Below are 72089 nucleotides of genomic sequence, written 5' to 3' on the forward strand. Positions count from 1 at the left end.
CTAATGGGACATCATCGTTCCATGGCTCTTGTTCGGTCAGATCTCCCTCCAGAAGACTCAAAACACTTTGTAAAGGCTGGTGACATCTAGTGGAAGCAATAGGAAGTGCCAAAATATTCCTCAGCCCCTGTGTTTTTCAATGGGATAGGTTTAAAGGCAATACAACACATCAGGTATCCACTTCCTGTCAGAAAATGTCTCAGGGTTTTACCTGCCAAATGAGTTCTGTTATACTCACAGACACCATTCAAACAGTTTTAGAAAATTTAGGGTGTTTTCTATCCATATGTAATAAGTATATGCATATTCTAGTTACTGGGTAGGAGTGGTAACCAGATTAAATCGGGTATGTTTTTTTATCCAGCCGTGTCAATACTGCCCCCTAGCCCTAACAGGTTAATCTAACCACATTGTCCGATTTCAAAAAGGCTTTATGGCGAAAGCATAACATTAGATTATGTTAGGACAGCGCTGAGACAAGAAAAACCACACAGCCATTTTCCAAGCAAGGAGAGGCGTCACAAAAACCAGAAATACAGCTAAAATTAATCACTAACCTTTGATGATCTTCATCAGATGACACTCCCAGGACTCAATGTTACACAATACATGTATGTTTTGTTTGATAAAGTTCATATTTATATCCAAAAACCCCATTTTACATTGGCCCGTGATGTTCAGAAAATGTTTTGCATCCAAAACTGAATGAGCACATCAATTTACAAAAATACTCACATAAACATTGATAAAATTTACAACAGTTATTGAAAGAATTATAGATACACTTCTCCTTAATGCAACCGCTGTGTCAGATTTCAAAATAGCTTTATGGCAAAAGCACATTGTTCAATATTCTGAGTACAGAGCTCAGCCATCAAAGCAAGCTATACAGTTACCCGCCAAGTTCTGGAGTCAACAAAACTCAGAAATAGTATTATAAATCTTCACTTACCTTTGCTGCTCTTTGTCGGAATGCACTCCCAGGACTCCCACTTCCACAAGAAATTTTAGTTTTGTTCGATAAACTCCATATTTATGTCCAAATACCTCAATTTTGTTCGCGCGTTCAGATCACTATTCCAAAGGCACAATGCGCGAGAGCAAAACCCTAGACGAAAAGTCAAAAAGTTCCATTACCATTCGTAGAAACATGTCAAACGATGTTTACAATCAATCCTTAAGGTCTTTTTATCATAAATATTCGATAATATTCCAACCGGACAATAGCGTATTCATTACAGAGGAAAAAGAAGGAACGGCGCGCCTGTGTGACTGCGCAGTAAACAACTCATTGGCCTCAGGCAGTCCACTTGTTGAGTCAGCTCTTATTCTCTCCCCAGTAACAGTACAATCATGAAACAAGGTTCTAAAGACTGTTGACATCTAGTGGAAGCCTTAGGAAGTGCAAAATGAACCCTAAGTCACTGTATACTGTATAGGCAATCACTTGAAAAACTACAAACCTCAGATTTCCACACTTCCTGGTTGGATTTTTCTCAGGTTTTTGCCTGCCATATGAGTTCTGTTATACTCACAGACATCATTCAAACAGTTTTAGAAACTTCAGTGTTTTCTATCCAAATCTACTAATAATATGCATATCCGACCTTCTGAGCCTGAGTAGCAGGCAGTTTACTACGGGCACGCCTTTCATCTGGACGTCAAAATACTGCCCCCTACCCTGGAGAAGTTAAAAATATGATTTGTTGTTAGAAATATCTATCAGACACGATTATGACAATTACAATTATTACTTTATAATTACTTGTTAAATCACGTATTAATAAAATAATAAATGTCACATTAACAAAATAAATAAATACAATACCTGTTGTATATTGTTCACAATCTCTGCTGTGAGTTCATTGTAGACTCAGACGAGCAGCAGCATCCAGGTGCAGCAGGGACTTGAACCGGTGGTCTAAAGCGGTGCTCTTGTGTAAGAAGTCTTGGACACCAGGGTCAGCATATCTAGGCTCCAGGTTAACTCTGATAGCAGTCTTGACATCCCTTACTGCGGGTTCATCTTCATCAGATGCCACCATTGATTTCAGGATCATTGTTTTCATAGGCAAGACCATAGAAACTGATGGAATGCTCTCAGTGCATATCAGTGCTGTGACTGTTTTGAGAGGTTTGCACACTTTGATAACTTCCTCTGCTAGTCTTATGTCATTTTCAGACAAAGTCACAATATCTTTGACATTCTTCCTCACAGCTTGATCAGTCAGTGTAGAATACACTGCAACTTTCTGCTCAAGGTATCTCTCAACCATGTCATGGCTTGAATTCCATCTAGTAGGGATATCTTCGATTAGTTTGTGATTTGGCAGGTCCAGCATCTCCTGTTTTGTCTTGAAAACATGTGCAGCAGTTGTGCTTTTATGAAAGAAGGATACCACCTTCCTGATCTTTGCCAGGAGGCGAGAGATTGGATTCACTGACATTGCTTTTTGAGATGCTAGATCTGTGGCCCCAATCCAGCTAGTGCAACTGCATTTACAATATTTCTAGCGTTGTCAGTGGTCACAGGAATCGTTACATTATCCCTCTCCAACTTCCACACTGCAACTACTTCCCTTAGCTCTTCCCCCAAGTTTACACTGGTGTGACTACTCTCAAGGGGACATGTTTGAAGGACATGGCTTTTTATCTCCCACTCTGCTGTAATGAAATGAGCCGTTACAGTAAGGTAGCTCTCTGTAGCTCTAGATGTCCAACTGTCTGTTGTTAGAGCAACAGACCGGGTTTCTGACAATTCACTCTCAAGTTGTTCTTTGATTTTTTTGTATAAGGCAGTGTCATGACTGGCCTGTTCGGGTCAGGTTACCGTGGACCATAATCCTACAGACATAGCTGACCCCAGCTAAGTAACTCATGCAAAGATTTAGAGAGCAATTATGTGTTTTATCTCCAGTACACTGCCATTATTGTCAGTTATGTAGCTGCTCTACTGATAATCTCAGTGTGTCTTTGCTGGGATGACACAATCAATCTACTGCCGGAGAATATCAACACCAAACACATTGGTTCACCGTTCCACGGGAGCGGACAGTACACAGCATACCATAATGTTCTGAATAATGGCCAAGTCTACCTCGCTCCTTATTCCACTGAACCGCTTTGGCGCAACAAACACAAGTCCAATATTTATCAGAAACTGTTAAACTACCTGTTCACTACCATCCTGCTCTCCGGGGATGTGCAACTCAATCCTGGGCCTAACATCACCGAGCCGGCGATACTCACTGGAGTGGAAAGCAGTGGATGGCCTCATCCACTGATCGTCGCCGCTGCGGAAGTGGGTGAGTGCTATGGTCCCATGGTTTCTCTCGACTCACCCGGCTCCAAGATGGAATTTGACTCTTCAAACATATCCAAGTTGCTATATGCGATCCCTGACTCTGCTTCTGGTACGTAAGCTGTTTTAATTAGTTCCCCACATCCAGTGCAAGCGGGAGGGATTGTTCATTGCACTACCGAATGGCCCCTAATCAAAACAAAACAAAATGGCCTAAACCCAGCTGTCAGAAAACACAGAAAATGTAAAAATGTTCAATGTGTCAATCACTCTCGAGTCATCTGGGACCCACGAGCTAAGCCCTAGGGACTACTAGGGGGGAACTTGAACATTCATAGTGTCATTCCAAAATGTGATCAAATTCAACATTTTCTCGCCTTTCAGAGACATGGCTCCATAAAAACTCTCCATATGCTGCTTTGATTGTGCCTGGCTACATTGTTTTCAGGAGAGACATGATTGAAGGAAGAGGAGGGGGTCTGATGATTTACATTAAAGAACATATCCGATGTAAACAAATTGAGTGGTCATGTGATAATGAACTAGAATGTATTGGCCTGAATGTTACACTGTCTCCCCAAATGTATTTTACCCTTATTGGAATGTATAGACTACCTTCCACCAAAAGTGTGTTTTTTGATCAGTTTAATAACATGCTTAGGAAATTTGATTTTGGGAAAGAGGTGTGGTGGATGAATCAGAATTAGTTGGGTAACATAGATAATTAAGATGTTTTATTTGCATAATATGCTTATGTGAGATACTTGTCATTAGAATGTATCCCTTTGGACTCTGGTGTTGGCAGTGGCACTTTTCCCTTTGCTAGGGCTCAGTCACTTGGGGCCCAGAGAGGGGAGAGGTCAGGCTTGTCTTTCACATATCCCTGGTGCAATGCAGAATATCAGAAAGGGAAGAGGACAGAATGGAACATTGTCTTCATATGTGAATGTGTCTTTACCTATTCTTAAATCATGTGAAGGGATCGCGTGATTAATGGGGAAACAATTATTTGTCTCCACAATGTCTGTGCGCAAGTCACTCCCCTCAGTGAGCTTGTCCAGGAGTGGGATCAAGAGGGGGTTTACTTGAGATGGGAGTAACTAGAGTTGACAATTGATATATGCCATTGGATGAGTTGGTGTTTTTGTACTATGAAGTACCAGGAACGAGATTAGAACCTCGTCATAGGGACCAAACTGAACGATAATTTATAGCGAATGTTATCTGGCTAAGAGATACTCCTTTCTCAAATATAAAGTCCCTTTGTGAACTGTTCCTAAGATCTGTGGTTTGTCATGTACGTTGAGAGGGGTGTATCTTGGCTATAATAGATCTTTGTACTTTTATGTTGTCACTTTCAATTGTTCATTGGAGATAGCGCATCATTGAAAGTCAAGTGCTTTTGCAAAGCTCTTATTATCAAAGATGTAGTTTAAGTATAACTCTGACTGGTGTGTGAAGTTTGTAACTCTCCTCATTTGGTAATGCAGAAATTAGCCACCACAGAGGTCATCTTAATGGGAGATTTTAAGATTAATTAAGAAGACAAGTCTTGTAGGAAAAACCCTCAAACGGATCACTAATGCCTTTGACCTTACACAGCTAGTTAAATGGCCAACCAGGGTGACTTGTTGCTCTAAAACACAGACTGATTTGGTGTTCAGTAATAAACCAGAGAGCGTGACTAAATCATTCAATATGGAAGATCATAATCTGACACATAGCCAGAAAGCTTTCTAAGAGCAGGTTTAACCTCTCTACTGTTAGAAAGCCGGATCAACTAAGAATACCTAAGAGTGAATTCAATTATTTTGAAAACGCAATTAAGGGAATTAACTGGAATGATCTCTTGTCCTCTCTCTTGTCCTATACAGATGTGAAAGTAGTCAGGTTTTTCTTTTCACAATCCAGACTACAATAAATGGCTTCCAAAAGAAAATCAAATCCAAACCTGGCCAAAAGAGCACTCTTCCTTGGCTCAATGGAGAAATCTGGAAATAGATTAAATAATGAGATTACGCTCTAAAAACAGCCCTGAACTCCAAATTAGAGCATGACAGACGTAGGTTTACCATGTTGAGAAATAAGGTGATGAAAGAAATCAGACAGGCTAAGACAAACTTTTTTATTAACATAATTGGTGAAGCAAAGGGAAATTCTAAATTGATCTGGGAGAATCTAAAAAAGTTAACAGGGAAAGACCATAGTAACACTGCAAAAAGAATAGAAATCATGGTGAATAAGAATCTAACACAGGATGCAGTCGAAATAGCAATAGCCTTCAATTCCTACTTTATTGACTCTGTCGGGGTACTGACACAGAACCCCTCCACTGGTTTATTGGGCTCAGTGCTAGTGAATGACGTTCAGCCTGTCTTCATCATAAGGGAGATTTCTGAGTCAGAGGTGAACAAGGTGATTAGCTCACTAAAGAACTCTAAAGCCAAAGATGTGTTTGGGCTGGACTATACCTTTCTTAAAAACTACAGAGTCACTCATTGGCCCCATTACTAAGGTCACCAACACATCTATTGGTCAGGGGGTGTTTCCAAGGGTATGGAAGTCGGCCATAATAACGGCCATCTTTAAATCGGGTGACCCTGCTGACGTGAGTAACTACAGGCCCATTAGTATACTACCTGTGGTGTCGAAGGTTGTTGAAAAGTGTGTAGCAGAGCAACTGATTGCCCACCTCAACAACAGGCCATTCACATTACACTCCATGCAGTTTGGTTTCAGAGCAAAACACTCCACAGAAACGGCCAACTGCTTTTTTCTGGAAAATGTGAAGTTCAAGATGGACAAAGGGGGCGTTGTTGGAGCTGTGTTTCTGGACCTAAGGAAGGCTTTTGATACTGTTAACCATGAGGTTCTTATCAAAAAATTTTGAAGTTCAACTTTTCCCCCAATGCCTTTAGATGGATGAAACTCAGTGTGTCAAAGTGAGCAATGAGCTGTCGCCCACTCTTAGCTATGATGTGGGCGTGCCCCATGGGTCAATACTGGGGCCCCTCCTGTTCAGCCTGTACATTAATGATCTGCCTTCTGTCTGTACTGGGTCTGAAGTTCAAATGGATGCAGATGATACAGTGATATATGTGCATGCAAAGAGCAAACAACAAGCTGCACAATAACTCACTACTGTAATGGTCCAGGTCATAAAGTGGCTCAATGACTCGTGTTTGCATCTCAATGTGAAAAAAACTGTCTGCATGTTCTTCACAAAGAGGGCAACAGATGCTACTGAGCCAGATGTCTATGTGTCATGGGAGAAGCTCCAGGTGGTATCTGATTTTAAGTACCTTGGAATCATATTTGATTCCAACCTCTCTTTTAAAAAGTAGGTGTAAAGGTAATTCAAATAACCAAATTCAACCTAGGTAATTTCCGATTTATATGAAATTGTTTGACTACAGAAGTAGCAAAACTGTACTTCAAATCTATGATACCCCCCCACTTAACATACTGCTTGACTAGTTGGGCCCAAGCTTTCTGTACAACATTAAAACCCATTCAGTCTGTCTACAAACAGGCTCTCAAAGTGCTTGATAGGAAGCCCAATAGTCATCGTCACTGTTACATCCTCAGAAAGTATGAGCTCCTCAGTTGGGAAAATCTTGTGCGATACACCGATGCATGTCTTGTATTCAAGATCCTAAATGGCCTGGCTCCCCCGCTACTAAGTACTTTTGTTAAATAAAACCCAAACATATGGCAGCAGATCCACAAGGTCTGCCATGAGAGGTGACTGTATAGTTCCCTTAAGGAAAAGCAACTTTAGTCAATCTGCTTTCTCTGTGAGTGCTTCCCATGTCTGGAATACCCTGCAATCAGACACACATAACTGCACCACCTATCACACTTCCACAGAAAACATGAAGACATGGCTAAATGTCAATCAGATTTGTGAACATAATCCCTAGCTGTGTATTGTCGCTTTCCATGTTGTCTGTTGTCTGTAGCTTGTGAGGTGTGGAAACACTTTGTTGCTTTTATGGTTTTAGCTTTCTGGCGTTTTGTGCTATGTTGCTCTTTCTGCATGCTATGTCTTGCTGGTCCTATGTTGCTCTGCGTGTGCTCACTGCTCATTGATTGTCTGTATTTAAATTGTTTTTAATAACCTGCCCAGGGACTGGGGCTGAAAATTAGCTGGTTGGCTAAAACCGTCACTTTTACTAAAACGTTGATTAATGTGCACTGTCCCTGTAAAAATAAAAATAAACTCAAATTCAAACTCACACCCACCACCGGGGGAGAGATCAACAGGTATGAGGTAGGGGGTTTTATGACACCTCCCGCCCATTGTAAATCTTAAGGCAGCAGACAAAATCCCTTTGTCCTCTCATTATGGAGAACCTATCTCTAACCAGTAACATGCACTAAATGGACTTTGGGACAATATGTTTCGTCAGCCAAAATGATAGTACTGATGATACGTAGATGGAATATGAAAATGAATGTTGTTTTTGTTATGTTATTAAAAGTTAAATGGCGACTTTATAATTCAAACATTGTAATTTGAAGAGTTTTCACAATATGTACTTGATGTTTGCATACTGTACGTTGTGTGGAAAATGTCCAGATCAAATAGAATGTTTTTGTAAAGATGAAATGTGAAGTTGGTTGTCTAAATTGGATCTGAGTAAAATCCAGACCTTGCCTCGTAACTAGTTACGCCCAGAGAACTTGCCCTAAAGGTGGAAACACCTATTTCTGACCCGATGGTATAAAACATGTGAGTTAAGAATTGACACATCAGTCTAGGTGACCCTGCGCTGCAGCCAAGGTCTGAGTAGTCAGCAACCCCAAAACATAACACAAGGTTGAAGACAAAGGAACCTTTTAACAATCTATGCTATGCATGAATAGCTGTGTCCAAGAGGGTGAATTCAAGCAGGACCACCGAGTTACCAATCTCCAAGGAATCGTGTGTCTACACTGTTTTCATTCACACGCTGGAACCATCTACACGGCTGATTAGCCGTCCTCAGAAGACCCCTTTTCAGAACAAGGGCGAGGAAACAGACCACTAAGAGAAAGGACACTGACATCGTGTGGACAATCAGAGAGTTACACCCGGTAACCACAGGAGTGTCGCCATCAGAGGAGAAGTCGGAACCCGGTCCACGAAGAAACACCCCATCAGAGACCTTCAACACGTAATTACATATTATATTCTGACCCATAAGAGCGGCAGTTCGGGGCAAGGTTAAGGTTAAACTAAGCATAGCTTACAAATGTACCCAAGTGTACCATTTCTCTCGTGCACTCTCTCTTTCTCTCTCTTTTGAAATCCCCATTTTGTGCGAGAGACAGCCCCCCAAAAAATTTGTGGGGGGGGGCACATGGGGAGATTGGCAGAGTCAGGTTGGAGACCTGAGCCAACTCCCCGTGCTTACTGTGGGGAGCGAGTGATCGAGCAAGCACCATGTTATGCTGAGATACGCACTGTGTCGCCAGTGCGCAGCTACAGCTCGGTGCACTCAGTGCAAGCTCCTCACAGTGCCATGCTAGAGTTGGCATTCAGCCAGGAAGGAGTATGCCTGCTCAGCGTTCCTGCTCTCCGGTGCGTCTTCTCGGCCTAGGTTATCCTGCGCCAGCTCTACGCACGGTATCCCCAGTTCGCCAACACAAACCTGTGCAACCTGTCACAACGCCTCGCGCTTGTCGGGCTACGGTGGTTATCCAGCCAGGACGGGTTGTGCCAGCCATAAGCTCCAGATCTCCAGTGTGCCTCCACGGCCCTGTATACCCTGTGCCTCCTCTCCGCACTCGCCCTGAGGTGCGTGTCATCAGCCCGGTGCCACCTGTATCGGTCCCACGCATCAGACCTCCGGTGCGCCTCCACAGCCCAGAACGTCCTGTACCTGCTCCTCACACTCTCCTTCCAGTGCGCTTCCACAGCCCATTACGTCCTGTGCCTCCTCTCCGCACTCGCCCTTAGGTGCGTGTCATCAGCCCGGTGCCACCTGTACCAGTCCCACGCATCAGGCCTCCACAGCCCAGTACGTCCTTTGCCTCCTCCCTGCACTCGACCTGAGGTGCGTGTTACCAGTCTGGCGCCACCTATGCCAGTCCCACGCATCAGACCTCCAATACGCATCAGACCTCCAATGCGCATCCCCAGTCTGGAGCCTCCAGCGACACTCCCCAGTCCAGAGCCTCCAGCGACGCTCCCCAGTCCAGAGCCTCCTCAGACGGCCTGCAGCCCGGAACCTCCTGAGACGGCCTGCAGCCCGGAACCTCCTGAGACGGCCTGCAGCCCGGAACCTCCTGAGACGGCCTGCAGCCCGGAACCTCCTGAGACGGCCTGCAGCCTGGAACCTCCTGAGACGGCCTGCAGCCCGGAACCTCCTGAGACTGCCTGCAGCCCGGAACCTCCTGAGACGGCCTGCAGCCCAGAGTCTTCAGCGGCGGCCTGCAGCCCAGAGTCTTCAGCGGTGGCCTGCAGCCCAGAGTCTTCAGCGGTGGCCTGCAGCCCAGAGTCTTCAGCGGCGGCCTGCAGCCCAGAACCTCCAGTGGCGGCCTGCAGCCCAGAGTCTTCAGCCCAGAACCTCCAGCAATGATCTACAGTCCGGTTCTTTCGACGACGATCCACGGTCCGGTGGTAATAAAGCAGAAGGATCAGCAGGTTGAGCGGGGATTACGCCCCGAACCGGAGCTGCCTCCTCTGCTGGAGGTTAAGGTTATGTGGACTGAATTTGAGCCACGACAAACAGGAGTTGCCCACCCTACCCTTCCTTTTGTTTTTGTTTGTTTTTTGTTTAAGAGCATTCGGAGTCTGCACCTTTGGGGGGGGGGTTACTGTCACGTCCTGACCATAGTAAGAGGTTATTTTCTATGGTAGAGTAGGTCAGGGCGTGACAGGGGGTGTTTTGTGTTTTTCTATGTTTTATATTTCTATGTTTAAGTTCTAGTTTTTCTATTTCTATGTTGTTGTTTTTTGGGTTGATCTCCAACTGGAGGCAGCTGGTCCTCGTTGTCTCTAATTGGAGATCATATTTAAGTAGGGGTTTTTCTTCCTGGGTTTTGTGGGTTATTATATTTTGAGTAGTGTTTGTTTCTCTCTGCGTCACGGTTTGTTGTTTTGTCATTTCAGTTACTTATGTATTGCAAAGTTTCACGGATTAAATAAAATGTGGAACTACAACCACGCTGCACTTTGGTCCGCTCCTTTCGACAGCCGTGACATTTAGTTTGTTAGTAAATAAATAATCAACTCAATTGGTGTGGTACGCACAAACTCGGGTTTGTGCAGATTCCCAGATTATGCGACATTCAGAATGAAACTGTAGAGGAAATGAATTAATTAGCGACTGTTGGACAATCGATCTTCTGATATTCTTTGAGTTCATTTGGGAAATAGAAACTCAGTAATGTCAAAACTTTCCCACAGTGCCCCAGGTTAATGAGTTAATAATTACCTGGTCCATTTAATCACATAATTATAAACAGTTAATCATTTGATGAACAGCAGTCGTCACATTAATCAATACAACGTTACGACAGCAGGTATTAATGTCTGGGCAAAATGTGTACGGGAAGGAATAGCGGCTCGACCACTTTAAGCGTTTCTGAACCGCGCATTCTCTACCACAGAGAAGGGTCTCATATCTGCCGCTATTAATTTTGCTATCGCGGCGTTGATTTCTTTAACCCTACCGTAGTCAGCCGCATATTGTTGCCTGAAGGCTGTGGGGAGTAAGTGGTTGCCGATTGGTTGCCGCTTCGTTTTTTCACCTAGTCCCACCGATTGGCACTTTGGGGTGATGTCGGCGCAAATGAGTAGTCATGTTACTCTCATTGCCACTGGAATAGGCTATCAACAATGAACAGAGCCTACATGTTGTAGAGGTTTTATACACCACTCTTTGGCAATCCCCGTTATAGTTTACAAGGATACCAAAATGTTCCCAGACGGCAGACCTGAATGACACTGGGGAATCTTCGAGTCCTGGCTCGCCAATGCTTGCCATGTTGCTCCTTTGCATTTAGCTAACTGCTAATTCCTTCATAAGCTAATTGCTGCTACGACGGTCTCTCAGCTCTGTTCTCTCTGGAGTGAAATAACTAATGAACGGAGCTGCATACAGCTACGAGACAACTTTATTACTATGTGGATATTTTACCCATGTTAATATATATGCCACTGGTTTATGCAATAATACTTTTTTTTACAATGACATATATATATATATACATTTTCCTAGCTATAATATATGATTAATGTATTGTTCGGTTCGCAGTGCGTACCGAACCTTGCACCGTGGACCCGTACCGTTTCACCTTTAGTATTCAGTCATACCAGACTCCTTGCATTGTGATCAAAATCTTAAATAAAATGTAGATAAAATGTCTTCATAAGTGATACTGCAGCACAACGGAACACATAACCAAACTCCAATGACACTTCAATAAGGAAGCTGCACAGGATTTCCCCTGTCATACAGTGTTACCCTCTACTGGTATAATACTATGCTGATCATAAATAACAATACTGGACTTTGGTGTTGAGATGTTTGACATAACAGTTTGATAATCCATCATTGTTAAAACACAACTTTTCCAACCCTGAATTTGAAAGTGATTATATTTCCCCAGCCCCATCAAACAGTGTCAGGTTTAGGCTGTCGAAATAGAAGATTGTACCTTTAGATCAGTAGAGGCTGCTGAGGGGAGGACGGCTCATAATAATGTCTGGAATGGAGTCAATAGAATGGTATCAAACACATCAAACACGTGATTTTCATGTGGTTGATACCACTTCATTGACTCTATTCCAGCCATTATTATGAGCGTCTTCCCCTCAGCAGCCTCCGCTGCTTTAGATAGAAAATAGGTTAGTTTGAGATGCTTCCTCAGTAGGAGGGACTAAATATCCTATAACTGAACACCACCATCAGGAGCCAATATTGTTTAATTTATTTTTAATTGATGATGGCCGTTGCCTCCTGACAGATTTCTCCCCCCAATTTCTGTGCTATATTAGTTTCATTAATTAATACCTTCTGTTGACTGTGACATATTATACATACAATAATATAATATACATCCAGTACATTACATACAGTATAATGTATATAAAATATACATTATTGACAAATACTTATAGAAATGTCATTAATATCAGGCATCATAGCATGGGAAAGAAACTGTGCATTAGTGACTTTGAAGTTGAACATTTGTGAAAATGGAATACTGAAAATGTTTATTTTTTGTAATAAAGGGAACTCTAAAAGAGATCCACAGCTGAACAACAATTTATTTATGTCCATTGCACTTTTCTCTGCTTACTTCTCCTTCAATTGTCAATTTTCAATTGTCCCTCTTAAAAGGAGCAATCTGCAGAATAGAACTTACAAATGCCTCATGAGCTTAGTTCAACTGTCATACCCCATCAGAACCCAAAATATAAGCTTGCTTTACTCCATTGTTTATAAACAAAGTAAATGTAAACAAACACTCAAAACATGGTTAAAACTATACTTTTGATATCATTGTTTTATAACAATAGAATATGTTTCTGAAGACTTCAACATTAATGTGGATGCTACCATGAATACGGATATTCATGAATGAATCGTGAATAATGACGAGTGAGAAAGTTCCAGAGGCATAAATATCATTCCCCCCTGAAAAAACGCTAACCTCCCCAGTTATTGGTAATGGGCGGAGGTTAGCATATTTTGAGGGCATGATCTTTGTCTGTGCATCTGTATTTTTCTCACTGATGATTATCCGTAATCATGATAGTAGCTACATTAATGTAGAAGTATTTAGAAACCTATTCTATTCTTATTTACAATAAAAATTAATCAAAAATGACAGAATACATTATTTACCATTCATTTCTATTGGGCACAACATAATCCAAAACACAACCAAAACAAACTGCAAATGCATCCAACAAGTTTGTGAAGTCACAAGCTTGATGTAGTCATTGCGTGCTAGCAATATGGTATTAAATACTAAACGTTTGACTAAATTTTTGAATTTGTCCAAATACTGACATCATCAAATGGGGGATTTACATACATAAAGTGCTTTCATTTCTAAACGGTAAAACAGGTATGTATGAAAACAATGTCAAATAAAAGGTGGCATTCGGTAGCTTACTGTCGCCTCATATAAAACATTTGAACTCAAATCCAAAATGCTGGAGTAAAGACCCAAATGAAAAGTTTTAGCTTCACTGTCCACATAAATATGTAGGGGAGTGTAACTAACCTAGATGAACATATTACACCACCACCATCAGAAGTCAGTATTGCTTCATGTATTTTTAATTGACAACAGCCAGTGCCTCCTGACAGATCCCCCTCTACTTTTATGTCACATTACTGTTGACTGTGTCATTTTTCTTTGTATAAATAGCTATCTACTCTTTAATGGTTACACAAATACATTTTACAGTACAGTGCCCTTATAATCTTGTAATTGTTCCTATAATTATACACTGAACTTACATTGTAGCCTATTTAGGGTTATGGTTAGGCCTATAGGTTATGTTTAGGGATTAGGGTTAAGTTTACTGCTGTAAATTGTAACTCACTGTAATAATGAGTAATTACAATACGTATTACACTACATGAATAGTTACACCGTTTTAAGGATCCTTACTGTAATGTAGTGTTACCTACATTTGTTTGTAAAGCTTCTTTAACCATCACCAGGCAATTTCTGATTCTATTTCACCAATAATAATAACTACCTTGAGATGTTTCATCAAGTTGTATGTGAATCTAATAGGTAATATCAGTCAATGGTTTAACCATTTTGAAGGTGGGAGGACTTCGTACTCTACAACTGGGTGTGTTCTACTGGAACTAAATTCTGCTCACACACAGGCTGCTGCTGCACATGCAGGATGTCCTACAGACGGATGCTTCGAATGGATTCTCCCCGTATATGTTATCTTTATTTACTGGCTGTTATAGGTAAGAGGGAGTCATTTGAATGACTTTTTCTGCCCCATGAAATTATAAATGTGTGTTGTCATTGTTGACTGTGTGCCCTATTTCATGGAATGGAAATTAAATTATGGTAAATTCAGCTCAATCAGCCTGTTTAGAATGTAACCTGGTGAGAAGAAACACTGCCAATTTTGGCCCATTCAACTCGACCTATGCATTTCATGTTCTTTGGAAATATGTGTATGTAACTCACATATTGTTACTCAAACCTGTTCTTGCCTCCCTAGGGTCTTGTTATGGAGCAGGTGTGTTACCAGACGGGCTCCTACTTGGGAAGGTTGGAGGGAATGTGACATTTAACAGAGCATCAGACCAGCCATTTCTAACATTACAAATGAGAGTTAATAGTACACCTATGTTCAACTATGTCAGCAGTTCTGACACTTTCAAGCCTGAAGATGGATACAGAGACAGAATCAATCTGGACAGATTGTCAGGATCCGTGGAGCTCATGAATCTTGTTCTGACTGACAGTGGACAATACACAGTGACCATTATAACAACTGCAGCAGTATCAGTGGAGGAAAACACCAAACTGGAAGTGTATGGTAAGATGTTTTGTATTCTACTTTTATCAGTCAATACTTTCCCTTCCATGTTCTAGCTTGAGGTTTCACATCATCAGTCCAAATACATCACTGTAAGGCTGGACTGCAGAAACATTACAAAGCCTTACCTATACCATACTACTATACCATAACACTGACAGACGATATTTAGTAAATGGGTTTGAAGTAAAAAGCACATTTCCTGTTGCCAAATCTCAGACATATATATGGCGGATACGTTGATTAGGCTACTCTTTGCTCCTACTTTTGCATTAGTAGGTGTTTCTCAAATTCAATGATTTCACTCAGTGTGAACCATTACTTCTGTCCATCTCTTCCCATTCCCAATGTTGTATATTACTATGCGTTGTATAATACTTGTGTATGATGGTGTTGAAAAAGGCCAAATCTGTTACATTTACATTCATTAATGTACTTCTCAGAAATGTATATGGTCAGCTTGTGATGGCGTACTTGGTTCCCAAGTTATGATAACTGCTTTGTTGCAAATTTGTTTGAGGTATGGAGCAGTTAGGTCCTGCTGGTTCCAAATCTATTTGTTATTAATACCACTGTTGAGCTCTTCTGAATGACACTTACAGGTATTTTTAGGTGTTCTAATCTGCTGTGTTGATGGAAATGTGTCTTACTGAAGCCAAGCCAAGTGTAATGTATGGTTTAGATTACTGTAAATAGTCTACTAAGGAAAGATACAATTGTTTTTGTGTTTTAACCCACAGAGCCAGTCGCCAACGTGACAATAACGCTGAACAACACTGACATATTAGTAGAGTTCAACAACTCTGTCAGTCTGTCTTGCTCCTCCTCTGGCACCTCCCTCTCTTACCGCTGGCTGAATGCCAGCTCTGAGGTCACAGCCGGGGATGGAGTTCAGTTTGGTGATGGCAACAGCACTTTCACCATAGTCAGAGTGACCCGGTATGACCAGGGACCGTTCAGCTGTATTGTGTCCAACCCTGTCAGCAGTGACATCAACAGACAGAATCTAACCCTCACTATCAGCTGTGAGTCTCTAACCTGCCTGTCTAACTCTTCTTAGTTCACTGCATGTGGACAAAGCCATTTATGTAACCTTTGTTTACCTTTCACAATTCATATGGTCATCTTCATAGCGCTTCCTGCAGTGCCTGTCTGATACTGTAAACGTAATATTTTTTGAAATAACAAGACTCATATTAATAATCCACTATATTCTGGTATTATGTCGTTAATTTATCATGCTTTGGCACATTGTTATCTTTCTGTGGCTTTCATTTCTACCTAATCAGGCCCGCCTACTGTATGTTTTGGGTGTCTGATTAATGGTAATGTAAAACCTAAACAAGATAAATGCATTTTGTGTTGACATTTGTTAGGTGGGTCATTTCAACATGGTATCAATACTCTAGAGCACTACTGTACATCCCTTTTGGTTGAATTGCCTTCATTAATGCTGGTGTTAAACATGGATCATTCATTGCAGATGGTCCAGAAAACACAGCAATGAAGGTGATCCCATCAGATGTACATTATGAAACAGGATCAAACCTCAATTTGTCCTGCTCAGCTAAGTCCAGTCCTCCTGCCAAGTTTCAGTGGGCTCTGAATGGAACACTGCTGTCCAATAAGGGACCAGAACTCAGTCTGGAGAACATTCAGGCCAGTCAGAGTGGTAGCTACAGCTGCTGGGCCCATAACACCAGAACCCTGAGGTACCAGACCTCTGAGCCCACTGACATCACTGTGCTGGGTAAGTGGTAGAGAGGTGATGGAGAGAGTCATGGGATGAGAGAGACAGACTGGTTCTTAGGGAGTCAAGGTGCTTGAGTACACATTTTTCCTTTTCCTTCCATTTTATACAAACATTTGGATGGGTAGCCTTCTTGTGTGTAGAAGAGAAGATTGTCCCTTTCAACAGAGACAGTGTCTACGACATATGACAATAGAGCTCTCTGAGTAGCGTGTGAGACAAAGCACATAGCGTTGGACTATTAGCTGGTACTGTACTGTATACTGTACAGGGGTTATTCCATGTTATTTGTTGTCAAGTTGAGGTTTGTGCTCAAGGCCTATCCAAGGTGTTTGAGTACACCTTTTCCTTTTCCTTCCATTTTGTAAAAGTGTTTGGATGGGAAACCTTCTCCTGTATGTAGCAGAGAAGTCCCTTCTAACAGAGACTGGGTGATCAACACTTTGGATGAGAGCTCTGAGTGGCACATGAGACAAAGCAGATGACATTGGACTATTAACTGATACTGTACTGAATGCTGTTATGGGTTATTCCATGCAGTGTTGGTTGCTGTGGTTGTGAACATTTTCTATAGGAGCATTGCATGTTGTAGCTGGTCAATGCTCTGTCATGCTGTTAGGAAAAAAAAAAAAAACATGATCATCCCTTTGTTACCATTCAATGGCCTGAATAGTGTCCAAATACTGAGAAGGATGAACATATACAGTGCCTATAGAAATCTACACCTCCTTGAACTTTTTTCACATAAAAATACATCCTACAGATCTACACAACCTAGTCCACTCTTTATAGAAACGTTTTAAAAGAAAAACGAAAAAAAGGAAATATCATAATTGGATAAGTCTCCACCCCACCACTTCGTCAAAGCACCTTTGACAACCATTACAGCTGTGAATAATTTTCATTAAGATTCTACCAACTTTGCACAACTCTTAGGACAACATATATCTATCGTTTTTTTTCAGAATTGCTCAAGCTCATTACATTTGGTTGGGAATCATAGATGGACAGCAATATTCAAACCTTGTCTCTGATTTTGAAGCAGATTTAAGTCAGGACGGAGACTAGAGCACTCAGAAACACTCAACACCTCTTGGAAAGCCATTCTGGTGTGTATTTGGCATAAAGAATATTGTCTCGCTGGTAGAATCTTAATGAAAATGATTCACAGCTGCAATGGCTGCCAATGCTGCATCCACCAAGTGTTAACTCGGGGGTTGGAGACTAATCCAATTATGATATTTCTGTAAAAAATCATAATTCATTTTTAGATGGAAAAAGTACAAGGGGGTGTAGTTCTTCTATAGGCCCTGTATGGGCAGAATGAAAGAGATCTTGGTATAGCTTTGACAGCTCTTCCGCATTGCACTTTTAGCCTTAAACTTCTTCAGGATCAGTGGGTTCCCCACAGGACGGTTGAGCTAACGTAGGCTAATGCGATTAGCATGAGGTTGTAAGTAACAAGAACATTTCCCGGGACATAGACATATCTGATATTGGCAGAAAGCTTAAATTCTTGTTAATCGAACTGCACTGTCCAATTTACAGTGGGTATTACAGTGAAATAATACCATGCTATTGTTTGAGGAGAGTGCACAGTTATGAACTTGAAAAGTTATTAATAAACAAACTAGGCACATTTGGGCAGTTTTGATACATTTTGAACAGAAATACAATGGTTCATTGGATCGGTCTAAAACTTTTCCCATACACTGCTGCCATCTAGTGGCCAAAATTACATTATGGCCTTTCTCTTGCATTTCAAAGATGATGGTACAAAAAAAATACAAAAACAGTTGTTTTTTCTTTGTATTTTCTTTTACTAGATCTAATGTGTTATACTCTCCAACATTCATTTCACATTTCCACAAACTTCAAAGTGTTTCCTTTCAAATGGTATTAAGAATATGCATATCCTTGCTTCAATGCCTGAGCTACAGGCAGTTAGATTTGGGTATGTCATTTTAGGCGAAAATTGTAAAAAAGGATCAGATCCTATCATTTATTCACATTTGTCAGATACTGTACCATGTGCAGGCCTACTTTCTTTATCATACACAAACTTTACAGTGTTGCATGTCATTGTTCATATCACGTGTGTTCATCATGTCTGCAGGAAACTGTTACTGTTTGACAAGATAATATATTATCTACATTATAATCTAAACTAAAATCTGTATTATCATACCAACCTATCTGATTCATATGACCATTATCTTTCACAGAACTAATATCTGGCGCTATCATTACAACTTCCCAAAACCCTCCAATCCTCGAGGGCAGTTCTGTCTCCTTAACCTGTGATGCTTCTGGCTCCATCATCACCAGAGAGTGGATGAAGGATGGTCAGCTTCTGTCTGCTGGTGGCAACCTAATCATCTCTGAGGATAAGAGAGTGCTGTCCATAAACCCTGTGAAGAGAACAGACAGTGGAGAATACCTGTGTAGACTCAGCAACCCATTCAGCATCGCTGATGCTAAACACGGTCTCATTGTAAACTGTAAGTAGGCCTGCTCTGCTATAAGCCTGGGGTTACAATTACTGTGTTTAAACAGGTTTTTTTGCATTAAAATGTGACAGACACAGTGTGAATGCTGGATATGCAAGACATTACAGAGTAATTGGATATAAACGGTGTTTATAAACTGCGTTTATTTTCAGCGAACTTGACATGTGTAATTATTTGTATGAACATAACAAGATTCAACAACTGAGACATAAACTCTACAAGTTCCACAGACATGTGACTAACAGAAATGGAATAATGTGTCTCTGAACAAAGGGGGGGTCAAAATCAAAAGTAACAGTCAGTATCTGGTGTGGCCACCAGCTGCGTTAAGTACTGCAGTGCATTTCCTCCTCATGGACCACACCAGATTTGCCAGTTCTTGTTGTGAGATGTTACCCCACTTTTCCACCAAGGCACCTGCAAGTTCCCGGACATTTCTGGGGGAATTGCCCTAGCCCTCACCCTCTGATCCAACACGTCCCAGACATGCTTAATGGGATTGAGATCCGGGCTCTTCGCTGGCAATTGCAGAACACTGACATTCCTGTCTTGCAGGAAATCACGCACAGAACGAGCAGTATGGCTGTTGGCATTGTCATGCTGGAGGATCATGTCAGGATGAGCCTGCAGGATGGGTACCACATGAGGGAGGAGGATGTCTTCCCTGTAAAGCACAGCGTTGAGATTGCCTGCTATGACAACAAGCTCAGTCCGATAATGCTGTGACACACCGCCCCAGACCATGACGGACCCTCCACCTCCAAATCGATCCCGCTCCAGAGTACAGGCCTCAGTGTAACGCTCATTCCTTTGACGATTAACGCGAATCCGACCATCACCCCCGGTCAGACATAACCGCGACTCATCAGTGAAGAGCACTTTTTGCCAGTCCTGTCTGGCCCAGCGACGGTGGGGATGTGCCCATAGGAGACATTGTTGCCGGTGATGTCTGGTGAGGACCTGCCTTACAACAGGTCTACAAGCCCTCAGTCCAGCCTCTCTAAGCCTATTGCGGACACTCTGAGCACTGATGGAGGGATTGTCCGTTCCTGGTGTATCTCGGGCAGTTGTTTTTGCCATCTTTTACCTGTCCTGTAAGTGTGATGTTCGGATGTAGCGATCCTGTGCAGGTGTTGTTACACATGGTCTGCCACTGCGAGGATGATCAGCTGTCCGTCCTGCCTGTAGAGCTGTCTTAGGCGTCTCACAGTACGGACATTGCAACTTATTGTCCTGGCCACATCTGCAGTCCTCATGCCTCCTTGCAGAATGCCTAAGGCACGTTCACACAGATGAGCCTAAGACAGATGAGCCTCTTTAGTGTCCTAAGTTTTCATAACTGTGAACTTAATTGCCTACCGTCTGTAAGCTGTTAGTGTCTTAACGATCGTTCCACAGGTGCATGTTCATTAATTGTTTATGGGTCATTGAACAATCATGGGAAACAGTGTTTAAACCCTTTACAATGAAGATCTGTGAAGTTATCTTTGAAAGACAGGGTCCTGAAAAAGGGACATTTATTTTTTTGCTGAGTTTATATAACAGTTTGAGTGTGTAACTTCAAACTGATTACCAACTAACAAACACATGGCTACCTCTCATTGGAACTGGTGATCTCTGTGTTACAGATGGACCTGATGGTATGGAAATCAAGGGTCCAACTGAAATAGAAGTAGGACAGAAGTTTACATTGACCTGCTCTGCTGACTCCAACCCGCCTGCTAGTTACATCTGGATGCACAATGAGACAGAGATACCAGGACATTCACCTGAGTTCACTAAAGAGAAGAGTGAATACTCTGACAGTGGGAATTACAACTGTACAGCAACAAATGATGTCATTGGAATTAAAACATCTGTGGTCCATAAACTGTCAGTAAAAGGTAAAGTTAGTAGAAGTTTTAAAGACAATATGAACATAGTTGATAATTATGGATCTCCAACTTGCATCACATACAGTTGGCTATGTGGCTACAGGTATGTAAATATGTAACCTGCATAGTGATATATATTTCGATATCTGCTGCTGATATGCTGTGTGAGAATGTTCCATTTAGAAAACTTGATGCAAGATGATTCATTTGTATTAGTTTAGCATTTCATGCCTTTAGTTGTGTTTGTTGTGTTGTCATTGTCACCTAGATGCACTGTAATGTGCAGGACTGCTTGTTCACTGTGTGTAGCCTTTCTCTCAGCTCTGTATGGCTGTCTCTCTGGTCTCTGCAGCGGAGGGCTCTCTAACTCCAGGTCTGTCTGCTGGTGCCATTGCTGGGATTGTGATTGGAGTATTGCTGGTTGTGGGAGTGGCAGTTGGTGTTGCAGTCTACTTCATGAAGAAAAAAGGGTGAGTAAAAAAAAATACATTTTGTTGTAAGATCACTTTTCATTCTGAAATGAGACAGTTTGAAATCAGATTATTTTATTTAGTAATAAATAAAGAATGACGTTATATATCAACTTTTCGCATGAAAAGGTTTTATTGTGGAATCCATTTCACTGAAGTATATCACTTACTGTCTCCCACACCAACAGCCTGAATTGTGGGTCTGTGAATTCTTACTATCTGTCCCACATATCCTTGCTCTGTATGGCATCTTTGTCTTAAATTGATTGAGTTAGCTTTGAAATAGCTTTCATAGCTCAATGCTGATTTGTCAGACAACCAAATACTTAAAGTTCTTTAAGATACAGGACAGTAAACCAATGAAGTCTCATTTGTTTGTTGCTCAATTCTCTGTAGTATCACCCACCTGTAAATCAGTTGGTCTATTGCATAAAGCATTTGGTAACTAACCTAAGGGTCGAATCTGAGGTGGATAGTGAGGAACATTTTTGAAACAGAGTATAACAGTAGTATACATGCGCATTGAAAAACAACACAGGCCCAATAGTATCTGAAAGAGAATCAATTCTAAATGACACTGCAATTTTCTATGTGGTTAATGGTTTACTAGTCACAACCCACAGAGGGAAATCACAACTGTATTCAGTTTAAAAAGTATTAGCTTTGTGACATATCTCCCTGCCCTTTGACCCTCAGGTTTATGTGTCTCTCTGACCAATAACTGAAACTAAAAAAGATTCCTAACAAACTTTAACTCATGGAACTTATAAGGTTGGAGGCCATGGAGAGAGATTTCTAAAGTTGGGTAGTCAATTATGAATTCCTAAGTTGTCACCATTTGTTTAGAGACCATTTAGTGTGATAGAGCCCTATCATAAGTTGTCTCTGTGTTTTAACTCCAAGGTATGGCTTTTCAAGTAACCAAACACACAATTCTGGAATCAGATATCCAATCATGACTTATAATAAGAGAGGGTTTCAAAATAAATAGTAATAAACAATGTGTGAAGGCTGTGGAAATGTCAATTGAAGGGCAGTTGACCATTTCCTATACGTCATTATAAACGGATAACAACCAAAGTATTGTGCCGCCGCGTGAAGACGAGATATATAGAGTATACTGTAGTTTACCTCTATGGGCTAGGCGGGACGAATTCGTCCCACCTACGTAACAGCCACTTGAAGCCTGTGGCGCGATTTTCAAAACCTTAAAAATCCTATTACTTCAATTTCTCAAACATATGACTATTTTACAGCTATTTAAAGACAAGACTCTCGTTAATCTAACCACACTGTCCGATTTCAAAAAGGCTTTACAACGAAAGCAAAACATTAGATTATGTCAGCAGAGTACCAAGCCAGAAATAATCAGACACCCATTTTTCAAGCTAGCATATAATGTCACCAAAACCCAGAAGACAGCTAAGTGCAGCACTCACCTTTGATGATCTTCATCAGATGACAACCCTAGGACATTATGTTATACAATACATGCATGTTTTGTTCAATCAAGTTCATATTTATATCAAAAAACAGCTTTTTACATTAGCATGTGACGTTCAGAACTAGCATACCCCCCGCAAACTTCCGGGGAATTCGCTAACATTTTACTAGATTACTCACGATAAACGTTCACAAAAAGCATAACAATTATTTTAAGAATTATAGATACAGACCTCCTCTATGCACTCGATATGTCCGATTTTAAAATAGCTTTTTGGTGAAAGCACATTTTGCAATATTCTAAGTACATAGCCCAGGCATCACAGGCTAGCTATTTAGACACACGGCAAGTTTAGCACTCACCATAATCATATTTACTATTATAAAAGTTTGATTACCTTTTGTTGTCTTCGTCAGAATGCACTCCCAGGACTGCTACTTCAATAACAAATGTTGGTTTGGTCCAAAATAATCCATCGTTATATCCGAATAGCGGCGTTTTGTTCGTGCGTTCCAGACACTATCCGAAATGGTAAAGAAGGGTCGTGCGCATGGCGCAATTCGTGACCAAAAAATTCTAAATATTCCATTACCGTACTTCGAAGCATGTCAACCGCTGTTTAAAATAAATTTTTACGCCATTTTTCTCGTGAGAAAGCGATAATATTCCGACAGGGAATCTCCTTTTCGGCAAACAGAGGAAAAAAATCACAAAGGCGGGGGCGGTCGGGTCACGCGCCTAAGCCCAGAGTCCCTTGATCGGCCACTTGAGAAAGGCGATAATGTGTTTCAGCCTGGGGCTGGGATGACGACATTCTGTTTTTTCCCGGGCTCTGAGCGCCTATGGACGACGTTGGAAGTGTCACGTTAGAGCAGAGATCCTTAGTAAAAGATAGAGATGGAAAAGAAGTTCAAGAAATGGTCAGACAGGCCACTTCCTGTAAAGGAATCTCTCAGGTTTTGACCTGCCATTTGAGTTCTGTTATACTCACAGACACCATTCAAACAGTTTTAGAAACTTTAGGGTGTTTTCTATCCATATGTAATAAGTATATGCATATTCTAGTTACTGGGTAGGAGTGGTAACCAGATTAAATCGGGTATGTTTTTTATCCAGCCGTGTCAATACTGCCCCCTAGCCCTAACAGCTTAACAGTAAAATGAGTTTATAATCATATTGACCCTCCTTGTATTTGGCTGGCAGGGCTTTTTGTCAGTGGTTGTTATGAACAAATATAATTGTACTGAATTTGTTGGCAGTTCATAACGCACTTGTCTCATCTAAATTGGGCCTAAATGTGTCTCTGCAAATAACAATAATAATTTCCCCAAAATACTGACTGTTTCCTAACTTACATTAGTTTCTTCAAGAAGGAATCCTCCATTGAAATGAGTGTTGGCAACAGTAAGTATGAGCTCTGTGTCTCACATACATTCATTGATTTAGTAAATAATGTATATGCCCACTTAATGACCTTCTGATCTCCATCCACTTCTGCTCTGTCTACTACCACTAGTAGTAAATGGATCTCCATATGTCTACACACACAACGTTGTTTCCACATCATTTCAATGAAATTACGTTGAACCAACATGGAATATATGTTGAATTGACGTCTGTGCCCAGTTGGTCTGTTCCCAGCTCTCTAAATACTTAATCTCCTCTGTCTACGTGGGCAAGCAATTTCTCGGGTCCTGTTCACCATAACTTTCTACACAGACACACAAAATATAAACTAACGATGACCTGCTAATGTGAAGCTTCATGCCTGTAATCTAAGGCAATACTTTCAATGAAGGTGTGTGTATAGACAATCAAAGTTGATCGCTGCTTCAGGATTGTGAAGCCTATATACTGTAAACTACAGTCCCATCTCTAACTGCTGTTTGTGTGTCATCTCAGCAGGTAAAAGCTCTGCTAATGGACGGGGACCAGGAGGAAACCAGGTACTACGAACTGTCATGTCATGCATTTAACTGTCATGTATTTCTGTTTTCATAGCTTCCATAGTACATTTGTTTATCTGAAATGGATGCAGGCTAATATGTAATACCAGTGTATACTACATCCATTATTGACAATATTGACATACTGCAGGTGCACAGATAAGCGACTGGCCTGCTTATATTCCTTTGATTCTGCCATTTTGAGTAGAAGAGCTGCACATTGAGCTACCTGTACTGTATTATAGCTTGTCTGGCTATCAGAGATCCTGATCAGAATAGTAAATATCAGCGTTGTGTAAGACTGAAGAGAATACTGTAATGACTCTTTTATCTGTATATATCAACGATGTCGCTCTTGCTGCGGGTGATTCCCTGATCCACCTCTAAGCAGACGACACCATTCTGTATACATCTGGCCCTTCTTTGGACACTGTGTTAACAAACCTCCAAACGAGCTTCAATGCCATACAACACTCCTTCCGTGGCCTCCAACTGCTCTTAAATGCAAGTAAAACTAAATGCATGCTCTCCAACCGATCGCTGCCCGCACCCGCCCGCCCGACTAGCATCACTACTCTCGATGGTTCTGACTTAGATTATGTGGACAACTACAAATACATATTCGTCGCCAGACCCACTGGCTCCAGGTCATCTATAAGTCTTTGCTAGGTAAAGCGCCGCCTTATCTCAGCTCACTGGTCACGATAACAACACCCACCCGTAACACGCGCTCCAGCAGGTATATCTCACTGGTCATCCCCAATGCCAACACCTCCTTTGGCCGCCTTTCCTTCCAGTTCTCTGCTGCCAATGACTGGAACGAATTGCAAAAATTGCTGAAGCTGGAGACTTATATTTCCCTCGCTAACTTTAAGAATATGTTTTTGTTTCAGTCTCCATCTCCACTAACTGAAGCTAATTGTATGGATTTTTTCCCTAATAATAATGTAAAATTAACATCTGCACAGAAAGACTCATGTGAAGTCCAAATTACAGAGGAGGAACTTCTTGATGCAATTAAAGCCTTTATTAAGGCTGGAAAAACTCCAGGGCTGGATGGCATACCAGTGGAAGTATAAGAAACTTTTTTTGATATTCTCAGAGGATCATTATTAGCATGTTTTAACCACTCCTATATAAATGGTAGATTATCAGACACGCAACAAGAAGGTCTGATATCATTATTACTGAAACAGGACCCAAGTGGTGTATATAAAGATCCAGTCCATTTAAAATAGTGGAGGCCTCTTACACTTCAGTGTTGTGATGCAAAATTCCTAGCAAAATGCTTGGCAGTTACAATTAAAAAAGTATTGTCAGATATTATTCATCCTAATCAGACAGGTTTTTTACATGGACGATACATTGGAGATAATATAAGACAAGTACTGGAAACAGTAGAGTACTATGATATATCGGGGACATCAGGCCTGGTTTTCATATCTGATTTTGAAAAGGCTTTTGATAAAGTACAACTGGAGTTTATATCTAAATGCCTAGAAAATTTCAATTTTGGGGAATCTTTTATAAAATGGGTTAAAGTTATGTATAGTAACCCTAGGTGTAAAATAGTAAATAATGGCTACATCTCAGAAAGTTTTAAACTATCTAGAGGAGTAAAACAAGGTTGTCCAAAATCGGCATATCTATTTATTATTGCCATCGAAATGTTAGCTGTTAAAATTAGATCCAACAATAATATTTAGGGATTAGAAATCTGTGGTTTAAAATCTAAGGTGTCATTGTACGCTGATGATTCATGTTTTCTTTTAAAACCACAATTAGAATCTCTCCACGGCCTCATAGAGGATCTAGATACTTTTGCTATCCTCTCTGGATTAAAACCAAATTATGATAAGTGATATTATTATGATATTACGTATTGGATCACAAAAAAATGCTAATTTTACATTACCGTGTAATTTACCAATTAAATGGTCTGAAGGAGGTGTGGACATACTCGGTATACAAATCCCAAAAGAAAGAAATGATCTCACTCCAATAAATGTTTATAGAAAGTTAGCAAAAATAGATAAGATCTTGCTACCATGGAAAGGAAAATACCTGTCTATTTGTGGAAAAATCACCCTGATAAACTCTTTAATCATATCACAGTTTACCTATTTGCTTATGGTTTTGCCTACACCTGCTTTTTAAATTATATGAACAAAAAATATTCAATTTTATTTGGAATGGCAAGCCAGACAAAATTAAAAAGGCCTATTTATATAATGAACATGAATTCGGAGGGCAGAAATTATTAAATATTAAAGCATTAGACCTCTCACTAAAGGCATCAGTCATACAAAAGTTATACTTAAATCCAAACTTGTTCTCTAGTAAATTGGTAGGAATGTCTCATCCTATGTTCAAGAATGGCCTTTTTCCCTTTATTCAGATTACAACTGCTCACTTTTGGTTGTTTGAAAAGGAAATAATCTCCCAAATATCATTATTTTTTAAACAAGCTTTAGAAAGTTGGTTGCAATTTCAGTTTAATCCACCTGAAAAGACAGAACAAATAATACAACAAATATTGTGGTTAAACTCAAATATACTAATTGATATAAAAAAAACGTATTCCTGGAAGAAATGTTTAAAAAATGTATAATTTTTGTGAATGATATAAATAGGACTGGTGGAGTTATGTCACACATACAGCTAACACAGACATGGAAATGTCTGCTCTACAACCAATTAATTGCAGCATTACCACAAAAATGGAAGAGGCAAGTAGAAGGGGAAAAAAGTAAGGAACTTGTATGTCGGCCCTGCATTAAAGAACATAAATGGTTAAAGTAAAGTGTGATAAATAAAAACGTATAACAATTTCATTTAAGGACCAAAAACTGACATCTGTGCCATATAAATTGCAAAATAGTTGGGAAGAGATTTCCGATGTACCCATTCCATGGCGCATGGTTTATGAATTGATACGCAAAACAATGCAGGGTTCAAAACTTCGAATTTTTCAATTTAAATTACTATACAAAATTCTTGCAACCAATAGAATGTTATATATATGGCGGATACAATCTTCCCAGCTCTGCAGATTTTGCTGTGAGGAGGCAGAGTCATTAGATCATTTATTTTGGTATTGTCCATATGTAGCTTGATTTTGGTCACAGGTCCAGGAATGGCTGAAGAATTGCAATATTTGCCTAGAACTAACGCTGCTGATAGCAATACTGGGTGATTTGAAAAGCAATAGTCAATCAATCAATAATATAATAATTATTTTAGTAAGAAAAAATATTTGTAATTTACGATCTGTAGAAGCTATGAGAATAGAAAGGTTCAGTACTTTTGTGAAGCATCACAGCACAGGTGAAAAATATATGGCAAATAGAAATCCAAAATGGATGGTGTTAAGATATAGATGGCAGGGGTTGACTGGAGCTGAAGGGTGGGACTAATAACAAGATAACCAATGTGAAACATACAGGGTCTGTAAAATGTATATATGTTTCGACATTTTGTGAAATAGCATAGTTACAAATAGAAATCAAACTGGTTGGACATCAGAAATAGAGTAAGGACTAAAACAAACAAAATATAACTATTGTAAAATAGATTGTGTCTGTAAAATGTGTATAAGATGTATAAACTGAAGATAGAAGCCTAAGTTTTATTGTTTATTAGTTTAGGGGAATAATAAAGGTATATTCTAAAAAAAGTATGTATATCTATATAGGTATGTGTATGTATATTTGTGTATATGTATGCATATGTGTATGTACGTGTATGTATATGGATATATATATATTTACCCCAAAAATATATGGGGGATTGGAAATGATGCAAACAATTACATTGAAGGAAGAAACAATCTTTCCACAATATTAAGCTGATCCACCCCTAGATTTTCTATTTTTTTAATAATAAAAAAAAGCAACAGTCTGGCCTTTGACCAGGTTTATAACCTCATGTCATTATTGTGATGAGTACACTTCCAGGCAGGGGCAGTATGCGTGGACTGTTTACTGTAAGGCTGAGGGACTTTGCTCCAGGAAGATAATATTTTATTGAGCTTACACACCTTTTATTGTGAAGTATTTAAAATAGATACAACGGTTTCCTCGGCCACTCAGTTAAGACAAATGTATTTCTGTCATGTGCCACGAGTACTAATGTGTCCATTTGGCTACAATTTATTCTCCCTGAAACTCAACCGAAAGAAATAAGAAAGATATGTGGAACTGTCTTTGTAATCAACAACACTGACCTCTTTAAAGATAACAATAGAAACACGCCAACCTGTTCATAATGAACTAGTCTGGTAACTGGTTCACTAGCTTTGTGACACACCTTCACTCCTGGCATACAAGGCTAGTAACGACCACACAGTTTGAGATGATGTAACAAGCTCCCTGCCCTCAAGAATTTGTACACGAAATAACCAAAAGCAAGTTGACTGAACTAACTCTGTTTGTAATTTTCCACCGCTCTGGTGCTTATAGCTCTAGATGTCAGGCAATATTTTTGTTTTCTTGTCAGGTCATGGTCAGGACTTCACTAGGACATGTCTCTCCTCTCTCCTCCTAGGAGCTGAACTATGCAGACATCACGCAATTCCAGAAGAGGGACGGTGGGTCAGTTCAGCTGGGGAACCTGGGTACTTCCTCCACAGAGTATGCTCAGGTCCGAGTCAACAACCGGCCTGGTCAGCCTGCCAAACCGCCCACCTACGAAGCCCACCAATCCCAGCATCCCCAGGTGAAAAAGCCTGTCCTTAAGCCTGCCCCCGATGCTGCATCCACCATCTACTCAGACGTTCGAAGGAACTGAACACGCCTCCCTGTCAATCATCTGGACCAGTTGGGGTCAGTCAGGGCGACCAGGCCTGTTCAGACATGGTCAATGAAGCCCCACAACCTTCTCTTTGTCTATGTGCCAACAAAACTTTTATTCTAATACTTTATCCTTTATTAGGCCTTACAGATCCTTGAACAAACTAAAATGTCAGTTAACCCTTTAGCCATTATCAATTCATTGGGTGTTCATCTGTTTTATAATTTGTACTCAACTAATAGTAAATGTCATAATAGATCATCAGATCATGATGGATAGTGAATATTTGTATAGACAGAAAATATACAGCTACATACATAATGTGCCATTAACCCTCTAGAGCGGGGATCAACTAGATTCAGCCACGGGCCGCAAGAAGCCCAAACAGATATAATGTTTGACTAAAACACAATCATTTCAAACCTTGCTTACATCTGTATACAATCATGTGTCTCTATTATGTGTGGGAATACTTGGGAACAGATTTCTTAAAGTGAAATTACTTGGAGCTGATTTCCTGGTGTTTTTCCAGTCTTTTATGTCCACCAATGAAGAAAATAATAAAAATAAGAAATTAGCTTGGGGGGCCAACTAAGACCACCCATGGGCCACCCTACTAAACTAACACATGGAATTGTTTTAAGATGGTCATACCAAGGATCATTTTAGATGTTTGATTTTGAATTTTAAGACCCCTTAAAGATAGTTTCTCTTACTGCTATTTTCAGTTCCCATACATACTGTTGAGGTAACTGGAGGCCTATTATACCACAAATTGGGAAAATCATTAGCATGCATCCCATGGTTTAGCAGAATAGCAACATAGAGGAACACCATCTCTCAGGGTGACGTGGGTACCATTGCCCTGGTCATTTGCATTTACCGTTTGTACTGTTAGATATCATAAAAGGGAAATGAAAAAACCCTGTGTGCAGTATGTGTAAAGGATTGATCCTATGTTTGTTTTGTTTATTAGCAATAGATGGCTCTCACAGTTGCTTTGTTTCTCTGGTTATCTTTTTTGAGTGTACAGGATGTACATTCAGGAATTATTTTTATGAATATTTTCCCTATGGCTATTTGATTACAAAAACACCAATAATAATATAGGAATTAAAGATACTATATTACTTATTATTTCTGACTATCTTCTCTGTAAATTGAAAGGTTCAGTACCAGACACATCTATCATAGAACGAGCTGTCTTGTTGTTTGTGGACAACATAGTCCCAACCAGGTAATGGGAAGTTATTAAACACTGCACTACTCCTTTAGCTTTAATAATGAAGCTGTATTTATTATTTGGGACATTTTCTACAATGATGCTTGTACCTCAAACTTATTATCAATAACATATATTACTATTTTTTGTATGTTTAAATTATTAAATTAACGTACAATGTGTGAGAAAGCAGGCTTGACTTACCATGAGATGATGACTATGATCATCTGTATGATTGCCAGCTTTATTCTGGTTTATTGTGGTTCCAATCATATTTGTTTTTTGAGAATTCACCTATGTTTGAGTCATTATGTATTTTGAAGCAAAAATAGAAGTGTCTGTATGCTTAAGAATTGTTTATTTAATGTCAAATGTACTGTACTGTCACGTTGGCATGAAGAGATTCAGGAGACAGACGCAGGAATGTGTAATACTGGGTTTTATTAAGCCCTAATTTACGGCGTGCCGTGTTAAGGGCACGAGGACAAAGACCAAACAAACACGTAACAAAACACACAGGGTAGAAACCCAAAACAAAAGAACGAGGAGTACCTCAAATAAATACACACGCGCACAATGATTAACACACAGGATGAGACCCGTAATCATCTGTGCAATCCACAAGGACATGAAAGCCCAAAATACACAGCACAGGTACTCACACGCACCAACGGACATTGGAACAATTATCGATAAGACCATGGAAACCAAAGGGCACATATATACAAATACTAATCAGTGAGAATACGGGACAGGTGTGCGTGATGAAAGTTCCAGAGGCATCCGTGACATGTACATGATTTAGTGCCATGTCTACTCTCAAACCAAACATTCCGGTCTATCTACTACCAAACAAATCATAGAGTTGTTATTTACTAACACAGGGAAAGGCACAGCATGTGTAATGCTATACTCCAACTTCAAAGGCCCTCTCATTAAACCCTTTCAATATACTTAGTAGTTCATTTACACTCATGAATCCTGTGTGGCTCAGTTGGTAGAGCATGGTGTTTGCAACGCCAGGGTTGTGGGTTCGATTCCCACGGGGGACCAGTACGGAAAAAAATGTATGAAATGAAATGTATGCATTCACTGCTGTAAGTCACTCTGGATAAGAGTGTCTGCTAAATGACTAAAATGTAAATGAATCCATTGGTTCCTATGATGTGAGTGTGTCATTGAAGTTTTACTTTTCCACCTATTGACTGCTACTGTACATGATTATTCTGCATAATGAATTTTAAACTTGTCTGCCTTTAAAAAAAGAGTAAATCAACTATTTATTTTGACATAATTGCGCTTTTATGGAAGAATTCGTTTTTCTGCCAATAAATTATATTTGCTGTAACATGGCCAAAGTGTCTGTATTGGAGTGGCAGGGAATAAGAACATGGGGTTCTGTTTTCAAATTGCTGTGTAGTACAGAAAAAGTACATCTGAGACAAGCTATTTGGGGTTTAAATGGTTTGTACTAAAGAATATATCAGTAACATATTCTCAATTTTAATAATGAACTGTAATGAATGAGGTCCACGTATAATGTTAAAACACTTCTCTCTTTTAACAATGTCATATTTTTGTAACGTCCTAGTTGAATATTTTAAAGCACGTCTCTCTTTTAAAGGGCAATTCCTCCACTGTTCAGTCTTATATTCATTATCTCCAGCACCAAACAAATGTCAACATATGTGAAAATCCATGAAAGGTCCTGAAAAATTATTCTTTGTGACATCACTAAGGAGGATTAAAAGTAAAAAAAAGCATCTTATATGGTGAGCTACCGAGTGACTAGGACAGGCAAGCCCCATACTGTTGTGGAGGACTTAATTCTTCCTGCTTGCGTGGATATCGCTGGGACAATGCTGGGGGAAAGGGACAAAAAAACTATACAGACAATGCCTCCATCAAACAACACTGTTTCACGACACATCAGTGACATGATAGAAGATGTTTTGAAACAATTAAAAGCCAGTGAATTTTATGCGTTACAGCTGGATGAGTCAACAGACATGGCAGGCCTGGCACAGCTCCTGGTATATGTCCGTTAGGTTTATGGTGGGTCAATTAAGGAAGGCATCCTCTTGTGCAAACCACTAGAAACCAGGACAACAGGAGATTATATTTTTAAAGTACTGGACAGCTTTGTGACATCAAATGTACTTTGGTGGTCAAGATGTGTTGGTATCTGTACTGATGCCGCAAAAGCCATGACAGGGAGACATTGTGGAGTGGTAACACGCATGCAAGCAGTTGCTCCCGACGCCACTTGGATACACTGCAGCATCCACCGAGAGGCTCTTGCTGCCAAGGGAATGCCTGACAGCTTGAAAGATGTTTTCGACACTGAAATGTGAAAATGGTTAACTTTGTTAAAGCAAGGCCCCTGAACTCTTGTGTATTTTCTGCACTCTGCAGTGATATGGGCAGCGACCATGTAACGCTTTTACAACATACAGAAGTGCGCTGGTTATCAAGGTGCAAAGTATTGACACTTTTTTTTATTGAGAGACGAGCTTAAAGTTTTCTTTATTGACCATCATTTTCCCTTGTCTGACCACTTGCATGATGACGAGTTTCTTCCACGACTGGCCTATCTGGGTGATGTTTTTTCTCGCCTGAATGATCTGAATATAGGATTACAGGGACTCTCAGGGACAACTATATTCAATGTGTGGGACAAAATTGAGGCTATGATTAAGAAGTTGGAGCTCTTCTCTGTCTGCATTAACAAGGACAACACACGGGTCTTTCCATCATTGTATCACGTTTTAAGGTACGACCCAGATGCAGACAGGGTTGAAGAAACAAAAGTGTATTCCTACAACAGGGGCAGGCAAACAACAGGTCAAGCCAGGCAGGGGTCAATAATCCAGAGATGGCGTAAAGGTACAGGATGGCAGACAGGCTCAGGGTCAAGTCAGGCAGAGGTTAGTAATCCGGAGTAGTAGGGGGACTGTACAGGACAACAGGCATGCTCAGGGTCAGGGCAGGCAGAACAGTCAACCGGGAAAACAAGAAAACAAGGGCAAGACACAGGCAGGAGCAGGGGAACAAAACGCTGGTAGGTTCTACGAACAAAACTAACTGGCAACAGACAAACAGAGAACACAGGTATAAATGCACAGGGTATAATGGGGAAGATGAGCGACACCTGGAGGGGGTGGAGACAAGAACAAAGACAGGTGAAACAGATCAGGGAGAGTATGATTTTTGTGTGCAAATGAACTCAAGCTTACGGACAATGTCAAATGTTATATAGCCATGCACCTGAGTGAGTTGGGTACGCAATTACGCAGGTACGTTCCCAAAATGGATGACACAAACAACTGGATTCGTTATCCCTTTCATGCCCTGCTTCCAGTCCACTTACCGATATCTGAACAAGAGAGCCTCATCGAAACAAGCGGTTCTGTGAAAATTTAATTTAATCAGAAGCCACTGCCAGATTTCTGGATTGGGCTGCGCTCAGAGTATCCTGCCTTGGCAAATTGCGCTGTTAAGTCACTGATGCCCTTTGCAATCACGTACCTATGTGAGAGTGAATTCTCGGCCCTCACTAGCATGAAACTAAATACAGGCACAGACTGTGTGTGGAAAATGATTTAAGACTGAGACTCTCTTCAATACAACCCAGCATTGCAGAGTTATGTGCATCCTTTCAAGCACACCCTTCTCATTAACCTGTTGTGAGTTATTCACAATTGTCGATGAACAAATAAGGTTTTATGTGTAAGATGGTTAAATGAAGAGCAAAATTATTGATTATTATTATATTATTATTTGTGCCCTGGTCCTATAATAGCTCTTTGTCACTTCCCACGAGCCGGGTTGTGACAAAAACTCACACTCATTCTTATGTTTAATAAATGTATCATATAGTGTGTGTGTGTGTGTGTGGCAGGCTTACGATGATGGCAAAAAACAACATTTGAGAGTGCGCTGACCCTGGTGCTAGAGGGGGTACGCAGCTGGAGGTTGAATGTTTGAAGGGGTACGGGACTATAAAAGGTTTGGGAACCACTGCCCTAGAGGCACCACTTCATCCAATGAGAGCTTTGGAGATTATTTCACAAGTGCAAAACAACAAACTTTCATGCCATACTTAAAACCAATAATACAGTGGCACAGGAAGAATAAGCAATATTGTCATACTGTACAGTGCTCTACCTGTGACATCACACAAGGAGACTGTGAATCAAACTGTATAACCATATGAAATTTGTAAAACAGTTGGTGAAGTAGAATTTCCATGATAGACAGTGAATAATCTAGATATATACTGCATGTGATGCTGATCTCCCCTGAGGATATTGCACTGTCATTTTTTTGCTTCAGATCTGCTTTCAGAAGGCCAAATTTCATAATGTGTTTCAGCAGTGTGTAACCGTTTGCGAAACTATTTGTGGCTTTTCTTGAGAAGAGACAAAAGCAACATTCTTGACCAAATATACACGTTACCTTTATTTCAGACCCATAGACTGCAGTTACTGAACGTGTAGTTAAGAAATGATTAGCAACAAATGCTAAGAAAATTCTAAGGTCTCTCGTTCTATCAATAACTCATGTAGTATTCATGCTATCCTAAAGGAGAGAGAGAGAGAGAGAGAGAGAGAGAGAGAGAGAGAGAGAGAGAGAGAGAGAGAGAGAGAGAGAGAGAGAGAGAGAGAGAGAGAGAGAGAGAGAGAGAGAGAGGAATATGGATTCAAAGCCCATAAAAGGCAAATGTTGTGTAAACAACAGTCACTGCCAGGAATAATGCAGCATTGCAGCCCTTTTACAATGTGCTGGTAAATTGCAACATGTATCGTGATAGGACCTAGCCCCATGTCCATTCCTCCTGTTGCTTTACATGTCAACCTTTACTCTTTGGAGTCATATTTATGTGCTCCATAAAGACTAGAGTGGCATAGCAACCACTTTAGTTTTAGTCCATGGTGCAGTCAGGTGAGATGGTCATACCTGCAGAAACACCAGATCAGATCACATCAACTTGGGCTCCCAAGTGGTGCAGTGGTGTAAGGCACTGCATCTCAGTGCTTGAGGTGTCACTACAGACACCTTGGTTTGAATCCAGGCTGTATCACAATCGGCTGTGATTGGGAGTCCCATTGGGTGGCACACAATTGACCCAGTGTCGTCCGGGTTTGGCCGGTGTAGACCGTCATTGTTAATAAGATTTTGTTCTTAACTGACTTGCCTAGTTAAATAAAGGTTAAATAAAAAGATCAGACACACCTTATTCGTCTTCACAGTGATGCTGACCTTGTCCCCAGGCTATTGCGCAGTGGGCACGAGATTAAAGTGACGTTAACTTCCAGTCAGTTTAGTCACTGACTACCGCAGCTGTGCTAACCTGTTAGGGCTAGGGGGCAGTATTGACACGGCTGGATAAAAAACATACCCGATTTAATGTGGTTACCACTCCTACCCAGTAACTAGAATATGCATATACTTATTACATATGGATAGAAAACATCCTAAAGTTTCTAAAACTGTTTGAATGGTGTCTGTGAGTATAACAGAACTCAAATGGCAGGTCAAAACCTGAGAGATTCCTTTACAGGAAGTGGCCTGTCTGACCATTTCTTGAACTTCTTTTCCATCTCTATCTTTTACTAAGGATCTCTGCTCTAACGTGACACTTCCTACGTCGTCCATAGGCGCTCAGAGCCCGGGAAAAACCTGAATGTCGTCATCCCAGCCCCAGGCTGAAACACATTATCGCCTTTCTCAAGTGGCCGATCAAGGGACTCTGGGCTTAGGCGCGTGACCTGACCGCCCCCGTCTTTGTGATTTTTTCCTCTGTTTGCCGAAAAGGAGATTCCCGGTCGGAATATTATCGCTTTTCTACGAGAAAAATGGCATAAAAATTGATTTTAAACAGCGGTTGACATGCTTCGAAGTACGGTAATGGAATATTTCGATTTTTTGGTCACGAATTGCACCATGCGCACGACCCTTCTTTACCATTTCGGATAGTGTCTGGAACGCACGAACAAAACGCCGCTATTCGGATATAACGATGGATTATTTTGGACCAAACCAACATTTGTTATTGTAGTAGCAGTCCTGGGAGTGCATTCTGACGAAGACAACAAAAGGTAATCAAACTTTTATAATAGTAAATATGATTATGGTGAGTGCTAAACTTGCCGGGTGTCTAAATAGCTAGCCCGTGATGCCTGGGCTATGTACTTAGAATATTGCAAAATGTGCTTTCACCAAAAAGCTATTTTAAAATCGGACATATCGAGTGCATAGAGGAGGTCTGTATCTATAATTCTTAAAATAATTGTTATGCTTTTTGTGAACGTTTATCGTGAGTAATTTAGTAAAATGTTAGCGAATTCCCAGGAAGTTTGCGGGGGTATGCTAGTTCTGAACGTCACATGCTAATGTAAAAGCTGGTTTTTGATATAAATATGAACTTGATTGAACAAAACATGCATGTATTGTATAACATAATGTCCTAGGGTTGTCATCTGATGAAGATCATCAAAGGTTAGTGCTGCATTTAGCTGTCTTCTGGGTTTTTGTGACATTATATGCTAGCTTGAAAAATGGGTGTCTGATTATTTCTGGCTTGGTACTCTGCTGACATAATCTAATGTTTTGCTTTCGTTGTAAAGCCTTTTTGAAATCGGACAGTGTGGTTAGATTAACGAGAGTCTTGTCTTTAAATAGCTGTAAAATAGTCATATGTTTGAGAAATTGAAGTAATAGGATTTTTAAGGTTTTGAAAATCGCGCCACAGGCTTCAAGTGGCTGTTACGTAGGTGGGACGAATTCGTCCCGCCTAGCCCAGAGAGGCTAAGAGGCCAGGGAACTTGACTTTGACACTGTTATCCACAGGGATATCATACACAAACCACAGGCATTGACTACAGGGTAGTGTGCAGGCTTTTGTTCCAGTTCAGCTCTAACACACATGATTCAATATAATCAAACAAATCAAAGTTTATTCGTCATGTGTGCTGAATACAGCAGGTGTAGACCTTACAGTGAAATGCTTACAAGCTTTAACCAACAGTGCAATTTCTAAAAAAAAAAAGGTTTTAGGTGAACAATAGGTAAGTAAGGAAATAAAAACAACAGTAAAAAGACAGTGAAAAATAACAGTAGTGAGGCTATATACAGTAGCGAGGCTATAACAGCAGCAAGGCTATATACAGGCACCGGTTAGTCGGGCTGATTGAGGTAGTATGTACATGTAGATATGGTTAAAGTGACTATGCATATATGATAAACAGAGAGCCATCAATTACTGATTAATCAACTGAAACATTCGCTTTGTGGCAACAGGACATTGTGGAATCAGTAGCAGTCATGAAGTGATGAGGCAAGAGAGGAAGGCATTTCACCAAAATTTGAACTCACATACTAGTTTTGAAGTCATCATTTAAACCAGCCCACTCTCCGAGGTAACGAGGCATCATTTAAACAGCCCACTCTTTAAGGTAACAAGTAATAAACACATAATCGATTAACAACCTGGAATCTTTAGTCAATGTTTCTCAGCACAAGAGGCATGTATAAAGAATCAAATCAAATGAAATGTATTTATAAAGCCCTTCTTACATCAGCTGATATCTCAAAGTGCTGTACAGAAACCCAGCCTAAAACCCCAAACAGCAAGCAATACAGGTGTAGAAGCACAGTGGCTAGGAAAAACTTCCTAGAAAGGCCAGAACCTAGGAAGAAACCTAGAGAGGAACCAGGCTATGAGGGGTGGCCAGTCCTCTTCTGGCTGTGCCAGGTGGAGATTATAACAGAACATGGCCAAGATGTTCAAATGTTCAAAGATGACCAGCATGGTCAAATAATAATAATCACAGTGGTTGTTGAGGGTGCAACAGGTCAGCACCTCAGGAGTAAATGTCAGTTGGCTTTTCATAGCGATCATTGAGAGTATCTCTACCGCTCCTGCTGTCTCTAGAGAGTTGAAAACAGCAGGTCTGGGACAGGTAGCACGTCTGATGAACAGGTCAAACAGTTGAAACTGGAGTTGAACAGTTGAAACTGGAGCAGCAGCACGGCCAGGTGGACTGGGGACAGCAAGGAGTCATCAGGCCAGGTAGTCCTGAGGCATGGTCCTAGGGCTCAGGTCCTCCGAGAGAGAGAAAGAAAGAAAGAAAGAAAGAAAGAAAGAAAGAAAGAAAGAAAGAAAGAAAGAAAGAAAGAGAGAATTAGAGAGAGCATACTTAAATTCACACAGGACATCGGATAAGACAGGAGAAATACTCCAGATATAACAGACTGACCCTAGCCCCCCGACACATAAACTACTGCAGCATAAATACTGGAGGCTGAGACAGGGGTAGGTCGGGAGACACTGTGGCCCCATCCGACGATACCCCCGGACAGGGCCAAACAGGCAGGATATAACCCCACCCACTTTGCCAAATTACAGCCCCCAACCACTAGAGGGATATCTTCACCAACTTACCATCCTGAAACAAGGCTGAGTATAGGGGGGGGACCAACCCAGACAAGAAGATCACGTCAGTGACTCAACCCACTCAAGTGACGCACCCCTCCTAGGGATGGCATGGAAGAGCACCAGTAAGCCAGTGGCAGAGAATCCCAGTGGAGAGAGGGGAACCGGCCAGGCAGAGACCGCAAGGGCAGCCATTTGCAGCCATCCACTTCCTTATGTCTGAAACACAGGCTTCCAGCGAGGGCAATTTTGGGGCTTCACCATGTTTCATCAAAATCTACAGCTGTGTATCGTCCGCATAGCAATGAAAGTTAACATTATGTTTCCGAATGACATCACCAAGAGGTAAAATATATAGTGAAAACAATAGTGGTCCTAAAACGGAACCTTGAGGAACACCAAAATTTACAGTTGATTTGTCAGAGGACAAATCATCCACAGAGACAAACTGATATCTTTCCGACAGATAAGATCTAAACCAGGCCAGAGCTTGTCCGTGTAGACCAATTTAGGTTTCCAATCTCTCCAAAAGAATGTAGTGATCGATGGTCTCTAAAGCAGCACTAAGGTCTAGGAGCACGAGGACAGATGCAGAGCCTTGGTCTGAAGCCATTAAAAGGTCATTTGCCACCTTCACAAGTGCAGTCTCAGTGCTATGATGGGGTCTAAAACCAGACTGAAGCTTTTCGTATACTTTGTTTGTCTTCAGGAAGGCAGTGAGTTGCTGCGCAACAGCTTTTTCTAAAATATTTGAGTTATATTGGTACACATCCGGTGGATAGAGAGCCGTTTATTATGTTCAACATAGGAGGGCCAAGCACAGGAAGCAGCTCTTTCAGTAGTTTAGTTGGAATAGGGTCCAGTATGCAGCTTGAAGGTTTAGAGGCCATGAATATTTTCATCATTGTGTCAAGAGATATAGTACTAAAACACTTGAGTGTCTCCCTTGATCCTAGGTCCTGGCAGAGTTGTGCAGCCTCCGGACAACTGAGCTTTGGAGGAATACGCAGATTTAAAGAGGAGTCCGTAATTTGCTTTCTAATGATCATGATCTTTTCCTCAAAGAAGTTAATGAATTTATCACTGCTGAAGTGAAAGCCATCCTCTTTTGGGGAATGCTGCTTTTTAGTTAGCTTTGCGACAGTATCAAAAATACATTTGGGATGGTTCTTATTTTCCTCAATTAAGTTGGAAAAATAGAATGATCGAGCAGCAGTGAGGGCTCTTCGATACTGCATGGTACTATCTTTCCAAGCTAGTCAGAAGACTTCCAGTTTGGTGTGGTGCCATTTCCGTTCCAATTTTCTGGAAGCTTGCTTCAGAGCTCGGGTGTTTTCTGTATACCAGGGAGCTAGTTTCTTATGACAAATATTTTTTGGTTTTAGGTTGCGACTGCATCTAGGGTATTGCGCAAGGTTAAATTGAGTTCCTCAGGTAGGTGGTTAACTGATTTTTGTACTCTGATGTCCTTGGGTAAGCGGAGGGAGTCTGGAAGGGCATCTAGGAATCGTTGGGTTGTCCGAGAATTTATAGCACGAATTTCGATGATCCTTGGTTGGGGTCTGAGCAGATTATTTGGTGCGATTGCAAACATAATAAAATGGTGGTCCGATAGTCCAGGATTATGAGGAAAAACATTTAGATCCACAACATTTATTCCACGTGACAAAACTAGGGCCAGCGTATGACTGCGGCAGTGAGTAGGTCCGGAGACATGTTGGACAAAACCCACTGAGTCGATGATGGCTCCGAAAGCCTTTTGGAGTGGGTTTGTGGACTTTTCCATGTGAATATTAAAGTCACCAAAAATTATATTATCTGCCATGACTACAAGGTCCGATAGGAATTCAGGGAACTCAGTGAGGAACGCTTTATATGGCCCAGGAGGTCTGTAAACAGTAGCTATAAAAAGTGATTGAGTAGGTTGCATAGATTTCATGACTAGAAGCTCAAAAGACGAAAACGTCTGGGTTTTTTTGTAAATTGAAATTTGCTATCATAAATGTTAGCAACACCTCCGCCTTTGCGGGATGCGCGGGGGATATGGTCACTTGTGTAACCAGGAGGTGAGGCCTCATTTAACACAGTAAATTCATCAGGCTTAAGCCATGTTTCAGTCAGGCCAATCACATCAAGATTATGATTAGTGATTAGTTCATTGACTATAACTGCCTTGGAAGTGAGGGATCTAACATTAAGTAGCCCTATTTTGAGATGTAAGGTATCACAATCTCTTTCAATAATGGCAGGAATGGAGGAGATCTTTATTCCAGTGAGATTGCTAAGGCGAACACCGCCATGTTTAGTTTTGCCCAACCTATGTCGAGGCACAGACACGGTCTCAATGGGGATAGCTGAGCTGACTACACTGACTGTGCTAGTGGCAGACTCCACTAAGCTGGAAGGCTGGCTAACAGCCTGCTGCCTGGCCTGCACCCTATCTCATTGTGGAGTTTGAGCCCTGTCTATGTTCGTAGATAAGATGAGAGCACCCATCCAGCTAATATGGAGTCCGTCACTCCTCAGCAGGCCAGGCTTGGTCCTGTTTGTGGGTGAGTCCCAGAGAAAGGGCCAATTATCTACAAATTCTATCTTTTGGGAGGGGCAGAAAACAGTTTTCAACCAGCGATTGAGTTGTGAGACTCTGCTGTAGAGCTCGTCATTCCCCCTAACTGGGAGGGGGGTGAGAGACAATTATTCGATGCCGACACATCTTTGTAGCTGATTTACACGCTGAAGCTATGTTGCGCTTGGTGACCTCTGACTGTTTCATCCTAACATCGCTGGTGCCGACGTGGATAACAATATCCCTATACGCTCTACACTCGCCAGTTTTAGTCTTAGCCAGCACCATCTTCAGATTAGCCTTAACGTCGGTAGCCCTGCCCCCTAGTAAACAGTGTATGATCGCTGGATGATTCGTATTAAGTCTAATACTACGGGTAATGGAGGTTAACGGGAATTCACATTATAAAACCTTGTCATTGGCCAATGACAAGGGTTTTGACAAGGGTTCTGACAAGGGTTTTCAATTTGTCAGAGCTAATGGTGGGAGGGTTCGGCGTCTCAGACCCCGTAATGGGAGGAGGAGAGACCATACTGACCGCAGTCTAAAAAAAAGGTCCAGATAAGCAGAAACAGTTTCACACAGTCTACCACACTCATGGGAGGAAGCACGAAATATGCTTCCTATATTTTCACTTCTCTATCTGTAGTGGTTTGTTAAGCCACATTAGACAAGCAAAGGACCTTGTGAAGATGGTGGATGAAACAGGTACAGTGTTGCCTGGGAGGGAATACACCTTTACCTGCCAGGTGAACTGCACTGTCGACCTGGACTGCTCCATCCGCTGGCCGTTGAGGGGGAGTATCCTTACTAGCGCCTACTTCTCCGTGAGGAAGAATATCCTGAAATGTATCCCGTCGGTACCTGGTACGGTCCAGGTCTTCACCTTCATTGTGGAGCCCTGTCTAAAGAATCAAGAATGTATGAATAAATATAATTTTGTGAGTCAGATGTTAAAATCCAGGACGTTACAGTATGTCAACATAACACTCCCTGTACTAATGAAGCTATAAAGGTGTCCACATATTTTGGGTGGCCACAGAAAGAGTGGTACAAGACTGAATAGAAGTTTTGTAATGACTAGGTTGTTAAGACTGCACTGATAAAAGTGGACGCACGTGGCATTTTGGCAATATAATAGAAAATGTTTGGTGCAGTCCGTGGTGTGGTCAGGTGAAACAGTCGGTCATATAACAAACTGAGGCCTGATTACCCCCGGTGGCTCCTGGTAACACCACCCGCAAACACATCAGCTCAGACACACCTTACACAACTTTACATTGACGGTAACCTCTTCCCTATGCTACTGCGCACAGCAGGGGAACTAGATTATAGTGACGGTAACTTCCAGTCAGTTTTGTCACTGACTTCCACAGTATTGCCAAGAGGTCAGGGAACTTGATCAGTAAAGACCTCCAGTGACCCAGTTAACCAAGGGGATATCATACACAAACCACAGGGGTTGACTACAGGGTTGTGTGTAGGCTTTTGTTCCAGTCCAGCTCTAACACACATGATTCAATATAATCAACTAATGATGGTCGTCAACTGAAACATTCTGCTTTGGGGCAACAGGACATTTTGGAATCAGCAGCAGTCATAAAGGAAAGAGGAAGGCATTTTACACAAATCTGAAGTCTCCCAATATTTACTACTGTACACACTATCATTTAAACCAGCCTACTCTTTGAGTAAGGTGAGGAAATAAAAACAGAAATGTTTTAGCAACCTGGAATCTCTACTGAAGGTTTCTTAGCACAAGATGGCTGAGACGTGAATAAAGAATGTCTGAATAAATCCCAATTTTGTGACTCAGATGTTGAAATCCAGGACATTACAGTATGTCAACACAACACTTCCTGTACTAATGAAGGTATAAAGGGGTCCACATATTTTGGGTGGCCACAGAGAGTGGTAGAAGACTTAGGTAGTAATACTATGGCATTCTATTTGAAGACTTTCTACACTGTGTTGGTACTGACACTGACAGGTAAGGGGTCGCTCTCTCTCTCACACACACACACACACACACACACACACACACACACACACACACACACACACACACACACACACACACACACACACACACACACACACACACACACACACACACAGAATATATTTAATTCACATATATACAGATGACTGAATCATTCAGTCAATTAATCCCATAAAGGATGAGCCTACAAATGGTGATTTGGCACGAAAATAAGATAAGTCATTAATTAATTAATTCCACACACACACACACACACACACACACACACACACACACACACACACACACACACACACACACACACACACACACACACACACACACACACACACACACACACACACACACACAAAGTCACAATTTCAGTGTGATCATTGTAAAACATATAGGGCAGATTGTTAGCCACTCACATGAGTCTGTGACAAACAACATTATTCAGACACAGCTCATCAGGTTGTATGATGCCCTTAACGTGGCAATCAGCAGCTGCTACACCATTTTTGGACTTGAATGTAAATGAATGAATGATATGTACCCATTGATTCTTGAAGAATATAACTTATAAATGCTTCATGAGCTTAGTTCAGCTGTCGTTCCCCATTAGAATCCAAAATATAAGCTTGTTTTACTCCAATGTTTGTAAACAAAGCAAATGCAAACAAACTATATAGCCTCACAACATGGTTACAACTATAATTTTGATATCATGGATGATCAGTCCTTACATCCATAGCTCTGTCTATGAATTAGAGTTGTTTGATTTCTCCAGCCCCATCCCTCTGCTTTTTACCGAACCAGGGGTGGGGCTCCAGCTTTGTTATTGTTTTTACTGCTGATTGCCGCTTTAATGAGGTCTCTCTATCTTTCCTCGTCCTCCCTGTCTCTCTGTCTCTCTCCTCGCCCCCCCCCCTCTCTCTCGCTCTCTCTCTCATATATATATCTCCAGGAGGCCTTGATCCTACCAGTGTCTCAGCAGCATCTCCTAATGCAAGTGAGTATCCAACTACCTAAAACCATCAAAGATTACCTCTAATCTCTTACCATTACCACCAAAGCAATTATGTTAACTCGCAATTATATAGAGCCACATTTTACTATATGTTCAGTATCATAGTGTTTGGCATTGTGTTGTTTGTTTGTTATGTTGTTATGATATTGCGACATTGGCTTTTTATGCTGTAACAATGATCTGTATAGTAAATCAATCTCCCTTGCAGGTGGACCTGATTTAACAGGCCTTTCCTACGTGGGTTGGGTGAGAGCTGGATATGAGACGAACTTCACCTGTACCTCCAACTGCATCCCAGGATGCACCTACACCTGGTTGCTGAAGGGGCGCACTTTCATTGGGAGTGAGTTGACCTGGACCCCAGACGGTCTGGACCACATTGTGGAGCTGCAGTGTACTGCGGTCAACACAGAGAATGGGCGCTCCAAGAGCATAACCACAATCTTGGAGGTGAAAAGTAAGAGATTTTAATGTTTTTAATTTACGGTCATGCGTGCATGTGGTCCCAGAAATGGAACCCACTATCCTGGTGTTGCAAGAGTCATGCTCTACCAACTGTGCTACAGAGGCTCACACTACTCCAGCCACCACTGAAGCCTGTATTACAGATTTCTAAATCTAGTGTCAACCCCTTCGATCCTGTGCGATACCCTGCGATGCAAAGAAAATAAGAATACTTTATAGTCCATTGTCCTTACACCGAACTCAAACCGGCGGCGCGCGTGCGCCATCGTGTGCAAATTGATTTTGTCCCTCCCACACCAAACGCGATCACGACACGCAGGTTGAAGTATCAAAACAAACTCTGAACCAATTATATTAATTTGGTGACAGGTCGTAAAGCATTAAACATTTATGGCAATTTAGCTAGCCAGCCTGGAGTTGCTAGCTAATTTGTCCTATTTAGCTAGCTTGTTGTTTCCAGCTAATTTGTCCTGGGATATAAATGTTGAGTTGTTATTTTACCTGAAATGCACAAGGTCCTCTACTCCGACAATTAATCCACACATAAAATGGTCAACTGAATCATTTCTAGTCATCTCTCCTCCTTCCAGGCTTTTTCTTCTTTGGACTTTATATGGCGATTGGCATCTAACTTTAGTTACCACAATGACCGACCGAACTCGTATGGAAAACCAGTTTTCTGCCCGGATTGAATATGCTTTAGATTCCTAACCCTAACCATCCCTCCAATCACACCTCTGGATCTCCCTTCTGTGTGTTCCAGGCTCAGTGTCCGTGAGGCCCAGCCCACAGCTCTCTCTCCCCGTCCTCAACCAATCCTTCAGCCTGGACTGTAATGGCTCCTTCCCAGGCCTGCCAGTGCTCTGGTACAAAGACGGCCAGGTTGTAGCTCCAGACGCCATGATAAACCTGTTGGAACACAACACCTCCCTCCACTTTAACTCCCTGCTGCCCTCTGATGGTGGCTTCTATCAGTGTGAGGTGACCATGGCAAACATGGCTAAAAGCAAGGTCATAAGCGTGGGCTACCTGCTAAACTGTGAGTATAAGATGTAATGCCTACGCTTCATTTGAGAGAATCAGTGAATATGGGTGATCCTGTCCAATTTTCCTTAAAACATTTTTAGAGGCAAAGCTATTTTGCTGACATTTTCTTCCTTTGCTGACAGTTGATCATTGGAGTGTTAGTATCAGTGGCCCTGACACAGTGTTGCCTGGGACAGAATACACCTTTACCTGCCAGGTGAACTGCACTGTCGACCTGGACTGCTCCATCCGCTGGCCGTTGAGGGGGAGTATCCTTACTAGCGCCTACTTCTCCGTGAGGAAGAATATCCTGAAATGGATCCCGTCGGTACCTGGTACGGTCCAGGTATTCACCTGTGTGGTGGAGAACACAGCAGCTGGACGCTCTGCAGAGGCCTCCAAGACAGTGAAGGTCACAGGTAGTCACTCCCGTTTTATTGTGTGATAAAATTAAGCTTCACTGCAGAATCAATTCTTGCAATGGCAGTTTTGTGATTGTTAGGGGGTTCTTTAGATCGTAAAGAGATGACTCTCTAGACAAACCCTGGATGGAGACTGATTACTCTTTGGCAGATTTAATGATGAACTGACCACATTCATTCAGCCATGCATAAAGGTAGATAATCAATTACTATTACAATTCCAAAGTACTGATTCACCATATTGTAAAACTACACTACACTTCGACTTATATAATAATATCCATCATAAAATATTCCTACACTATTAACACCAAGTTATCTTGATACAAAATGTATTAACTCAACCTTAAACCCAGTTTTAGGTACTGTTAAATCGAAATATTGAAATCGAAATGCTTTGTTTTTTAACCTAGCTAGAATACCTGCGTACTACATGGTAAAATACTGTTTTAGACCGTTTCCATCATCTCCATAATCCCAGACTGAAGTCATGTTATTGTTCCCTCATGCAGGACCCACAGTATCAGGATCTGAAACAGTGAGGCTGAGTGGAGTTTTAGGACTGGTTCTCTGTGTGGGTCAGCTGTTCCTCCTGGATCCCTAGAGGGGGCGCTATAAGACTACAGACTATGGGAAGGACAGAGGAGAACATTGAATGAGTTCAGGTTCACCTTCAGAACAAATAATAAAACAGGAACCAACGTTTTGAAACTCTTAATCCTGTCCAATAAGAATGCTCATTTCTCAGAATAAGAATATAAGGATATAAGAATGTTTCCTCTGTTGTGGGATAATGATAGTTGAGTCATTGGAAGTTTCCAGTGAATTATGTTTATCATTCACATGCAGTAGGTAACGATGAGAAAATAACAAAACGTACATATTGATGTTATCTATGTAATATTTTCTTATTTGCAATACGTACTGCATTATTATCTTTGTTGTTGTTGAGATTACCTTGTAAAATAAACTCCCAAATGAGTGTGGTAATAAATACCTATCTTTGTATGGAGTTGTCAACTTCGGTCTTTGATTGGCAGAGGTAAGTAGCCAACTACTGTACAGTGGTACATTATATTAAAAGAAGGACCCACCAAACCTCCAGATCCACTGCCAGACGTACCAGCAGAGTACACTGTACTGTCCCTCCTCTCACTAGGGAGCAGAGACGACTCTGCTGTCTTCAAGGAAAAGTCCTATGAAAAGCTGCTGTTATAATCACACCATCTTCACACCATAACATCACTTGTTTATGTGAGAGGGGTATTATGAGACTAGCCTGACCTACATAAACAGAAGTCGTTTCATAACATGATAGTATACTGTAGGCTGTCAGTGTGTAGGCTCATATAGCTACTGTAGCCTACTTATTGCAAAGGCTAACCTGATGTACAAGTTGTACAACTCTTTACGCCAGTCCTAGCACCATGTCCAACACAATCACACACATTCAAATGTATTTGTTGGCAAATCACTTTCTGTGTGATAAGGTAATGTCAACCTCAGGCCATGTTTGCCTACCCTGTTTGGTCAGGGCATGATATGGTGAAATTGAACAATGGACACCATTTGTCATGGACCCAGAATACCACAAACTAGATATTGAAGCTAACTTCAAACCTGGAAATGGCACATGAGGAGGCGTTTATTTATCATTACAACTGGCACAAAGCCATTGGTTATTTATCATTTACAGGGTAACCTATACTGGATGCATCATACTCCAGCATCTCTTTTGATATACACCTTTATCTATGACCACATCATTTGCGTTCTATTGGAAGTGAATGCATTATTCAAACAGTATCCGGTAGTTAGTGCGCCTATCCCTAACCGTGACCCTAACCCTAACCCTAGCTTCATGTCCACACCCCGGCTCAACCCTAACTCTAAGCACCTGTGTGCCACAATAGTCACCCATTAGGAACTTCTCTCAGGGGATAGCGTTGAGCAGGGCTGTGGACATTGTGAGGGTATTTTGACGTTAAACCTTACTAATGCTTGTGTACTAAAACATCTGTCTTTAAGCCTAGGCATTGGGTTTGAGATTGTCATATAAACGAACTCATATAAGATAGAAAAGTGTGTGTGCGCATTAATAGAGGTCTGTTCTGACTGTTTGTGTGTGTAGAATGACCTCATGATGTCTGGGCACTCAGCTAAAGACTTGACAGAAACTAACCGGTTCCTCTTTGCTTAATTGGAGACAGGGCAAAGTGTTATATTCTGCACACCAGTGATAGAGCTATTGTTCTGTTTGGAGCCTGTTTCTGGGATAAACATTCATGTTTTGTCTGTGTGTGTGTGACCAGTACAACCATACATCATCTGGGCCGACAGTCAAAGGCGCTTGCTTGCCCAACTTGGGGGAACCGTTGAGCTACTGTTAGAGGAAGTATGTCTGGGGTAGCTTGACTACTGTATATAAATGCTCCTGTACTCTATGTACAAGAAGCTCTCACTCCATTACACCTGAGTGGGTGGCGTGACCAGCCTCGTTATTATAATACGTTTTTAATAAAAGTAGTACCTTGATTGATTATTGATTTTGCATCTCCTCATTATTAGTTAAAGGTAGAATTTCCACCACAACATGTAGTTAGGGTTAGGTTTATTATTACATTATATTAGGGTAAGTTATGATCACCCCCTATATTACATTGAGTAATAGTGATATGAATGATACAGACATACTGTAAATCAGGCCAAATTGTGGGTGTGACCGGTGTAGATTGCCTCTGCATTGTGTGTTGATTGGCTTGCACATGACCGTAGGATCAGGGTTGGTGTTGATCTGTATTGTCTGATAAGGTATGGACAGACTCCATAAACAAATCCTGTGGTGCCCTTCTACACCAACTCCTCTCTTCCACATGAGTACAGTAGACAGGGCAGGGAAAAATAACAATAATCTCCTTTCACATAACAGTACAATATAAAGCAAACACAATGTAGAGTATGAAATGTAAATGTACAGTAGCCTATAGACCTAGGCAGCCAACTTTCCCAATGACAGCCAGGCGTTACGTATAGTACAGTAGTGACGTGAACATAGCTAGCCTTGGACAGTAAATATATATCATCCACATATCTTAAAGACCCAGTGCAGTCAAAAACTAGATTTTCCTGTGTTTTATATATATTTCCACACTACCACTCCCAAACAGTTCTAGCAAAATTCTTGCTTGAGAAATTGCTTTTGCTATAACGCTATTTCTGTTTCTTTTTTACCCTTTTAATTGAAAACAATCACAGCAAAGTAATGAAGTGCTACTAGAATTGTTTTGATATTGAGATAAAAACGTCTGCTTCGAACCTATAACAAGCATAGCACATGACATACCTGAAAAGGAAAGGAAAAACATCCATAAACAAATGCTGTGCTGCCCATATACAGTACACTAATTCCTCTGTAAAGTATAAATTAACAAGGAAAGGGGACATACAAATCATTAAGTACTGAGACATACAAATCATTAAAATCCAGACAGAAAATATTTACACAAGAAGCAACCTAATATCATACAGCTAATATCACACATGCTAGCCCAATGACGCCATGTACAGTAAAAAGTGCAGTAGCTAGCTAACATGTACAGTGTTCATTGACTACAAGATTTAAAAAAAAGTATAAATACATGAAATGCATGAATATCCCAATATAATGGTAGGATGCCATAATAATAATATGTCAGGGACCATATAAATTAATTATCGGTCCTTTTACATATATAGTGAGTGAACAAAAGTCCTTCCATGACATAGACTGACTAGGTGAATCCAGGTGAAAGCTATGGTTCCTTATTGATGTAACTTGCTAAATCCACTTCAATCAGTAGAGCTGAAGGGGGGGACAGGTTAATGAATGATTTTTAATCCTTGAGACAATTAAGACATGGTTTGTGTATGTGTGCCATTCAGAGGGTGAATAAGCAAGAGATAAGATTTAAATGCCTTTGAACGGGGTACGGTAGTAGGTGACATACGCATCGGTTTGATTGTGTGTCAAGAACTGCAACACCGCTGGGTTTCTCACACTCAACAGTTTCCTGTGTGTATCAAGAATGGTCCACCACCCAAAGGACATCCAGCCAACTTGACACAACTGTGGGAAGCATTGGAGTCAACATGGGCCAGCATCCCTGTGGAATGCGTTCGACACCTTGTAGAGTCCATGCCCCGACGAATTGAGACAGTTCTGAGGGCAAAACGGGGTGCTACTCAATATTAGGAAGGATTGATTATGATTTCCATGGGACAATTTCACTGTAACCTACCTCTTCTACATGTGTAGAGTAGACAGGGTAGACAGGGAAGATGTAAGAAGGCAGGGGATGCTTATGGGGGGGAACACAGAAGGAGAAGGAAGTGTGAAACATTAAAAAGGGCACCACCAAAAGGAATGTACACTAATATCAGACATGGGAACTGTTCAGATGTTGTGTAAATATATAACATGAAAAACAACACTTGTTACATGAGCAGGCAGAACATTCAGGCACTGAGATAAGTACAATATCTCACTGTTCAACTCAGCTCTCATGTTTTGATGGTGTTATCATAGGGTACCTGTTCTCTCCCTCAGGGCTTTATGTTGACCTCTTACCCTCAACCTGAGAGCTTTGTAATACAGCATGTGGGTACTTATGTTGGTTTCATAGAATAGCTGAGTGTCTTCGCATGACCAGTTTGTTCCTCTATTCATGCTCCAGTGAGATAACGACAGGCAGCATACCTTTTCCTCCACTGTTCATAAATCAAACCTGATCTGGCATAGACCCACATAGGTGTGCTCAGGTGTTCCCTGATTGGAACCTGCCCCCACAATTCTACAGGTGTTGACCTGGGAGATGTGAAAGGTATGTGTTTGCCTTGTTACACACACACTGCCAGGAATAACAGAGGGAGATTTCTCAATATTTGTGAAAATTGTGAAATGGGGATGTCAATTATGTACTGAATGATGTTACAATATCACAGACACAATATATATATATATATATATATTTATATATAGTGGGGAGAACAAGTATTTCATACACTGCCGATTTTGCAGGTTTTCCTACTTACAAAGCATGTAGAGGTCTGTAATTTTTTATCATAGGTACACTTCAACTGTGAGAGACAGAATCTAAAACAAAAATCCAGAAAATCACATTGTATGATTTTAACTAATTAATTTGCATTTGGTGACATACTCTGTCACCATTGTCAATCAGATTACCCTAATTGGTCATTCACACAATGCCACCGAGGAAAATATTTGTAGAAAGAAAACTTGAAAATGTGAGACCTCTTTTGTAGTTTGACAAGAACGAGTATGACATGAAGAACACTGGCATATAAAGATATGATATGATATGATTTTTGGTTAGGGGGGCTGGACCCCAAAATACCATTATAAAAGAGCAGGAGCACTCATAGACCACCAAAACACAATGGGGGAGACAAGAGGAAGGGTCCCACATGTTCTTCTACTGGCTTTGATACAAGGTAACATGTCTTATTCTTCAATAATACAAGTAACTCAGGGAGATAAGTTTCAGTTTCATTTACTGTAAAGAAGATGGAGAAATTAAAGTGTAAAATAGAGACATTTACAGTAAAATGTGAATTTAGAAATTGTAACTTGTACTAAAGTGGATACAATTTTAGACTAGATAGTATGTGAAAACTTTTTTGGATTGAGTACCTGTTTATTGTATTTGTATTATATCATTACCAAAGAAATTGCAAAGTTGTATTTACCAGGTAGACTCTAACAAATGGCCCCAAAATATTGCATGTTAAAGACTAGTGACCTCAAGTTCATATTTGACTGTGATAATATCACTTCAAAATAACTAAAAACTGTAAATTCAACTAATGTATTTCTTAATCGGAAACTGATTAGCTGGAAGAGGAACAAAAGTGGGTACAGCCGGTTGTGTTCCAGGACCAGGATTGTTGACCACTGGATGCTAAAGACCCATCTTTCCACTCTTTTCCAGGTGTGCTGAGCTTCAGTACTGAGAAGGTGCTTCCGTCTGAGAACCCGGCCCTTGCGGGCAACACGGTGACCCTGACGCTGTCTCCGGTCACTCAGCTGCAAAGTGGCAGCTGGACCGTGGGGGACCCTCAGATCCTGATCTGGTCGGGGGCCCAGCAGGCCATGTTCCCGAGCCACAATGGCAGGGCATCGGTGGACGTCAGCACGGGGACTCTGACCCTGACCTCCATCACGGTGGTCGACTCAGGGGTCTATGTGGTCCAGAGCACCAGCCCTCAGCTCACAGCCACCTCCACCCTCACTGTGATAGGTGAATCAGAGACATCAGCCCAGCTCACTATTAAATTAGTTAGATTAGTCAAATACTGAAGGCCCTGTGGGTCTATACTGTAACTACTGTTAAGATAGCCTAGCTTCCACCATGACTTGAAGTGTAATACAACAATTCTGCCAGTATAGAAATACTGGTTCAGTTTGAGTGTGCACCTGTGTGTGATCGGAAAGTGTACTGCTCAAAAAAATAAAGGGAACACTTAAACAACACAATGTAACTCCAAGTCAATCACACTTCTGTGAAATCAAACTGTCCACTTAGGATGCAACACTGATTGACAATACATTTCACATGCTGTTGTGCAAATGGAATAGACAACAGGTGGAAATTATAGGCAATTAGCAAGACACCCCCAATAAAGGAGTGGTTCTGCAGGTGGTAACCACAGACCACTTCTCAGTTCCAATGCTTCCTGGCTGATGTTTTGGTCACTTTTGAATGCTGGCGGTGCTTTCACTTTAGTGGTAGCATGAGACGGAGTCTACAACCCACACAAGTGGCTCAGGTAGTGCAGCTCATCCAGGATGGCACATCAATGCGAGCTGTGGCAAGAAGGTTTGCTGTGTCTGTCAGCGTAGTGTCCAGAGCATGGAGGTGCTACCAGGAGACAGGCCAGTACATCAGGAGACGTGGAGGAGGCCGTAGGAGGGCAACAACCCAGCAGCAGGACCGCTACCTCCGCCTTTGTGCAAGGAGGAGCACTGCCAGAGCCCTGCAAAATGACCTCCTCCAGGCCACAAATGTGCATGTGTGCTCAAACGGTCAGAAACAGACTCCATGAGGGTGGTATGAGGGCCCGACGTCCACAGGTGGGGGTTGAGCTTACAGCCCAACACCGTGCAGGACGTTTGGCATTTGCCAGAGAACACCAAGATTGGCAAATTCGCCACTGGCGCCCGTGCTCTTCACAGATGAAAGCATGTTCACACTGAGCACATGTGACAGACGTGACAGTCTGGAGACGCCGTGGAGAACGTTCTGCTGCCTGCAACATCCTCCAGCATGACCGGTATGGCGGTGGGTCAGTCATGGTGTGGGGTGGCATTTCTTTGGGGGGCCGCACAGCCCTCCATGTGCTCGCCAGAGGTAGCCTGACTGCCATTAGGTACCGAGATGAGATCCTCAGACCCCTTGTGAGACCATATGCTGGTGCGTTGGCCCTGGGTTCCTCCTAATGCAAGACAATGCTAGACCTCATGTGGCTGGAGTGTGTCAGCAGTTCCTGCAAGAGGAAGGCATTGATGCTATGGACTGGTCCGCCCGTTCCCCAGACCTGAATCCAATTGAGCACATCTGGGACATCATGTCTCGCTCCATCCACCAACGCCACGTTGCACCACAGACTGTCCAGGAGTTGGCGGATGCTTTAGTCCAGGTCTGGGAGGAGATCCCTCAGGAGACCATCCTCCACCTCATCAGGAGCATGCCCAGGCGTTGTAGGGAGGTCATACAGGCACGTGGAGGCCACACACACTACTGAGGCTCATTTTGACTTGTTTTAAGGACATTACATCAAAGTTGGATCAGCCTGTAGTGTGGTTTTCCACTTAAATTTTGAGTGTGACTCCAAATCCAGACCTCCATGGGTTGATAAATTGGATTTCCATTGATTATTTTTGTGTGATTTAGTTGTCAGCACATTCAACTATGTAAAGAAAAAAGTATTTAATAAGATTATTTCATTCATTCAGATCTAGGATGTGTTATTTTAGTGTTCCCTTTATTTTTTTGAGCAGTGTATGTGTTTTATGATTTTGTGACAAACCAGCAATCAGGGGTTAATTTGCCTATTTTTGTATCTACCATGACTTTCAAGGGTGAAAAGTGGTCGGCAGAGGGACCCAATTGTGCACTACTCTTTCTAAAACACTTCAGAAAACCCCAGTACAGAAACTTCACGTTTATAGCTCACAATTCTAGAGCCTATGATTCCTATCTTCTTTTGAACCTCTTGATACAACAAGGCGTCGCACCCAGTGTCATAGCGCAAGGTAGTAAAATCTTGTGTTTTGTAGACCCCGTCTTCAACCAGAGATACATTGACAGTTTAAGTTTCTTACCCATGAGATTGGCTCAAATGCCTGAGGCCTTGGGTTTGGAAAACTCTGTGAAAGGTTGGTTTCCTCATTTCTTCACATCTGAGGAGAATCTACATTATATTGTATCTTATCCCAGCCCCGAAATGTACGGGTGTGATCAAATGTCTCCCAAAGAGCGAGATAGATTCATGACATGGTATGAGACAGTATGTCATAACACCTTTGATTTCCATAAAGAGATGGAGTCATACTGTGACAATGATGTGGTTATACTTTGTGACGGATGCCTCAGATTCAGAGAAGAGGTAATCAAAGATACAGGCATTGACCCCTGGAGTTGTACAACTATTGCATCGGCATGCATAAATGTGTTTCTTGTAGCATTTACCACAGCCTATGGTTGACTTGAACTGTACACGCCCATGGAGCAGTTGCAGAGGCGTGTTCTTTATCATGACACATACTCTGTGGTCTATGTAAGCAAACCGGGGGATTGGAACCCCCCTCTTAGTAACTATCTGGGTGGTTTAACGAATGAACTCGAAGATGGTGACCATATCACAGAGTGGTCCTCCTGTGGTTCCAAAAGTTATGCTTTTGGTGTTGAAAGCCAAAGGCGTGACTCAAAACTATGAAAATGCCCCACGTGTAAACTTGGAATCAATCACACGCTTGGTCAAGGGGTTCATAAACGACCGGAATAGTGAATTGGAAATTTTGAACTCCTACAAAAAGATTGTTAGGGATAAAAAAGGGTTTCCATCTACGGAATGCCCCACTTACTAAAAGATTTCGGGTAGTCTATGACAAGAGATTGCTTTTACCTGTTGGGACCACCTTGCCCTTTGGTTATTGACTTATGTTACAAGCCCCGTGTGTCTTAAACCTTAAGATATAATGGCTGCTGTAGAAGGTTTTGATCCCAGGTTGCAACTACCATTTACGGCCTTAATCGCAGGCCCATCCAATAGCGGTAAAACTTGTTTTGTAAAAAGTATTTTAGAGAATTCTGAACATGTATTATCTCAGAAACCTGACAATATTGTGTGGTGTTATTCATGTTATCAACCTTTGTATGATGAGCTGTTGAAGAAAATAAAAATCATTCCTTCAATCTTGTTGAAGGAATACCCGCATCCCTGTCTGATGATGAACTTTTACCTCCTCATAAAAACAATCTGCTGGTTTTGGACGATATGCTATTTGCCGGTAGCAAACATCCTGAAATTTGTCAGAGCTTTTACACAATATAGTCATCATCGAAAACTGTCCGTGCTTTGCTTGGTACAAAATGTGTTTCATCAAGGTAAAAATAGCCGTAACATTAGTTTGAACGCCAATTACATGGTTTTATTGTTTTATTCAAAAACCCTAGAGACAAACTACAAATAAACACTCTAGCTCAGCAGATGTACCCTGGAAGGAAATCCTACTTTATGGTGAGCTATGAGGATGCTACCAAAGCGCCATTTTCTTATTTAACCGTGGATTTAAAATCAAATATTCCAGAACACCTGAGGCTCCGAACAGGCTTGTTTCCATGGGAGTGGCCGACGGTTTACATTCCTAAAAAGTAACCGATATGTCTCTGCATTTAAAAAGAAACCTACCGCTCTTGAGAACCCTAGTTGGGGCTACCCCTAAAGAACGTAAGGCCATCTTGGCTCACTGTTCTTCAGATCTCATATTATCCCTATGTGAGATTGCTTTGAATCTTCTCAAAGGACGCAGTCCAGTCACCCTGACCCAATTAAAAAAATTAAAGAGACAAAAGACCGCAATCAAAATCTTTACCAATAAAAGGGCCAGTCTTCAAAAGAAAAGACATACCATACAACAGTCTGGGGGTTTTCTTCTACCTTTACTAAGTATAGGCCGTGCCCTTCATCACCAGCTTTATTGCTGCCAGACGTAATTAATAATAATCCACTAAGACTTGTCTTTGGGCATTCACTTCCAAGATTGAATCAGAGCATCCATAAACAATCATGCTAACTGTACAGGCTAAAGGTGTACGGAAACGCATTTCCCGCCTGAGGTTACCTTGGGACACCACAGACAGATTTCCTGAGGTGTCATCATCAGGTGATAAATTGAAAGCATACAATGTGTAAGCCACTGCAAAATCATTTCTGTCATTAGGTAAAGAGAGATCTTTTAGATGCCTCCCGGTAGCCAGGAATATATTGTAAAATTCTCGCACAGATATGTTGTTATTAAATTGTGGTTGGAAAGCCTTAGCAGGGACCTGACATCCGTCCTGACAGAGAGCTACATACTCTGCATTGAAATGTTGAAAATTAAAGTTTTTTTTTATGTAAGCTGCCCGTATTAGAGTCGTGATCAACCAAGCCTATAACCATGTAGCGGGGTAAAGGGCCTAGAAAAAGGTTTTCTTGACTACAGATTCTACTGCCCACCGGTATGCTAAAGGTTTTCATGGTAATTCTTTGGAGAGGGTAAAGGGCATTTCCTTTCATCAAAGCCTGTGAATGATCCAGACGAACGGTCGGAGATACAGACACTTTTTTTTATAAAAAGCGTAGCCCCCAACACTTTTAAACTAAAGTCACCGTCTTGGGCAGACATCAGACAAAACTCATCCTTGGCCCTGGTTAATTTTAGCCTTAAAACAAATGAATTTAAGAGTAAACGTTCTTGAAAGAAAATGTCAGAGTGTATAGGCCCTAGCAGATGAAACTCTCGAGATTCAGCACAGTAGCGAGCACGTGCCTCCAGTCCTTTGTTTGCCCCGGTGGTAGGGTCTATGGATTCCATAGATGCTCCTGTGTATCCTTGCCAAATAGCCCGGCGTTGAATTGTGTCTTGAGAGTATCTTCGAGGGTAGTTTAGTAAACATTCCAGGATGGCCCTATAAGGATAGGTGGCACTGCTTTGACTGATTAGGCGTTCACCCAAAGTCACATCCACTTGGGAGAAGATGGTGGCCAAGGAGTAATTAATTACACTCACTTTGGCATCGTTTGCAATATTAGTACCATCTCTTTTGGTCACTTTGAGACATAAATGCAATAAGGTGTTGTTGAGGTCCAGGTGTCACCATGGCCTGGTATGAAACATTCTATAGAACCATTGTCTGTAATGGCAGAGAGTGGGGCTATCTTCACATAACAGGACCAATCTATTGAAAATTGGGTTAAGGGGGCCGTGAAAAGATTGAGCTCTGTCTTTATAGCTTCAGAGGACATGCGGTGTAAAAGAGCCATGTTGCTTGTTCTTTTAGAAAATACTTCCGAGTATTCTTTTTGCTGTTTTTGGTCCAGACCTCCTCACTTTACCTCGTCTTTGACTTCTTTGACCCCTTTTTAGGGGCTGGCCTGCACCTTATACCAGGAGGTCTCTTTTTTGGTCTTTGATACAACAGCATAAGCCACGAGCCTTCTTGATGCTTGGGATCTGATGAAGCCCTTCTGGTCATAGCATTGGCTACAACCTCACTTACAATATTTTTTGCCGCTGATTTTAAATGTGGTTTGGCTATGCTGAGACCTCTCTTCATAAATGGTAAAACCATCCTAAAGAGGTTCCAAAATATGCCTCCTATCCCCAAACCGTACATGGTCGGGGATCCGTGATAGCCGGGTAATCCATTACCCACTTGATCAACATAGTATGAGACATATCGGTTAGGGTCGAGATGGTGGTTGTGTACCATAACCATTTTAATTTATTTGTATTATGTTTATAAAAAATATATATATAATACTAAAAATATATTAGATATGTAGAGAGGTTTTGGTGGGTCTAAAGTGGAGTTTTACAATCGTTTTACCTTAAGTAAATTCGATATTTTCGTTCGGATAGCATTTTAAGCTCAACCAGAACGTTTTCAATATATTTCTTGCTTACAGGTATATAGTGTGGCTTGTCATAGTTAATAGTGACTACATCACCATCCTTTCCCTTTATCCTGTTGAGGACAGAGGTTCCGCTAGCGGAACCCCATTCCACCTGCGGAACCCCTAGCCAACAGCCAATGGCATCGCACGGCGCGAAATACAAAACCAACTAAAATACCACAATTCAATTTTCTCAAACAATCAACAATTTTACAACATTTTAAAGATAAGACTCTCGTTAATCTAACCACATTGTCCGATTTCAAAAAGGCTTTACAACGAAAGCAAAACATTAGAGTATGTTAGGAGAGTACATAGACACAAATAATTACACAGCCATTTTCCAAGCAAGCATATATGTCCCATAAACCCAAACCACAGCTAAATGCAGCACTAACCTTTGATGATCTTCATCAGATGACACACCTAGGACATTATGTTATACAATACATGCATGTTTTGTTCAATCAAGTTCATATTTATATCAAAAAACAGCTTTTTACATTAGCATGTGATGTTCAGAACTAGCATACCCACCGAAAACTTCCGGTGAATTTACTAAATTACTCACGATAAACGTTCACAAAAAACATAACAATTATTTTAAGAATTATAGATACAGAACTCCTTTGTGCAATCGAGGTGTCCGATTTTAAAATAGCTTTTCGGTGAAAGCACATTTTGCAATATTCTGAGTACATAGCCCAGCCATCATGGCTAGCTATTTAGACACCCACCAAGTTTAGCCCTGACCAAACTCCGATTTACTATCACAAAAGTTTGATTACCTTTGATGTTCTTCGTCAGAATGCACTCCCAGGACTGCTACTTCAATAAAAAATGTTGGTTTGGTCCAAAATAATCCATCGTTATATCCAAATAGCGGCATTTTGTTCGTGCGTTCAAGACACTATCCGAAGTGTAAATAAGGGTCACGAGCATGGCGCAATTCGTGACAAAAATTTCTAAATATTCCATTACCGTACTTCGAAGCATGTCAACCGCTGTTTAAAATCCATTTTTATGCCATTTTTTCGTAAAAAAGCGATAATATTCCGACCGGGAATCTGCGTTTAGGTAAACAGACAAAAGAAAACAAAGCATGAGGTCGACTCGGGCATGCGCCTGAGTCTCACAGTACTGTAACCAGCCACTACCCAAACGCGCTACTTTTTTTCAACCAGAGCCTGCAAAGCCACGATTCAGCTTTTTGCTGCCTTCAGAGAGCCCATGGGAGCCATAGGAAGTGTCACATAACAGCAGAGATCCTCTGTAATGGATAGAGATAATCAAGAAGGGCAAGAAATTGTCAGACAGGCCACTTCCTGCATGGAATCTTCTCAGGTTTTGGCCTGCCATATGAGTTCTGTTATACTCACAGACACCATTTAAACAGTTTTAGAAACTTTAGGGTGTTTTCTATCCAAAGCCAATAATTATATGCATATTCTAGTTACTGGGCAGGAGTAGTAACCAGATTAAATCGGGTACGTTTTTTTATCCAGCCGTGTCAATACTGCCCCCTAGCCCTAACAGGATAATAAATGTTTTTCAACATCTGCTCCGCCATCCTTCTTGCCTCTCTGATGTACAATAACATTAATGAGCCCCTTTCAAATAACGAAAACATTTCATTTTCATTTTGCATTTTATTTTTGCAAACATGAAGTATTACATATACAGACAATTCAGGATACGTAACAGGATATTAGTACCCATTTTTTCAATGACCCATGCATGCAACACCTTGAACACTTGGTTTACATTTACAGACTTGTATCGCTGAATTTTTAAAACACATACATCCGTTATATAAGTATATAAACAACACATATGATACATGTTACAATTAAACGGTGTTTCAAACAAATAAACTAAAATCTTAGACAGGGATGTTTCTAGTTCTTCAGAATCATCCACAAGACGGGATACCAGTTGTGTCCTTTGTAGAGTCTCGCCCGTATGTCTTACATGATTTATGATTTTCTCCATTTTTAGCACACTCTCTGCATTAGCCCATGTATTGTGGGTTGTGTAGAACGATACATTGTTCATTTTATTTTAAATAATTTACTGCATAAAATGTGTACGTTTTCTCAAAAGAAAACATTTATTTATTCTCTCTAACATTGTATGCATATAGTTACCCATTGCTTTACATCTAAACAAAAAAAATATATTGTTACTCGTTCTCTTGGGGTTTATTGAGCCAGAAAGTCACCACATCAGCCACCAAAGCTTCCTCGTATTTGTTGTCGTCCACCAGTGCGTGCCGGATTTCTTTGAGTTTCTCGTGGATGTAAATCACCTCCTTCAGTTCATGTAGGAAAGCCTCGGTTACCCCGTAAACTCTGGGAATAGATGGCACAAGAACCATAGACTCCAGGGCTCTGACCATCGAAGGTATAAAGCGGCTGGACCACAGTCTTTTCACCAGCTCCTCAAAATGGTTGAAGAAGTAGTACCGGGGTGGGTCATATAAACACGGATGTCGTCGTTGGCTGGGGTGATTGATCTCACAACTGATGCATTTTCTCTTATATACTCTCCAATCACCACTTCTTAAAGTACGGCTACAGAGGCCTTGATGGTGTCCACAAAAATAGTACTGACCACCCCATCAAACACATCCTCAGGCTGTGTTCATGTAGGGGGTGTCGGGGGGCTTGCCTGGGGGGAGTAGAATGGAGGGCTGTGAGGCATAGAGTCCTTAGGGTCTGGTACCCATGACGTATCGGAGTCCTGGTATGGTATATGAATATCCATGGTATATGCTGAAATGAAGAACCGGAGGCTTTCTGGTCACCCCTTTTATTGTTGAACCATTCCTTTGGTATCGGGGCGTGGTTAACGTAGCAGCCGCGTACTTAGTTTTCTTCGGGGGGCTGACCCTTCTGAGGATGAACCTTCTTGGGGTTCCATTGAATCATAATCCTTAGGATTTGTTTATATATCGTATACATCTTCTTTAACTGAACAATACTCCGCCATTGTTTTCTCTGTACAAAAAGAGCATCCACTAACTCTAACATTTTCAATTCCGTTATATCCCAACTTTTAAAAGGTATAAGCATACGCAACCTAAAATCCCCAGTCAGGCCACCATCACTGTTGTTTTCGTTGAGGATTTTCTCGTTGATGATATAGAACTACACGCACCCACATGGAAGTCCATTCTTTATTTGTATTTTCACCCTATGAAATATTCTTCCTCAGGAGTCAGGGGCACCTTCCCAACAGGTCTCGTAGCCCGTGAGCAAGCTATACCCCTTTGTGATAACTCTCAGTTTGAGACACACCAGCTTGCGAAACACATGCCAGTCTTAAAGCCTGTAGTCCACTCCTAAAGTCTGGTCTGTATATTCTTCTCTTTCGGCTACGGTATAGAGTTTCACTCTACAGGCCGGGTAATCAAACAGATAACCCCATAGCTGTCCATTAGACATCAACACTTGATCTTTCAGCGCAATTGCAGGTGGTATTTGGGTTCTATGCATATTTAGATACCGCTTTTTTGGCGCATCGTATATTGATGCTTTATAATCTGCCCTTTCTCTATGTTCAACCGAGGTCCTGCTTCCATTGTTACGGTCATCACGTGTGTGTCACTGATCACAAAATCCATGTTTAATTTCTTGTTTAGTGTTCTGGGGTTTATCAAGGTCGCTTGTAGTGTTCAGCTCTAATTTATAATGTGGCTGCCCCCAATAACTCCGGACATTCCTGTTTCATAGACAACAGCCCTAAGGTCACTACAACAGGGGGGGCCATACTCTTTGAAATGTTCAAACACATCCCCCAGTTCAATGAGGTCCCTACACATCAATCATCATGACAGCTTCAAAGGAACAGATGCACTATCTGGTTAAATAAACACTCACTGTAAAGCGTGAAAACTTCCTGACAGGATGTACATATATGGGCACTTCCTAGAGAGCGTGAGAACTTCCTGACAGGATGTCCTGCAGGATGCCCATATATGGGCATACACACCTAACCCATAAAGTAGGGTCATAAATCACACATTTGACGTGTGCCGTTTACTGTATTCTCTCTTACATACACTCAATTAGTATTTGGTAGCATTGCCTTTAAATTGTTTAACGTGGGTCAAACATTTCGGGTAGCCTTCCACAAGCTTCCCATAATAAGTTGGGTGAATTTTGGCCCATTCCTCATGACAGAGCTGGTGTAACTGAGTCAGGTTTGTAGGCCTCCTTGACCCCAAGCATGGAAGCATGCTTGGGGTCATGCATACTATTGTTTGTAAAGATGAATGTGGTACCTTCAGGCGTTTGGAAATTGCTCCCAAGGATGAAGAAGACTTGTAGAGGTCTACAATTCCTTTTCTGACGTCTTGGCTGATTTCTTTTGATTTTCCCATGATGTCAAGCAAAGAGGCACTGAGTTTGAAGGTATGCCTTGAAATACATCCACAGGTAGACCTCCAATTAACTCAAATAACATCAGTTAGTCTATCAGAAATTTCTAAAGCCAATGACATCATTTTCCAAGCTGTTTAAAGGCACAGTCAACTTAGTGTATGTAACTTCTGACCCACTGGAATTGTGATACAGTGAATTATAAGTGAAATAATCTGTCTGTAAACAATTGTTGGAAAAATTACTTGTGTCATGCACAAAGTAGATGTCCTAACCGACTTCCCAAAACTATAGTTTGTTAACAAGAAATTTGTGGTTGAAAAACAAGTTTTAATAACTCCAACCTAAGTGTATGTAAACTTCCAACTTCAACTGTATGTGGCAGGGTCTACAGGCAATCACAGACTACAAAAAGAAATCCAACCACGTAACGGACACCGACGTCATGCTTCCAAACAAACTAAACACTTTCTTTACCCGCTTTCAGGTTAATGCAGTGCCACCGTCACGGCCCGCTAACAAGGACTGCACCCCTCCTCCTTCTCTGTGGCTGACATGAGTTGGCCCAGGCGGCATCCCGTCTACGGCTTCCCAGCATGCGCAGACCAGCTGGCTGGTGTGTTTACGGACATATTCAATCGCTCCCTGTCCCAGTCTGCTGTCCCCACATGCATCAAGAAGGCTACCAATGTTCCTGTTCCCAAGAAGGCAAAGATAACTAAACTAAATGACTACCACCCCGTAGCACTCACTTCTATCATCATGAAGTGCTTTGAGAGACTAGTCAAGGATCATATCACCTCCACCTTACCAGCCACCCTAGACCCACTTCAGTTTGTATACCGCCCAAACAGGTCCACAGATGATGCAATCGCCATCACACTGCACACTGCCCTATCCCATCTGGACAAAAGGAATACCCGTGTAACAATGCTGTTCAGTGACTACAGCTCAGCATTCAACACCATAGTACCCTCCAAGCTCCATTTGCTGGAGGCCCTGGGTCTGAACCCCGCCCTGTGCAATTGGGTCCTGGACTTGACAGGCCGCCCCCAGCTGGTGAAGGTAGGAAACAACCCTCAACATTGGGGCCCCACAATGATGTGTGCTCAGCCCCCTCCTGTACACCCTGTTCACCCACGACTGTGTGGCCATGCACGCCTCCAACTCAATCATCAAGTTTGCAGACAACACAACAGTAGTGGGCTTGATTACCAACAACGACAAGACAGCCTACAGGAAGGAGGTGTTGGCACTCAGAGTGTGGTGTCAGGAAAACAACCTGTCACTCAACATCAACAAAACAAAGGAGATGATTGTGGACTTCAGGAAACAGCAGAGGGAGCACCCCCTTATCCACATCGACGGGACAGTAGTGGAGAAGGTAGAAAGTTTTAAGTTCCTCAGCGTACACATCACAGACAAACTGAAATGGTCCACCTCAGGAGGCTGAAGAAATTTGGCTTGTCACCCTAAACCCTGACAAACTTTTACAGATGCACAATCGAGAGCGTCCTGTCGGGCTGTTTCACAGCCTGGCACGGCAACTCCACCGCACTCAACCGCAAGACTCTCCAGAGGGTGGTGCGTTCTGCACAGCGCATCACCAGGGGCAAACTACCTGCCCTCCATGACACCTACAACACCGATGTCACAGGAAGGCCAAAAAGATCATCAAGGACATCAACCACCCGAGCCACTGCCTGTTCACCCCTCTACCATCCAGAAGGTGAGGTCAGTACAGGTGCATCAAAGCTGTGACCAAGAGACTGAAAAACAGCTTCTATCTCAAGGCCATCAGACTGCTAAACAGCAATCACTAACTCAGAGAGGCTGCTGCCTACATTGAGACCCAATCACTGGCCACTTTAATAAATGGATCACTAGTCACTTTATACAATGCCACTCTATATAATGTCACTTTAATAATGTTTACACAAGCATTTCGCTACACTCGCATTAACATATGCTAACCATGTCTATGTGACAAATACAATTTGATTTGATTTGAGTCTCATAGGAAAGGATCTGAATACTTACGTAAATAAGGTATTTAATTTTTTTATAAATACGCAAAAAAATCTAAAAACCTGTTGTCGCTTTGTAATTATGAGGTATTGTGTGTAGATTGATTAATTTTTTATTTCATTAATCAATTTTAGAAAATGGCTGTAATGTAACAACATGTGGAAAAAGTCAAGGGGTCTGAATGCTTTTTCCAAATGCACTAATAAATATTCGCAACCGCCCGACTATATGTGATGAAGTGAAAATCTGGTTGCGTACCTGTTACGAGAATTATGTTCTCAAAGTTAACTTCAATTAAAATATTCAGTCTGCCACCCAAAATGTGTGAGATTCTGGTTGAATGAAACAGACGGAGGCCCAGCTTACAAGAATCAGAAGTGTTTATTCACGAGTGCTCGCTCCAGTCCATTGTACAGAGACATCGATTATTTACCACTCCTTATTTACGCACACACATACACACAAACGTTAAGGCCCCAGATCTCTTATCACTGTAGATCATTACCCAGCCAACAGTTTCATTCCTCTGAGATTAGGGAAACTCCCTCTCATATCTTAAACCCTCAGAGTTCAAGCTAGGGCAGGTCAACCACAGTTTAACAGTTCTTGGTGTTTACTTAAACACACAGGCACACATTCTTCAGACAGAAATACTCCTCAGTTTCATCAGCTGTCTGGGTGGCTGGTATCAGACTTTTTCCACCACTGCTGAAAGGGCTATAACATATTTAGATAGGATTCTGCAAGTCATCATGGCTACAGACAAGTACGGCCAAAAGATGGGCTGACACCAACAAACTCCACTAAAACAATGGGCGTAATGGAAACAGGTTGTCTTTGTCCCTTTTCCCGCATGGTGTTCCCTCTGGTTTCTGTTATGTGTTTTCCCTCTCTTTCTTTCCCTGTAACTCTCTCTCTCTCTCTCTCTCTCTCTCTCTCTCTCTCTCTCTCTCTCTCTCTCTCTCTCTCTCTCTCTCTCTCTCTCTCTCTCTCTCTCTCTCTCTCTCTCTCTCTCTCTCTCTCTCTCTCTCTCTCTCTCTCTCTCTCTCACAGAACCTGTTTCTGCTGTGAGACTGGTGGCCAACAACTTTTGGAATTCAAAAGTGCTGTCAGTCTGTTTTGCTCTTTCTCTGGCTCCTCCCTCTTTTACCGCTGGCTGAATGGCAACTCACAGCCAGTAATGGTATTCAGCTTAGTGATGGGAACAGTACTCTCACCATAGTCAATGTGACTCGATACAACGATGGGCCTTTTAGCTGTGATGCTTTCAACGCCGTCAGTACTGGAACCACTGAGCCTCTACATCTCAATATCAGCTGTGAGTATGAGATGTAACGCCCACACTAACTCTACTTGATGAATTCACATATTTTGGCTGCAGTCCACATGTCAAGCTTTGACTCTTTACAGTGATTTGGGAGTGACATTACAATCAAATGGCCAATGATGTATGATTTATCATGATCAATTGATTTTCTTCTAAACACATTGGCTCCCTGAATATCCCTTCATGCGTCTGGTTCCTCTCTACCACCAGGCCTCATTGGGTATCTACTACATTTCCATAGTAGATAAACTATATATCCAAAAGAATGTGGAAACCCATTCAAATTAGTGGATTCGGCTATGTTAGCCTCACCCATTGCTGACAGGTGTTTAAAATTGAGCACACAGCCATGCAATCTCCATAGACAAACATTACTGAAGAGCTCACTGACTTTCAACGTGGCATCATCATAGGATGCCACTTTTCCAACAAAGTCAGTTGGTTAAATGTCTGTCCTGCTAGAGCTGCCCCGGTCAACTGTAAGGGCTGTTATTGTGAAGTAGAAACATCTCGGAGCAACAACAGCTCAGTCGCATAGTGGTAAGCCACAAAAACTCACAGAACGGGACCGCCGAGTGCAGAAGCGCGTAGCGGCAAAAAAATTGTCTCTCCTCTTCAACATGACAATATCTCTGTGCACAATGGCAGGTCCACACAGAAAATGGTTTGTCAAGATTGACATGGAAGAACTTGACTGGCTTGCACAGAGCCCTGACCTCAACCTCATCAAACACCTTAGGGATGAATTGGAATGCCGACTGCAAGCTAGGCCTAATCACCCAGCATCAGTGCCCGACTTCACTAATGCTCTTGTGGCTGAATGGAAACAAGTCCCCGCAGCAATGATCCAACATCTAGTGGAAAGCATTCCCAGAAGAGTGGAGGCTGTTATAGCAGCAAAGTGGGGACCAATTCCATATTAACGCCCATGATTTTGGAATGAGATGTTTGACAAGCCGTTGTCCACATACTTTTGGTCATGTAGTGTACCAACACTATCTGTTGAGTCATGATAGTAATGCATATCTCCATACACAGATGGTCCAGACGGTGTGTCCTTCACAGTCTTCAACAACAGAACCATGAGATACAGCAACGTCACCAGACAGATCACCATCAGCAGTGGGTCGGTGTCGGTACAGTTGGCGATCAATGGCAATAAATGCATTCAGTAGAGTGAATCCATAAAATATTAAACACTCATTTTATGTACGTAGTGCCATGGTCCAGGGCAATGTGAATACATAATGTAATAGACTAAAACAAAAAAAAATGTCGTTTTATATTAGGGTGAAATAATGTCATGTTTATTGATAAAACCGAACATGTTCTTTCTTGTTCAATGCCAGACCACAGTGTACTTGCTGTGATAAAAAGAGAATGGCTATATTATCAGGAGTGTTCCCACTGGCTTGAAATATATAGAAAGAGAAAATACATTGCACCATATTCAACTGTTTAAATGAACTCAGCTAAAAAAGAAATGTCCTCTCTCTGTCAATTGTGTTTATTTTCAACAAAAAGAAAACTTAAAATAAATATTTGTGTGAACATAACAGGATTTAACAACTAAGACATAAACTGAACAACTTCCACAGACATGTGACTAACAGGAATGGAATAATGTGTCCCTGAACAAAGGGGGAGTCAAAATTAAATGTAACAGTCAGTATCTGGTGTGGCCACCAGCTGCATTAAGTACTGCAGTGCATCTCCTTTGCCAGTTCTTGCTGTGAGATGTTACCACACTCATCCACCAAGGCACCTGCAAGTTCCCGGACATTTCTGGGGGGAATGGCCCAATCCAACAGGTCCCAGACGTGCTCAATAGGATTGCGATCCGGGATCTTCGCTGGCAGAACGCTGACATACCTGTCTTGCAGGAAATCACGCACAGAACGAGCAGTATGGCTGGTGGCATTGTCATGCTGGAGGGTCACGTCAGGATGAGCCTGCAGGAAGGGTACCACATAAGGGAGGAGGATGTCTTCCCTGTAACGCACAGCATTGAGATTGCCTGCAATGACAACAAGCTCAGTCCGATGATGCTGTGACACACCGCCCCAGACCATGACGGACCCTCCACCTCCAAAGCGATCCTGCTCCAGTGTTCAGGCCTCGGTGTAACGCTCATTCCTTCGACGATTAACGCGAATCCGACCATCACCCCGGTGAGAGAAAACCGTGACTCGTCAGTGAAGAGCACTTTTTGCCAGTCCAGTCTGGTCCAGTAACGGTGGGGTTGTGCCCATAGGCGACGTTGTTGCCGGTGATGTCTGGTGAGGACCTGCCCTACAACAGGCCTACAAGCCCCCAGTCCAGCCTCTCTCAGCCTAACGCGGATAGTCTGAGCACTAATGGAGAGATTGTGCATTCCTGGTGGAACTCGGGCAGTTGTTGTTGCCATCCTGTACCTGTCCCGCAGGTGTGATGTGCGGATGTACCGATCCTGTGCAGGTGTTGTTACACGTGGGCTGCCACTGTGAGGACAATCAACTGTCTATCCTGTCTCCCTGTACCACTGTCTTAGGCGTCTCACAGTACGGACATTGCAATTTATTGCCCTGGCCACATCTGCCGTCCTCAGGCCTCCTTGCAGCATGCCTAAGACACGTTCACGCAGATGAGCAGGGACCCTGGAGATATTTCTTTTGGTATTTTTCAGAGTCAGTAGAAAGGCCTCTTTAGTGTTCTAAGTTTTCATAACTGTGACCTTAATTGCCTACCGGCTGTAAGCTGTTAGTGTCTTAATGACCGTTCCACAAGTGCATGTTCATTAATTGTTTATGGTACATTGAACAAGCATGGGAAACAGTGTTTAAACCCTTTACAATGAAGATCTGTGAAGTTATTTGAATTTCTACGAATTATCTTTGAAAGACAGGGTCCTGAAAAAGAGACGTCGATGTCCATTACATGGTTGGATTTCTTTTTGTTGTCTGTGATTTCCTGTAGACCCTGCCACATACAGTTGACGTCGGATGTTTACATACACTTAGGTTGGAGTCATTAAAACTCGTTTTTCAACCACTCCACAAATGTCTTGTTAACAAACTATAGTTTGGCAAGTCGGTTAGGACATCTACTTCGTGCATGACACAAGCAATTCACAGTATCACAATTCCAGTGGGTCAGAAGTTTACGTAAACTAAGTTGACTGTGCCTTTAAACAGTTTGGAAAATTCCAGAAAATGATGACATTGGCTTTAGAAGCTTCTGACAGGCTAATTGACGTTATTTGAGTCAATTGAAGGTGTACCTGTAGATGTATTTCAACGCCTACCTTCAAACTCAATGCCTCTTTGCTTGACATCATGTGAAAATCAAGAGAAATCAGCCAAGACCTCAGAAAAAGAATTGTAGACCTCCACAAGTCTGGTTCATCCTTGGGAGCAATTTCCAAATGCCTGAAGGTACCCTGTTCATCTGAACAAACAGTAGTATGCAAGTATAAACACCTTGGGACCACGCAGCTGTCATACCGCTCAGGAAGGAGACGCGTTCTGTCTGCTAAAGATTAACGTACTTTGGTGCGAAAAGTGCAAATCAATCCCAGAACAACAGCAAAGGACCTTGTGAAGATGCTGGAGGAAACGGGTACAAAAGCATCTATATCCACAGTAAAACGAGTCCTATATTGACATAACCTGAAAGGCCGCTCAGCAAGGAAGAAGTCACTGCTCCAAAACCACCAATAAAAAGCAAGACTACGGTTTGCAACTGCACATGGAGACAAAGATCGTACTTTTTGGAGAAATGTCCTCTGGTCTGATGAAACAAAAATAGAACGGTTTGGCCATAATGACTGTAATATTCATATGTGTAAACATACTGAATTATAATTGGATGCATTTTACCGCCGTATCATACTGTGCTATGATTGGTTAAGACCACCCAGATGGTTAGGTCATGGTCAGTTGATCATGGTTGGAGATAGGTGAACATGCCAGTTGTAGCTAGCAATAAAGAGCTACGTTAAGAAATATTCTGTAGTACTGCGTTTTATTCTTTTGTACAAAGCGTACAAAACAAGACAATGACCATCTTTATGTTTGGAGGAAAAAGGGTGATGCTTGCAAGCGGAAGAACACCAACCCAACCGTGAAGCACGGGGGTGGCAGCATCATGTTGTGGGGGTGCTTTGCCCCAGGAGGGACTGGTGCACTTCACAAAATAGATGACATCATGAGGTTGGAAAATTATGTGGATATATTGAAGCAACATCTCAAGACATCAGTCAGGAAGTTAAAGCTTGGTCGCAAATGGGTCTTCCAAATGGATAATGACCCCAAGCATACTTCCAAAGTTGTGGTAAAATGGCTTAAGGACAACAAAGGCAAGGTATTTGAGTGGCCATCACAAAGCCCTATAGAAAATTTGTGGGCATAACTGAAAAAGTGTGTGCAAGCAAGGAGGCCTACAAACCTGAGTATATCAAGCATTCTTGTTGGAATATGACTCTGATTTGAATATAAAGTTCTTAATTGTTTTGATAAAGTTGTTTTAAACAAACTATTATTTTAAATAAATCTGAATGTTCAATAATGGTACACAGTGCATTCATTCAACATATTCTACAGGATATGGAAGGGAAAGGTATGTGCTGATTTAACAGAACAATATTAACACATCACTAATACTCCTTATTGTTTTGTGCTGACTGAAAACAAGTCATAAAGCATACCTCATTTGAGACAGTATAGATTATGCTGTAAATTCCAAGTATCACACACTTCAAACCCTTAAATATAAAGCGGTGTTCCATACGCCCTTGACCCTGTTCAGTGTTTACATATGTCAACATGTTGGTGACATTCATAAGGAATGACTCTTCACAACAGCACTGCATGTGAGCTGAATCTGCTGGGGGTAGGACCACTATACCATTATTCCTTTGAATGTCATTTACCTGTCAGGAACACAAAGATGGTCACCAAGTTATGGATGTTTTTAGCTTTACAGACAAACAAAACTCATTACATAGTATTCTTGGAAGCAACTATTAAATACCTTACAATTATAACTTTAGCTCTAATGATTATCCACAGAATTACAATAATTCTATGTGGTAGGTCTCTTGTTCTTGGTCCTCATGCCCAGTAGTAATACCCAGACACCCGATACTACTACTCCTAAATATAGTCTACGTTTGGTTAGATAGTGAGATATACAGTGAGCTCCAAAAGTATTGGGACAGTGACACTATGTTGTTGTTTTGGCTCTGTACTCCAGAACTTTTCCATATAGGGTACATCATTTAGAAATTACAGCAGTTTTTGTAAATAGTCCTCCCCCCCATTTTAGGGGACCAAAAGTATTGGGACAAATTCACCTATGAGTATTAAATGTAGTCAAAAGTTGAGTATTTGGTCCC

The 72089-nt window shown here is 41.5% G+C and overlaps 2 protein-coding genes across 2 annotated transcripts; both read left to right on the forward strand.

Annotated features, from left to right (window-relative positions):
• Window positions 1–8278: 8278 nt before the first annotated feature.
• Window positions 8279–32181, forward strand: LOC106578688 (carcinoembryonic antigen-related cell adhesion molecule 5). The gene is made up of 11 exons (XM_045700661.1): window positions 8279–8460; window positions 14084–14238; window positions 14502–14822; window positions 15563–15847; window positions 16306–16572; window positions 18798–19073; window positions 20711–20965; window positions 21309–21426; window positions 24231–24274; window positions 24773–24816; window positions 29362–32181. Exons 2-11 carry the CDS (start codon window positions 14169–14171, stop codon window positions 29602–29604), a joined length of 1923 nt encoding a protein of 640 aa, XP_045556617.1. The 5' UTR covers window positions 8279–8460; window positions 14084–14168; the 3' UTR covers window positions 29605–32181.
• Window positions 32182–43695: 11514 nt separating this feature from the next.
• LOC106578696 (carcinoembryonic antigen-related cell adhesion molecule 20) lies at window positions 43696–47764 on the forward strand. Its single transcript, XM_014157806.2, has 6 exons — window positions 43696–43822; window positions 44781–44825; window positions 45052–45300; window positions 46072–46347; window positions 46478–46753; window positions 47269–47764. The coding sequence occupies exons 1-6, from the start codon at window positions 43771–43773 to the stop codon at window positions 47358–47360; spliced, it is 990 nt and encodes a 329-aa protein (XP_014013281.1). The 5' UTR covers window positions 43696–43770; the 3' UTR covers window positions 47361–47764.
• Window positions 47765–72089: the final 24325 nt, after the last annotated feature.

Source organism: Salmo salar, chromosome ssa02, assembly GCF_905237065.1.
Source record: "Salmo salar chromosome ssa02, Ssal_v3.1, whole genome shotgun sequence".
Lineage (NCBI taxonomy): Eukaryota > Metazoa > Chordata > Actinopteri > Salmoniformes > Salmonidae > Salmo > Salmo salar.

Coding starts and splice junctions, on each gene's coding strand:
- LOC106578688 (XM_045700661.1), top strand. CDS start 14,169: ATGTCCTACAGACGGATGCTTCGAATGGATTCTCCCCGTATATGTTAT. Junction 21,427..24,230: donor TACTTCATGAAGAAAAAAGG/GTGAGTAAAAAA, acceptor AACTTACATTAG/TTTCTTCAAGAAGGAATCCT. Junction 24,275..24,772: donor TGAAATGAGTGTTGGCAACA/GTAAGTATGAGC, acceptor GTGTCATCTCAG/CAGGTAAAAGCTCTGCTAAT.
- LOC106578696 (XM_014157806.2), top strand. CDS start 43,771: ATGGCATTCTATTTGAAGACTTTCTACACTGTGTTGGTACTGACACTG. Junction 45,301..46,071: donor CACAATCTTGGAGGTGAAAA/GTAAGAGATTTT, acceptor TGTGTGTTCCAG/GCTCAGTGTCCGTGAGGCCC. Junction 46,348..46,477: donor CGTGGGCTACCTGCTAAACT/GTGAGTATAAGA, acceptor CTTTGCTGACAG/TTGATCATTGGAGTGTTAGT.